A 65,733-nucleotide genomic window follows, 5' to 3' on the forward strand; every position below is an offset into this window, starting at 1 on the left:
TCTCATATCTGTCTCACTCGCTTGCTCTCTTGTCTGGTTCGCTCTCTTATCTGGCATGCTCTCATATCTGGCTTGCTCCCTTGCTCTCATATCTGTCTCGCTCGCTTGCTCTCATATCTGGCTCGCTTGCTCTCTTGTCTGGCTCGCTCTCTTATCTGGTTCACTCGCAAACCTGGCTCGCTCGCTCCCAAATCTGGCTCGCTCGCTTGCTCTCTTGTCTTGCTCGCTCTCATATCTGGCTGGCTCGCTTGCTCTCATATCTGGCTCGCTCGCTTGCTCTCATGTCTGGCTCGCTCGCATATCTGGATCGCTCGCTCGCTCTCATATCTGGCTTGCTCGCTTGCTCTCATATCTGGCTCGCTCGCTGCTCTCTTGTCTGGCTCGCTCTCATATCTGGCTTGCTCGCTTGCTCTCATATCTGGCTCACTCTCTGCTCTCTTGTCTGGCTCGCTCTCTTATCTGCCTCGCTCGCATATCTTGCTCGCTAGCTCTCACATCTGGCTCGCTCTCTTGCTCTCATATCTGGCTCCCTCGCTTGCTCTCTTGTCTGGCTCGCTCTCTTATCTGTCTCGCTCTCACATCTGGCTCGATCGCTTGGTCTCATATCTGGCTCGCTCGCTTGCTCTCTTGTCTGGATCGCTCTCTTACCTGGCTTGCTCGCTAGCATATCTGTCTCGCTCGCTTGCTCTCTTGTCTGGCTTGCTCACTTATCTGTCTCGCTCTCACATCTGGCTCGCTCGCTTGCTCTCATATCTGGCTCACTCGCTTGCTCTCATATCTGGCTCGCTCGCTTGCTCTCTTGTATGGCTCGCTCTCTTATCTGGCTTGCTCGCTAGCATATCTGGCTCACTCGCTTGCAATCTTGTCTGGCTTGCTCTCTTATCTGGCTCGCTCGCTCTCATATCTGGTTCGCTCGCTTCCTCTCATGTATGGCTCGCTCGCTTGCTCTCTTGTCTGGTTCGCTCTCTTATCTGGCTCGCTCTCATATCTGGCTTGCTCGCTTGCTCTCATATCTGGCTCGCTCGCTTTCTCTCTTGTCTGGCTCGCTCTCTTATCTGGCTCGCTCGCATATCTGGCTCGCTTGCTCTCACATCTGGCTGGCTCGCTTGCTCTCATATCTGGCTCGCTCGCTTGTTCTCTTGTCTGACTTGCTCTCTTATCTGGCTCGCTCTCATATCTGGCTTGCTAGCTTGCTCTCATATCTGTCTCGCTCTCTTTTATGGCTCGCTCGCATATCTGGCTCGCTCGCTCTCACATCTGGCTCGCTCGCTTGCTCTTTTGTCTGACTCGCTGTCTTATCTGGCTCGCTCGCTCGCATATCTGGCTCGCTCGCTCTCATATCTTACTCGCTCGCTCTCATGTCTGGCTCGCTCGCTCTCATATCTGGCTCGCTCACTTACTCTGATGCCAGGCTCGCTCGCTCTCATATCTGGCTCGCTCGCTTGCTCTCATGTCTGGCTCACTCGCTCTCATATCTGGCTCGCTCGCTTGCTCTCTTGTCTGGCTCGCTCTCTTATCTGGCACGCTCTCATATCTGGCTTGCTCGCTTGCTCTCATATCTGGCTCGCTCGCTTGCTCTCATATCTGGCTCGCTCGCTTGCTATCTTGTCTGGCTCGCTCGCTCTCATATCTGTCTCGCTCGCTTGCTCTCTTGTCTGGTTCGCTCTCTTATCTGGAACGCTCTCATATCTGGCTTGCTCGCTTGCTCTCATATCTGGCTTGCTCGCATATCTGGCTTGCTCGCTTGCTCTCATATCTGGTTCACTCGCATATCTGGCTTGCTCGCTCTCAAATCTGGCTCGCTCGCTTGCTCTCATATCTGGCTAGCTCGCTTGCTCTCTTGTCTTGCTCGCTCTCTTATCTGGCTCGCTCTCATATCTGGCTGGCTCGCTTGCTCTCATATCAGGCTGGCTCGCTTGCTCTCATATCTGGCTCGCTCGCTCTCATGTATGGCTCGATCGCATATCTAGATCGCTCGCTTGCTCTCATATCTGGCTCGCTCGCTTGCTTAATTGTCTGGCTCGCTCTCTCTCAAATCTGGCTTGCTCGCTTGCTCTCATATCTGTCTCGCTCGCTGCTCTCTTGTCTGGCTTTCTCTCTTATCTGTCTCGCTCGCATATCTTCCTCGCTCGCTCTCACATCTGGCTCGCTCGCTTGCTCTCATATCTGGCTCGCTCGCTTGCTCTCTTGTCTGGCTCGCTCTCTTATCTGTCTCGCTCTCACATCTGGCTCGCTCGCTTGCTCTCATATCTGGCTCGCTCGCTTGCTCTCTTGTCTGGCTTGCTCTCTTATCTGTCTCGCTCTCACATCTGGCTCGCTCGCTTGCTCTCATATCTGGCTCACTCGCTTGCTCTCTTGTCTGGCTCGCTTTCTTATCTGGCTTGCTCGCTAGCATATCTGGCTCGCTCGCTTGCTATCTTGTCTGGCTTGCTCTCTTATCTGGCTCGCTCGCTCTCATATCTGGCTCGCTCGCTTGCTCTCTTGTCTGGTTCGCTCTCTTTTCTGGCTCGCTCTCATATCTGGCTTGCTCGCTTGCTCTCATATCTGTCTCGCTCGCTTGCTCTCATATCTGGCTCGCTTGCTTGCTCTCTTGTCTGGCTCGCTCTCTTATCTGGCTCGCTCGCATATCTGGCTCGCTCGCTCTCACATCTGGCTGGCTCGCTCGCTCTCATATCTGGCTCGCTCGCTTGCTCTATTGTCTGGCTTGCTCGCTCTCATATCTGGTTCGCTCGCTTGCTCTCATGTCTGGCTCACTCGCTCTCATATCTGGCTCGCTCGCTTGCTCTCTTGTCTGGCTCGCTCTCTTATATGGCTTGCTCGCTCGCATATCTGGCTCACTCGCTTGCTCTATTATCTGGCTCGCTCACTTGCTCTCATATCTGGCTCGCTCGCTTGCTCTCATGTCTGGCTCGCTCGCTCTAATATCTGTCTCGCTGCTTGCTCTCTTGTCTGGTTCGCTCGCTCTAATATCTGACTCGCTCGCTTGCTCTCTTGTCTGGCTCGCTCTCTTATCTGGTTCACTCGCATATCTGGCTCGCTCGCTCTCAAATCTGGCTCGCTAGCTTGCTCTCATATCTGGCTAGCTCGCTTGCTCTCTTGTCTGGCTTGCTCTCTTATCTGGCTCGCTCGCTCTCATATCTGGCTGGCTCGCTTGCTCTCATATCTGGCTCCCTCGCTTGCTCTCATATCTGGCTCGCTCGCTCTCATGTCTGGCTCGCTCGCATATCTGGATCGCTCACTTGCTTAATTGTCTGGCTCGCTCTCTTATCTGCCTCGCACTCTCTCACATCTGGCTCGCTCGCTGCTCTCTTGTCTGGCTCGCTCGCATATTTTGCTCGCTCGCTCTCACATCTGAATCGCTCTCTTGCTCTCATATCTGGCTCGCTCGCTTGCTCTCTTGTCTGGCTCGCTCTCTTATCTGGCTCGCTCTCACATCTGGCTCGCTTGCTTGCTCTCATATCTGGCTCACTCACTTGCTCTCTTGTCTGGATCGCTCTCTTATCTGGCTTGCTCGCTAGCATATCTGGCTCGCTCGCTTGCTCTCTTGTCTGGCTTGCTCACTTATCTGTCTCGCTCTCACATCTGGCTCGCTCGCTTGCTCTCATATTTGGCTTGCGTGCTTGCTCTTTTGTCTGGCTCGCTCTCTTATCTGGCTCGCTTTCATATCTGGCTTGCTAGCTTGCTCTCATATCGGGCTCGCTCGCTTGCTCTCTTGTCTGGCTCGCTCTCTTATCTGGCTCGCTCGCTCGCATATCTGGCTCGCTCGCTCTCATATCTTACTCGCTCGCTCTCATGTCTGGCTCGCTCGCTCTCATATCTGGCGCGCTCACTTACTCTGATGCCTGGCTCGCTCGCTCTCATTTCTGGCTCGCTCGCTTGCTCTCATGTCTGGCTCACTCGCTCTCATGTCCGGCTCGCTCGCTTTCATATCTGGCTCGCTCGCTTGCTATCTTGTCGGGCTCGCTCGCTCTCATATCTGTCTCGCTTGCTTGCTCTCTTGTCTGGTTCGCTCTCTTATCTGGAACGCTCTCATATCTGGCTTGCTCGCTTGCTCTCATATCTGACTTGCTCGCATATCTGGCTTGCTCGCTTGCTCTCTTGTCTGGCTCGCTCTCTTATCTGGTTCACTCGCATATCTGGCTTGCTCGCTCTCAAATCTGGCTCGCTCGCTTGCTCTCATATCTGGCTGGCTCGCTTGCTCTCATGTCTTGCTTGCTCTCATATCTGGCTCGCTCGCTCATTTATGGCTCGATCGCATATCTGGATCGCTCGCTTGCTCTCATATCTGGCTCGCTCGCTTGCTTAATTGTCTGGCTCGCTCTCTTATCTGCCTCGCTCTCTCTCACATCTGGCTTGCTCGCTTGCTCTCATATCTGGCTCGCTCGCTTGCTCTCTTGTCTGGCTCGCTCTCATATCTGGCTGGCTCGCTTGCTCTCATATCTGGATCGCTCGCTTGCTCTCATATCTGGCTCGCTCACTTGCTTGCTTAATTGTCTGGCTCGCTCTCTTATCTGCCTCGCTCTCTCTCACATCTGGCTTGCTCGCTTGCTCTCATATCTGGCTCGCTCGCTGCTCTCTTGTCTGGCTCTCTCTCTTATCTGTCTCGCTCGCATATCTTGCTCGCTCGCTTGCTCTCATATCTGGCTCGCTCGCTTGCTCTCTTGTCTGGCTCGCTCTCTTATCTGGTTCACTCGCATATCTGGCTCGTTCGCTCTCATATCTGGATCGCTCGCTTGCTCTCATATCTGGCTCGCTCGCTTGCTTAATTGTCTGGCTCGCTCTCTTATCTGCCTCGCTCTCTCTCACATCTGGCTTGCTCGCTTGCTCTCATATCTGGCTCGCTCGCTTGCTCTCATGTCTGGCTCGCTCTCACATCTGGCTCGCTCGCTTGCTCTCTTGTCTAGCTCGCTCTCTTCTCTGTCTCGCTCGCTAGCATATCTGGCTCGCACGCAGGCTCTCTTGTCTGGCTTGCTCTCCTATCTGGCTCGCTCGCTCTCATATCTGGCTCGCTCGCTTGCTCTCATATCTGGCTCGCTCACTTACTCTGATGCCTGGCTCGCTCGCTCTCATATCTGGCTCGCTCGCTTGCTCTCATGTCTGGCTCGCTCGCTTTCATATCTGGTTCGCACGCTTGCTCTCATGTCTGGCTCATTCGCTCTCATATCTGGCTTGCTCGCTTGCTCTCATATCTGGCTCGCTCACTTGCTCTCATATCTGGCTCGCTCGCTTGCTATCTTGTCTGGCTCGCTCTCATATCTGTCTCGCTCGCTTGCTCTCTTGTCTGGGTCGCTCTCTTATCTGGAACGTTCTCATATCTGGCTTGCTCGCTTGCTCTCATATCTGGCTCGCTCGCTTGCTCTCATATCTGTCTGGCTTGCTCGCTTGCTCTCTTGTCTGGCTCGCTCTCTTATCTGGTTCACTCGCATGTCTGGCTTGCTCGCTCTCAAATCTGGCTCGCTCGCTTGCTCTCATATCTGGCTAGCTCGCTTGCTCTCTTGTCTTGCTCGCTCTCTTATCTGGCTCGCTCTCATATCTGGCTGGCTCGCTTGCTCTCTTATCTGGCTCGCTCGCTCTCATATCTGGCTCGCTCGCTCTCATATCTGGCTCGCTCGCTTGCTCTCTTGTCTGGCTCGCTCTCTTATCTGGCTCTCTTATCTGGCTTGCTTGCTTTCACATCTGGCTCTCTCGCTTGCTCTCATATCTGTCTCGCTCGCTTGCTCTCTTGTCTGGCTCGCTCTCTTATCTGGCTCGCATATCTGGCTCGCTCGCTCTCACCTCTGGCTCGCTCGCTTGCTCTCATATCTGGCTCTCTTGCTTGCTCTCTTGTCTGGCTCGCTCTCTTATCTGGCTCGCTCTCATATCTGTCTCGCTCGCTTGTGCTCGTGTCTGGCTCGCTCGCTCTCATATATGGCTCGCTCGCTCTCATGTCTGGCTCGCTCGCTCTCATATCTGTCTCGCTCGCTTGCTCTCATGTCTGGCTTGCTCGCTCTTATATCTGGCTCGCTCGCTTGCTATCATGTCTGGCTCGCTCACTCTCATATCTGGTTCACTCGCTTGCTCTCATGTCTGGCTCACTCGCTCTCATATCTGGCTTGCTCGCTTGCTCTCTTGTCTGGCTCGTTCTCTTATATGGCTCGCTCGCTAGCATATCTGGCACACTCTCTTGCTCTCATATCTATCACGCTCGCTTGCGCTCTTGTCTGGCTCGCTCTCTTATCTGGCTCGCTCGCTCTCATTTCTGGCTTGCCCGCTTGCTCTCATATATGGCTCGCTCGCTTGCTCTCATATCTGGCTCGCTCTCTTATCTGGCTCGCTCGCTCTCATATCTGGCTTGCCCGCTTGCTCTCCTATCTGGCTGGCTCGCTTGTTCTCATATCTGGCTCGCTCGCTTGCTCTCTGGTCTGTCTCGCTCTCTAATATGGCTCGCTCTCATATCTGGCTTGCTCGCTCTCACATCTGGCTCGCTCGCTTGCTCTCATATCTGGCTCGCTCGCTTCCTCTCATATCTGGCTCGCTCTCTTATCTGGTTTGCTCGCATATCTGGCTCGCTCGCTCTCACATCTGGCTCGCTCGCTTGCTCTCATATCTTGCTCGCTCGCTTGCTCTCTTGTCTGGCTCGATCTCTTATCTGGCTCGCTCTCACATTTGGCTCACTCTCTTGCTCTCATATCTGGCTCGCTCGCTTGCTCTCTTGTCTGGCTTGCTCCCTTATCTGGCTCGCTCGCTCTCATATCTGGCTCGCTCGCTTAATCTCATGTCTGGCTCGCTCACTCTCATATGTGGCTCGCTCTCTTGCTCTCATGTCTGGCTCACTCGCTCTCATATCTGGCTCGCTCGCTTGCTCTGTTCTCTGGCTCGCTCACTTATATGGCTCACTCGCTCGCATATCTGGCTCACTCGCTTGCTCTCATATCTGGCTCGCTCGCTAGCGCTCTTGTCTGGCTCGCTCTCTTATCTGGATCGCCCGCATATCTGGCTCACTCACTCTCACATCTGGCTCGCTCGCTTGCTCTCTTGTCTGGCTCGCTCTCTTATCTGGCTCGCTCTCATATCTGACTTGCTCGCTTGCTCTCATATCTGGCTCCCTCGCTTGCTCTCTTGTCTGTCTCTCTCTCATTAATGGCTCGCTCGCATATCTGGCTCCCTCGCTCTCACATCTGGCTCGCTCGCTTGCTCTCTTGTCTGGCTCACTCTTATATCTGGCTCGCTCGCATATCTGGCTCGATCACTCTCATATCTTGCTCGCTTACTCTCATGCCTTACTCGCTCGCTCTCATATCTGGCTCGCTCGCTTGCTCTAATGTCTGGCTTGCTCGCTCTCATATCTGGTTCGCTCGCTTGCTCTCATGTCTGGCTCACTCGCTCTCATATCTGGCTCGCTCGCTTGCTCTAATATCTGCCTCGCTCACTTGCTCGCTCGCTTTCATATCTGGCTCGCTCGCTTGCTCTCATGTCTGGCTCGCTCGCTCTCATATCTGTCTCGCTCGCTTGCTCTCTTGTCTGGTTCGCTCTATTATCTGGCACGCTCTCATATCTGGCTTGCTCGCTTGCTCTCATATCTGGCTCGCTTGCTCTCATTTCTGGCTCGCTTGCTCTCATTTCTGGCTCGCTTGCTCTCATTTCTGGCTCACTCTCTTGCTCTCATATCTGTCTTGCTCGCTTTCTCTTTTGTCTGCTTCGCTCTCTTATCTGGCACAATCTCATATCTGGCTTGCTCGCTTGCTCTCATTTCTGGCTCGCTCTCTTGCTCTCATATCTGTCTCGCTCGCTTGCTCTTTTGTCTGGTTCGCTCTCTTATCTGGCACGCTCTCATATCTGGCTTGCTCGCTTGCTCTCATTTCTGGCTCGCTCTCTTGCTCTCATATCTGTCTCGCTCGCTTGCTGTCTTGTCTGGCATGCTCTCTTGCTCTCATATCTGGCTCGCTCGCTTGCTCTCTTGTCTGGCTCGCTCTCTTATCTGGTTCACTCACATATCTGGCTCACTCGCTCTCAAATCTGGATCGCTCGCTTGCTCTCATATCTGGCTCGCTTGCTTGCTCTCTTGTCTGGCTCGCTCTCTTATCTGGTTCACTCGCATATCTGGCTAGCTCGCTCTTATATCTTGCTCGCTCGCTTGCTCTCATGTCTCGCTCGCTCGCTCACATATCTGGCTTGCTCGCTTGCTCTCATGTCTGGCTCGTTCGCTCTCATATCTGTCTCGCTCGCTTGCTCTCTTGTCTGGTTCGCTCTCATATCTGGCTTGCTCGCTTGCTCTCATATCTGGTTCGCTCGCTTGCTCTCATTTCTGGCTCGCTCTCTTGCTCTCATATCTGGCTCACTCGCTTGCTGTCTTGTCTGGCATGCTCTCTTGCTCTCATATCTGGCTCGCTCGCTTGCTCTCATATCTGGCTTACTCGCTTGCTCTCATATCTGGCCCGCTCGCTTGCTCTCTTGTCTGGCTCTCTCGCTCTCATATCTGGCTACCTTGCTCGCATATCTGGCTCGCTCGCTATAATATCTGGCTCGCTCACTTGCTCTCATGTCTGGCTCGCTCGCTCTCATATCTGGCTCGCTCGCTTGCTCTCATGTCTGGCTTGCTCGCTCTCATATCTGGCTCGCTCGCTTGCTCTCATGTCTGGCTCGCTCACTCTCATATCTGGTTCACTTGCTTGCTCTCATGTCTGGCTTGCTCGCTCTCATATCTGGCTCGCTCGCTTGCTCTCTTGTCTGGTTTGCTCGCTCTCATATCTGGCTCGCTCTCTTGCTCTCATGTCTGGCTCGCTCGCTCTCATATCTGGCTTGCTCGCTTGCCCTCACATCTGGCTTACTCGCTTGCTCTCATATCTGGCTCGCTCGCTTGCTCTCTTGTCTGGCTCGCTCTCTTATCTGTCTCGCTCTCACATCTGGCTCGCTCGCTTGCTCTCTTGTCTGGCTTGCTCCTTTATCTGGCTCGCTAGCTCTCATATCTGGCTCGCTCGCTTGCTCTCATGTCTGGCTCGCTCACTCTCATATCTGGCTTGCTCGCTTGCTCTCATGTCTGGCTCACTCGCTCTCATATCTGGCTCGCTCGCCTGCTCTGTTGTCTGGCTCGCTCACTCTCACATCTGGCTTGCTCGCTTGCTCTCATGTCTGGCTCGCTTGCTCTCATGTCTGGCTCGCTCGCTCGCATATCGGGCTTTCTCGCTTGCTCTCTTGTCTGGTTCTCTCTCTTATATGTCTCGCTCTCACATCTGGCTCGATCGCTTGCTCTCATATCTGGCTCGCTCGCTTGCTCTCTTGTCTGGATCGCTCTCTTATCTGGCTTGCTCGCTAGCATATCTGGCTCGCTCGCTTGCTCTCTTGTCTGGCTTGCTCACTTATCTGTCTCGCTCGCTTGCTCTCATATCTGGCTCGCTCGCTTGCTCTCATATCTGGCTCGCTCGTTTGCTCTCTTGTCTGGCTCGCTCTCTTATCTGGCTTGCTCGCTAGCATATCTGGCTCGCTCGCTTGGACTCTTGTCTGGCTTGCTCTCTTATCTGGCTCGCTCGCTCTCATATCTGGCTCGCTCGCTTGCTCTCATGTCTGGCTCACTCACTCTCATATCTGGTTCGCTCGCTTGCTCTCATGTTTGGCTCGCTCGCTTGCTCTCTTGTCTGGTTCGCTCTCTTATCTGGCTCGCTCTCATATCTGGCTTGCTCGCTTGCTCTCATATCTGGCTCGCTCGCTTTCTCTCTTATCTGGTTCGCTCGCATATCTGGCTCGCTCGCTCTCACATCTGGCTGGCTCGCTTGCTCTCATATCTGGCTCGCTCGCTTGTTCTCTTGTCTGGCTTGCTCTCTTATCTGGCTCGCTCTCACATCTGGCTTGCTAGCTTGCTCTCATATCTGTCTCGCTCTCTTTTATGGCTCGCTCGCATATCTGGCTCCCTCGCTCTCACATCTGGCTCGCTCGCTTGCACTCTTGTCTGGCTCGCTCTCTTATCTGGTTCGCTCGCTCGCATATCTGGCTCGCTCGCTCTCATGTCTGGCTCGCTCGCTCTCATATCCGACTTGCTCACTTACTCTGATGCCTGCCTCGCTCTAATATCTGGCTCGCTCGCTTGCTCTCATGTCTGGCTCGCTCGCTTTCATATCTGGTTCGCTCGCTTGCTCTCATGTCTGGCTCACTCGCTCTCATATCTGGCTCGCTCGCTTGCTCTCATATCTGGCTCGCTCGCTTGCTATCTTGTCTGGCTCGCTCGGTCTCATATCTGTCTCGTTTGCTTGCTCTCTTGTCTGGTTCGCTCTCTCTCATATCTGGATCGCTCGTTTGCTCTCATGTCTGGCTCGCTCGCTCTCATATCTGGCTCGCTCGCTTACTCTCATTCCTAGCTCGCTTGCTTTCATATCTGGCTCGCTCGCTTGCTCTCATGTCTGGCTCGCTCTCAAATCTGGCTCGCTCGCTTGCTCTCTTGTCTGGCCTGCTCTCTTATATGGCTCGCTCGCTCGCATATCTGGCTCACTCACTTGCTCTCATATTTGGCTCGCTCGCTTGCTCTTATATCTAGCTTGCTCGCTTGTGCTCTTGTCTGGCTCGCTCTCTTATCTGGCTTGCTTGCTTGCAAATCTGGCTAGCTAGCTCTCATATGTGGCTCGCTTGCTTGCTCTCATGTTTGGGTCGCTTCCTCTCATATCTGGATCGCTTGCTCACATATCTGGCTTGCTCGCTTGCTCTCATGTCTGGCTTGCTCGCTCTCATATCTGTCTCGCTCGCTTGCTCTCTTGTCTGGTTCGCTCTCTTATCTGGAACGCTCTCATATTTTGCTTGCTCGCTTGCTCTCATATCTGGCTTGCTCGCTTGCTCTCTTGTCTGGCTCGCTCTCTTATCTGGTTCACTCGCATATCTGGCTTGCTCGCTCTCAAATCTGGCTCGCTCGCTTGCTCTCATATCTGGCTAGCTCGCTTACTCTCTTGTCTTGCTCGCTCTCTTATCTGGCTCGCTCTCATATCTGGCTGGCTCGCTTGCTCTCATATCTGGCTCGCTCGCTTGCTCTCAAATCTGGCTCGCTCGCTCTCATGTATGGCTCAATCGCATATCTGGCTCGCTCGCTTGCTCTCTTGTCTGCCTTGCTCTCTTATCTGGCTCGCTCGCTCTCAGATCTGGCTCGCTCGCTTGCTCTCATGTCTGGCTCGCTCGCTCTCATATCTGGCTTTCTCGATTGCTCTCTTGTCTGGTTCGCTCTCTTATCTGGCTCGCTCTCATATCTGGCTTGCTCGCTTGCTCTCATATCTGGCTCGCTCACTTGCTCTCTTGTCTGGCTCGCTCTCTTATCTGGCTCGCTCTCATATCTGGCTTGCTCGCTTGCTCTCATATCTGGCTCGCTCGCTTGCTCTCTTGTCTGGCTCGCTCTCATATTTGGCTTGCTAGCTTGCTCTCATATCTGGCTCGCTTGCTTGCTCTCTTGTCTGTCCCGCTCTCTTTTATGGCTCGCTCGCATATCTGGCTCGCTCGCTCTAAAATCTGGCTCGCTCTCTTATCTGGCTCGCTCGCTCGCATATCTGGCTCGCTCGCTCTCATATCTGGCGCGCTCACTTACTCTGATGCCTGGCTCGCTCGCTCTCATATCTGGCTCGCTCGCTTGCTCTCATGTCTGGCTCACTCGCTCTCATGTCCGGCTCGCTCGCTTTCATATCTGGTTCGCTCGCTTGCTCTCTTGTCTGGCTCGCTCTCTTATCTTTTACGCTCTCATATCTGGCTTGCTCGCTTGCTCTCATATCTGGCTCGCTCGCTTGCTATCTTGTCTGGCTCGCTCTCTTCTCTGTCTCGCTCGCTAGCATATCTGGCTCGCTCGCAGGCTCTCTTGTCTGGCTTGCTCTCTTATCTGGCTCGCTCGCTCTCATATCTGGCTCGCTCGCTTGCTCTCATATCTGGCTCGCTCACTTACTCTGATGCCTGGCTCGCTCGCTCTCATATCTGGCTCGCTCGCTTGCTCTCATGTCTGGCTCATTCGCTCTCATATCTGGCTTGCTCGCTTGCTCTCATATATGGCTCGCTCACTTGCTCTCATATCTGGCTCGCTCGCTTGCTATCTTGTCTGGCTCGCTCTCATATCTGTCTCGCTCGCTTGCTCTCTTGTCTGGTTCGCTCTCTTATCTGGAACGTTCTCATATCTGGCTTGCTCGCTTGCTCTCATATCTGGCTCGCTCGCTTGCTCTCATATCTGTCTGGCTTGCTCGCTTGCTCTCTTGTCTGGCTCGCTCTCTTATTTGGTTCACTCGCATATCTGGCTTGCTCGCTCTCAAATCCGGCTCGCTCGCTTGCTCTCATATCTGGCTAGCTCGCTTGCTCTCTTGTCTTGCTCGCTCTCAAATCCGGCTCGCTCGCTTGCTCTCATATCAGGCTGGCTCGCTTGCTCTCATATCTGGCTCACTCGCTCTCATGTATGGCTCGATCGCATATCTAGATCGCTCGCTTGCTCTCATATCTGGCTCGCTCGCTTGCTTAATTGTCTGGCTCGCTATCTCTCAAATCTGGCTTGCTCGCTTGCTCTCATATCTGGCTCGCTCGCTGCTCTCTTGTCTTGCTTTCTCTCTTATCTGTCTCGCTCGCATATCTTCCTCGCTCGCTCTCACATCTGGCTCGCTCGCTTGCTCTCATATCTGGCTCGCTCGCTTGCTCTCTTGTCTGGCTCGCTCTCTTATCTGTCTCGCTCTCACATCTGGCTCGCTCGCTTGCTCTCATATCTGGCTCGCTCGCTTGCTCTCTTGTCTGGCTCGCTCTCTTGTCTGGCTCGCTCTCTTATCTGTCTCGCTCTCACATCTGGCTCGCTCGCTTGCTCTCATATCTGGCTCACTCGCTTGCTCTCTTGTCTGGCTCGCTCTCTTATCTGGCTTGCTCGCTAGCATATCTGGCTCGCTCGCTTGCTATCTTGTCTGGCTTGCTCTTTTATCTGGCTCGCTCGCTCTCATATCTGGCTCGCTCGTTTGCTCTCATATTTGGCTCGCTCGCTCTCATATCTGGCTCGCTCGCTTGCTCTCTTGTCTGGTTCGCTCTCTTATCTGGCTCGCTCTCATATCTGGCTTGCTCGCTTGCTCTCATATCTGTCTCGCTCGCTTGCTCTCATATCTGGCTCGCTTGCTTGCTCTCTTGTCTGGCTCGCTCTCTTATCTGGCTCGCTCGCATATCTGGCTCGCTCGCTCTCACATCTGGCTGGCTCGCTCGCTCTCATATCTGGCTCGCTCGCTTGCTCTATTGTCTGGCTTGCTCGCTCTCATATCTGGTTCGCTCGCTTGCTCTCATGTCTGGCTCACTCGCTCTCTTATCTGGAACGTTCTCATATCTGGCTTGCTCGCTTGCTCTCATATCTGGCTCGCTCGCTTGCTCTCATATCTGTCTGGCTTGCTCGCTTGCTCTCTTGTCTGGCTCGCTCTCTTATCTGGTTCACTCGCATATCTGGCTTGCTCGCTCTCAAATCCGGCTCGCTCGCTTGCTCTCATATCTGGCTAGCTCGCTTGCTCTCTTGTCTTGCTCGCTCTCTTATCTGGATCGCTCTCATATCTGGCTGGCTCGCTTCCTCTCATATCTGGCTCGCTCGCTCTCATGTATGGCTCGATCGCATATCTAGATCGCTCGCTTGCTCTCATATCTGGCTCGCTCGCTTGCTTAATTGTCTGGCTCGCTATCTCTCAAATCTGGCTTGCTCGCTTGCTCTCATATCTGGCTCGCTCTCTGCTCTCTTGTCTGGCTTTCTCTCTTATATGTCTCGCTCGCATATCTTCCTCGCTCGCTCTCACATCTGGCTCGCTCGCTTGCTCTCATATCTGGCTCGCTCGCTTGCTCTCTTGTCTGGCTCGCTCTCTTATCTGTCTCGCTCTCACATCTGGCTCGCTCGCTTGCTCTCATATCTGGCTCGCTCGCTTGCTCTCTTGTCTGGCTCGCTCTCTTGTCTGGCTCGCTCTCTTATCTGTCTCGCTCTCACATCTGGCTCGCTCGCTTGCTCTCATATCTGGCTCACTCGCTTGCTCTCTTGTCTGGCTCGCTCTCTTATCTGGCTTGCTCGCTAGCATATCTGGCTCGCTCGCTTGCTATCTTGTCTGGCTTGCTCTCTTATCTGGCTCGCTCGCTCTCATATCTGGCTCGCTCGTTTGCTCTCATATTTGGCTCGCTCGCTCTCATATCTGGCTCGCTCGCTTGCTCTCTTGTCTGGTTCGCTCTCTTATCTGGCTCGCTCTCATATCTGGCTTGCTCTCATATCTGTCTCGCTCGCTTGCTCTCATATTTGGCTCGCTCGCTCTCATATCTGGCTCGCTCGCTCGCTTGCTCTCTTGTCTGGCTCGCTCTCTTATCTGGTTCACTCGCATATCTGGCTCATTCGCTCTCATATCTGGATCGCTCGCTTGCTCTCATATCTGGCTCGCTCGCTTGCTTAATTGTCTGGCTCGCTCTCTTATCTGCCTCGCTCTCTCTCACATCTGGCTTGCTCGCTTGCTCTCATATCTGGCTCGCTCGCTTGCTCTCATGTCTGGCTCGCTCTCACATCTGGCTCGCTCGCTTGCTCTCTTGTCTAGCTCGCTCTCTTCTCTGTCTCGCTCGCTAGCATATCTGGCTCGCTCGCAGGCTCTCTTGTCTGGCTTGCTCTCTTATCTGGCTCGCTCGCTCTCATATCTGGCTCGCTCGCTTGCTCTCATATCTGGCTCGCTCACTTACTCTGATGCCTGGCTCGCTCGCTCTCATATCTGGCTCGCTCGCTTGCTCTCATGTCTGGCTCGCTCGCTTTCATATCTGGTTCGCACGCTTGCTCTCATGTCTGGCTCATTCGCTCTCATATCTGGCTTGCTCGCTTGCTCTCATATCTGGCTCGCTCACTTGCTCTCATATCTGGCTCGCTCGCTTGCTATCTTGTCTGGCTCGCTCTCATATCTGTCTCGCTCGCTTGCTCTCTTGTCTGGGTCGCTCTCTTATCTGGAACGTTCTCATATCTGGCTTGCTCGCTTGCTCTCATATCTGGCTCGCTCGCTTGCTCTCATATCTGTCTGGCTTGCTCGCTTGCTCTCTTGTCTGGCTCGCTCTCTTATCTGGTTCACTCGCATGTCTGGCTTGCTCGCTCTCAAATCTGGCTCGCTCGCTTGCTCTCATATCTGGCTAGCTCGCTTGCTCTCTTGTCTTGCTCGCTCTCTTATCTGGCTCGCTTGCTCTCTTATCTGGCTCGCTCGCTCTCATATCTGGCTCGCTCGCTCTCATATCTGTCTCGCTCGCTTGCTCTCTTGTCTGGCTCGCTCTCTTATCTGGCTCGCATATCTGGCTCGCTCGCTCTCACCTCTGTCTCGCTCGCTTGCTCTCATATCTGGCTCTCTTGCTTGCTCTCTTGTCTGGCTCGCTCTCTTATCTGGCTCGCTCTCATATCTGTCTCGCTCGCTTGTGCTCTTGTCTGGCTCGCTCGCTCTCATATATGGCTCGCTCGCTCTCATGTCTGGCTCGCTCGCTCTCATATCTGCCTCGCTCGCTTGCTCTCATGTCTGGCTTGCTCGCTCTTATATCTGGCTCGCTCGCTTGCTATCATGTCTGGCTCGCTCACTCTCATATCTGGTTCACTCGCTTGCTCTCATGTCTGGCTCACTCGCTCTCATATCTGGCTTGCTCGCTTGCTCTCTTGTCTGGCTCGTTCTCTTATATGGCTCGCTCGCTAGCATATCTGGCACACTCTCTTGCTCTCATATCTATCACGCTCGCTTGCGCTCTTGTCTGGCTCGCTCTCTTATCTGGCTCGCTCGCTCTCATTTCTGGCTTGCCCGCTTGCTCTCATATATGGCTCGCTCGCTTGCTCTCATATCTGGCTCGCTCTCTTATCTGGCTCGCTCGCTCTCATATCTGGCTTGCCCGCTTGCTCTCCTATCTGGCTGGCTCGCTTGTTCTCATATCTGGCTCGCTCGCTTGCTCTCTGGTCTGTCTCGCTCTCTAATATGGCTCGCTCTCATATCTGGCTTGCTCGCTCTCACATCTGGCTCGCTCGCTTGCTCTCATATCTGGCTCGCTCTCTTATCTGGTTTGCTCGCATATCTGGCTCGCTCGCTCTCACATCTGGCTCGCTCGCTTGCTCTCATATCTTGCTCGCTCGCTTGCTCTCTTGTCTGGCTCGATCTCTTATCTGGCTCGCTCTCACATTTGGCTCACTCTCTTGCTCTCATATCTGGCTCGCTCGCTTGCTCTCTTGTCTGGCTTGCTCCCTTATCTGGCTCGCTCGCTCTCATATCTGGCTCGCTCGCTTAATCTCATGTCTGGCTCGCTCACTCTCATATGTGGCTCGCTCTCTTGCTCTCATGTCTGGCTCACTCGCTCTCATATCTGGCTCGCTCGCTTGCTCTGTTGTCTGGCTCGCTCACTTATATGGCTCACTCGCTCGCATATCTGGCTCACTCGCTTGCTCTCATATCTGGCTCGCTCGCTAGCGCTCTTGTCTGGCTCGCTCTCTTATCTGGATCGCCCGCATATCTGACTCACTCACTCTCACATCTGGCTCGCTCGCTTGCTCTCTTGTCTGGCTCGCTCTCTTATCTGGCTCGCTCTCATATCTGACTTGCTCGCTTGCTCTCATATCTGGCTCCCTCGCTTGCTCTCTTGTCTGTCTCTCTCTCTCATTAATGGCTCGCTCGCATATCTGGCTCCCTCGCTCTCACATCTGGCTCGCTCGCTTGCTCTCTTGTCTGGCTCACTCTTATATCTGGCTCGCTCGCATATCTGGCTCGATCACTCTCATATCTTGCTCGCTTACTCTCATGCCTTACTCGCTCGCTCTCATATCTGGCTCGCTCGCTTGCTCTAATGTCTGTCTTGCTCGCTCTCATATCTGGTTCGCTCGCTTGCTCTCATGTCTGGCTCACTCGCTCTCATATCTGGCTCGCTCGCTTGCTCTAATATCTGCCTCGCTCACTTGCTCGCTCGCTTTCATATCTGGCTCGCTCGCTTGCTCTCATGTCTGGCTCGCTCGCTCTCATATCTGTCTCGCTCGCTTGCTCTCTTGTCTGGTTCGCTCTATTATCTGGCACGCTCTCATATCTGGCTTGCTCGCTTGCTCTCATATCTGGCTCGCTTGCTCTCATTTCTGGCTCGCTTGCTCTCATTTCTGGCTCACTTGCTCTCATTTCTGGCTCGCTCTCTTGCTCTCATATCTGTCTCGCTCGCTTGCTCTTTTGTCTGGTTCGCTCTCTTATCTGGCACGCTCTCATATCTGGCTTGCTCGCTTGCTCTCATTTCTGGCTCGCTCTCTTCCTCTCATATCTGTCTCGCTCGCTTGCTCTTTTGTCTGGTTCGCTCTCTTATCTGGCACGCTCTCATATCTGGCTTGCTCGCTTGCTCTCATTTCTGGCTCGCTCTCTTGCTCTCATATCTGTCTCGCTCGCTTGCTGTCTTGTCTGGCATGCTCTCTTGCTCTCATATCTGGCTCGCTCGCTTGCTCTCTTGTCTGGCTCGCTCTCTTATCTGGTTCACTCACATATCTGGCTCACTCGCTCTCAAATCTGGATCGCTCGCTTGCTCTCATATCTGGCTCGCTTGCTTGCTCTCTTGTCTGGCTCGCTCTCTTATCTGGTTCACTCGCATATCTGGCTAGCTCGCTCTTATATCTTGCTCGCTCGCTTGCTCTCATGTCTCGCTCGCTCGCTCACATATCTGGCTTGCTCGCTTGCTCTCATGTCTGGCTCGTTCGCTCTCATATCTGTCTCGCTCGCTTGCTCTCTTGTCTGGTTCGCTCTCATATCTGGCTTGCTCGCTTGCTCTCATATCTGGTTCGCTCGCTTGCTCTCATTTCTGGCTCGCTCTCTTGCTCTCATATCTGGCTCACTCGCTTGCTGTCTTGTCTGGCATGCTCTCTTGCTCTCATATCTGGCTCGCTCGCTTGCTCTCATATCTGGCTTACTCGCTTGCTCTCATATCTGGCCCGCTCGCTTGCTCTCTTGTCTGGCTCTCTCGCTCTCATATCTGGCTACCTTGCTCGCATATCTGGCTCGCTCGCTATAATATCTGGCTCGCTCACTTGCTCTCATGTCTGGCTCGCTCGCTCTCATATCTGGCTCGCTCGCTTGCTCTCATGTCGGGCTTGCTCGCTCTCATATCTGGCTCGCTCGCTTGCTCTCATGTCTGGCTCGCTCACTCTCATATCTGGTTCACTCGCTTGCTCTCATGTCTGGCTTGCTCGCTCTCATATCTGGCTCGCTCGCTTGCTCTCTTGTCTGGTTCGCTCGCTCTCATATCTGGCTCGCTCTCTTGCTCTCATGTCTGGCTCGCTCGCTCTCATATCTGGCTTGCTCGCTTGCCCTCACATCTGGCTTACTCGCTTGCTCTCATATCTGGCTCGCTCGCTTGCTCTCTTGTCTGGCTCGCTCTCTTATCTGGCTCGCTCGCTTGCTCTCTTGTCTGGCTTGCTCCCTTATCTGGCTCGCTAGCTCTCATATCTGGCTCGCTCGCTTGCTCTCATGTCTGGCTCGCTCACTCTCATATCTGGCTTGCTCGCTTGCTCTCATGTCTGGCTCACTCGCTCTCATATCTGGCTCGCTCGCCTGCTCTGTTGTCTGGCTCGCTCACTCTCATATCTGGCTTGCTCGCTTGCTCTCATGTCTGGCTCGCTCGCTTGCTCTCATGTCTGGCTCGCTCGCTCTCATATTTGGCTCGCTCGTTTGCTTTCTTGTCTGGTTCGCTCTCTTATCTGGCTCGCTCTTATATCTGGCTTGCTCGCTTGCTCTTATATCTTGCTCGCTCGTTTGCTCTCATATCTGGCTCGCTCGCTTGCTCTCTTGTCTGGCTCGCTCTCTTATCTGACTCGCTCGCATATCTGGCTCGCTCGCCCTCACATCTGGCTCTCTCGCTTGCTCTCATATCTGGCTCGCTCGATTGCTCTCTTGTTTGGCTCGCTCTCTTATCTGGCTCGCTCTCATATTTGGCTTGCTCACTTGCTCTCATATCTGGCTCGCTCGCTGCTCTCTAGTCTGGTTCGCTCTCTTATCTGGCTCGCTCGTTCTAACATCTGGCTTGCTCGCTTGCTCTCATATCTGGCTCTCTCGCTGCTCTCTTGTCTGGCTCGCTCTCTTATCTGTCTCGCTCTCACATCTGGCTCGCTCGCTTGCTCTCATGTCTGGCTTGCTCACTCTCATATCTGATTGGCTCGCTCGCTCTCTTATCTGGTTCACTCGCATATCTGGCTCGCTCTCAAATCTGGCTCTCTCGCTTGCTCTCATATCTGGCTAGCTCGCTCGCTCTCTTATCTGGCTCGCTCTCATATCTGGCTCGCTCGCTTGCTCTCATATCTGGCTCGCTCGCTCTCATGTCTGGCTCGCTCGCATATCTGGATAGCTCGCTTGCTGTCATATCTGGCTCGCTCGCTTGCTTAATTGTCTGGCTCGCTCCCTTATCTGCCTCGCTCTCTCACATCTGGCTTGCTCGCTTGCTCTCATATCTGGCTGGCTCGCTTCTCTTTAGTCTGGCTCGCTCCCATATCTTGCTCGCTCGTTCTCACTTCTGGCTCGCTCGCTTGCTCTCATATCTGGCTAGCTTGCTCGCTCGCTCTCTTATCTGGCTCGCTCTCATATCTGGCTGGCTCGCTTGCTCTCATATCTGGCTCGCTCGCTTGCTTAATTGTCTGGCTCGCTCTCTTATCTGCCTCGCTCTCTCACATCTGGCTTGCTCGCTTGCTCTCATATCTGGCTCGCTCGCTGCACTCTAGTCTGACTCGCTCTCTTATCTGGCTCGCTCGCATATCTTGCTCGCTCGTTCTCACATCTGGCTCGCTCGCTTGCTCTCATGTCTGGCTTTCTCGCTTGCTCTCTTGTCTGGCTCGCTCTCTTACCTGTCTCGCTCTCACATCTGGCTCGCTCGCTTGCTCTCATATCTGGCTCGCTCACTTGCTCTCTTGTCTGGCCTGCTCTCTTATCTGGCTCGCTCGCTCTCATATCTGGCTCGCTCGCTTGCTCTCATGTCTTGCTCGCTTGCTCTCATATCTGGCTCGCTCGCTTGCTCTCATGTCTGGCTCGCTCGCTGTCATATCTGGCTCGCTGGCTTGCTCTCTTGCCTGGTTCGCTGTCTTATCTGTCTCGCTCTCATATCTTGCTTGCTCGATTGCTCTCACATTTGGCTCACTCGCTTGCTCTCATATCTGTCTCGCTCGCTTGCTCTCATATCTGGCTCGCTCGCTTGCTCTCTTTTCTGGCTCGCTCTCTTATCTGTCTCGCTCTCACATCTGGCTCGCTCGCTTGCTCTCTTGTCTGGCTTGCTCTCTTATCTGGCTCGCGCGCTAGCATATCTGGCTCGCTCGCTTGCTCTCTTGTTTGGCTTGCTCTCTTATCTGGCTCGCTCGCTCTCATATCTGGCTCACTCGCTTGCTCTCATGTCTGGCTCGCTCGCTCTCATGTCTGGCTTGCTCGCTTGCTCTCATGTCTGGCTCGCTCGCTCTCATATCTGACTTGCTCGCTTGCTCTCTTATCTGGTTCGCTTTCTTATCTGTCTCGCTCTCATATCTGGCTTGCTCGCTTGCTCTCACATCTGGCTCACTCGCTTGCTCTCACATCTGGCTCGCTCGCTTGCTCTCATATCTGACTCGCTCGCTTTCTCTCTTGTCTGGCTCGCTCTCTTATCTGGCTCGCTCTCTTATCTGGCTCGCTCGCATATCTGGCTCGCTCGCTCTCAAATCTGGCTCGCTCGCTTGCTCTCATATCTGGCTAGCTCTCTTGCTCTCTTGTCTTGCTCGCTCTCTTATCTGGCTCGCTTTCATATCTGGCTGGCTCGCTTGCTCTCATATCTGGCTGGCTCGCTTGCTCTCATATCTGGCTCGCTCGCTCTCATGTCTGGCTCGCTCTCATATCTGGATCACTCGCTTGCTCTCATATCTTGCTCGCTCGCTTGCTTAATTGTCTGGCTCGCTCTCTTATCTGCCTCGCTCTCTCTCACATCTGGCTTGCTCGCTTGCTCTCATATCTGGCTCGCTCGCTGCTCTCTTGTCTGGCTCGCTCTCTTATCTGGCTCACTCGCATATCTTGCTCGCTCGCTTGCTCTCTTGTCTGACTTGCTCTCTTATCTGTCTCGCTCTCACATCTGGCTTGCTCTCTTGCTCTCATATCTGGCTCGCTCGCTTGCTCTCTTGTCTGACTTGCTCTCTTATCTGTCTCGCTCTCACATCTGGCTTGCTCTCTTGCTCTCATATCTGGCTAGCTCTCTTGCTCTCTTGTCTTGCTCGCTCTCTTATCTGGCTCGCTTTCATATCTGGCTGGCTCGCTTGCTCTCATATCTGGCTGGCTCGCTTGCTCTCATATCTGGCTCGCTCGCTCTCATGTCTGGCTCGCTCTCATATCTGGATCACTCGCTTGCTCTCATATCTGGCTCGCTCGCTTGCTGAATTGTCTGGCTCGCTCTCTTATCTGCCTCGCTCTCTCTCACATCTCGCTTGCTCGCTTGCTCTCATATCTGGCTCGCTCGCTGCTCTCTTGTCTGGCTCGCTCTCTTATCTGGCTCACTCGCATATCTTGCTCGCTCGCTTGCTCTCTTGTCTGACTTGCTCTCTTATCTGTCTCGCTCTCACATCTGGCTTGCTCTCTTGCTCTCATATCTGGCTCGCTCGCTTGCTCTCTTGTCTGGCTCGCTCTTTTATCTGGCTTGCTCGCTAGCATATCTGGCTCGCTCGCTTGCTCTCTTGTCTGGCTTGCTCTTTTATCTGGCTCTCTCGCTCTCATATCTGGCTGGCTCGCTTGCTCTCATGTCTGGCTCGCTCGCTCTCATATCTGGCTCGCTCGCTTGCTCTCGTCTGCCTCGCTCTCTTATCTGGCTCGCTCGCTCTCATATCTGGCTGGCTCGCTTGCTCTAATATCTGTCTCGCTCGCTTGCTCTCATATCTGGCTCGCTCGCTCTCATGTCTGGCTCGCTCGCATATCTGGATCGCTCGCTTGCTCTCATATCTGGCTCGCTCGCTTGCTCTCTTGTCTGGCTTGCTCACTTATCTGTCTCGCTCTCACATCTGGCTCGCTCGCTTGCTCTCATATCTGTCTCGCTCGCTTGCTCTCATATCTGGCTCGCTCGCTTGCTACCTATCACAGACAGCTACCTATCATGTGATGTCCAACCTGCACAGGTGTGCTGGTTGCTGAGCTTATTCAATTAAAGAGGACATGTAGCAGCAGCAGTCCTGTGCCTGGTCGCTCCAACAGGGGCCAGACACAAGCGGCACCACCTATTGTCTTTTGCCTGCAGTAGGGGCCCACTGGACTAGCCAGCAAGCAGCTGCAGCAGCAGCAGCAAATAAACAGGTAATCTTTCTTTCCAACACTGAACCCTGGTGGTGCACTTAATATATGCTACCAGATAGGGGACATATCAGATATTAAACTGATATAAACAGACACCACATTTGATACCAGCCAAAAGGAAGGATGAGAAGTGATAACTGTGAAAGGGGAGGAACCAACGCTGTCCCCTTCACATGCACCATCACTACTTGTAGGAAGGGAGGCTGGCTGGCAGCCTCCCATACACACTCTGGCTGGGTGGCAGTCACCCACCAGTACACACAGCAGACCCTAAACCCATATCATTATTGCTAAGCAGGAAGATGGGAGTCCATTTCACTCTGATGGACCATTTTTAAATGCAATCCATAACCTGGCTTTGGCAGGAACCCTTCTTACTCCTCCTACTTGCATTTGATACTGGGTTTAGGATCTGCATAGGAAACACACACACACACACACACACACACACACACACAAGCACACACTTACCTGTGTTGCCTGCTGACGCCTCCTTGGCTGTCCCCAAACGGTATAAAACCAACAGCCACGGGAAGCTGTAAGGATAGAGGACATACCTGCATCCTATTGGACTCACTTGTCTTGGTTAAATCCAGCTTATTTGACAACCTATGGTGCTGCCGCTTCTGCTCATGGCAGTGCTGCTTCTGACAAGGCTGTTCTTTGGTGGGCCTAGGCGACATCACAATCTCCATGGTTACATACACAACAAAGGTCAGATGTTGTTTACACCTGGCCATGCCAGTGGTATTGAGTAGCATATCACAGTGCTAAGGGTCCTGGATGCAACAATCTTTCAATGGGGAATAGCCGCACTGAGTTTGTCAAGTGCACCAATGTTTGCAACTCCAACAATACACACATATGTATGTATGTATGTATGTATGTATGTATGTACGTATGTGTATATATCTATCCATCTATCTCTATATATATATATATATATATATATATTATCTATCTCTCTTTCTCTCTCTATATGTATATATATATATATATTTTTTTTTTCTTTTAAATAAATATATATATATATATATATATATATATACATATAGAGAGAGAGAGAGAGAGAGAGAGATGGAAATACGTTTTTTAAACATGTTTTCACCTTTTTTTTTACCTTCTTTTTTTTCTTCTCTCCATGTTTTCCTTCTTTTCTCCTTTTTTCCTATGCTGCTGCTTCTTATTTTTCTTCTTTTTCAGACCCTATCATTGCACTATTGCTTATTCAATACCACCAGCAGATGGAGACACTATATTACAACATTAGTTGTGAGCAGCAGTTTGTACAAACAAATGCCTCATAGCTGATGTCCTATCCATTATTGCAATGGATGGCTGGCTGGCAACATTTGTTTTTATTATTCCAATACCACAGTACCAATGCATGGTCAATCAACAGCAATGACACCCCCATGTCAATTAACAAGATTCAGCACCCACTACCTGAAAGACAGATACCTATCATGTCATGTCCAACCTGCACAGGTGTGCTGGTTGCTGAGCTTATTCAATTAAAGAGGACATTCAGCAGCAGCAGCAGTCCTGTGCCTGGTCGCTCCAACAGGGGCCAGACACAAGCGGCACCACCTATTGTCTTTTGCCTGCAGTAGGGGCCCACTGGACTAGCCAGCAAGCAGCTGCAGCAGCAGCAAATAAACAGATAATCTTTCTTTCCAACACTGAAACCTGGTGGTGCACTTAATATATGCTACCAGATAGGGGACATATCAGATATTAAACTGATATAAACAGACACCACATTTGATACCAGCCAAAAGGAAGGATGAGAAGGGATAACTGTGAAAGGGGAGGAACCAACGCTGTCCCCTTCACATGCACCATCACTACTTGTAGGAAGGGAGGCTGGCTGGCAGCCTCCCATACACACTCTGGCTGGGTGGCAGTCACCCACCAGTACACACAGCAGACCCTAAACCCATATCATTATTTCTAAGCAGGAAGATGGGAGTCCATTTCACTCTGATGGACCATTTTTAAATGCAATCCATAACCTGGCTTTGGCAGGAACCCTTCTTACTCCTCCTACTTGCATTTGATACTTGGTTTAGGATCTGCATAGGAAACACACACACACACACACACAAGCACACAATTACCTGTGTTGCCTGCTGACGCCTCCTTGGCTGTCCCCAAACGGTATAAAACCAACAGCCACGGGAAGCTGTTAGGATAGAGGACATACCTGCATCCTATTGGGCTCACTTGTCTTGGTTAAATCCAGCTTATTTGACAACCTATGGTGCTGCTGCTTCTGCTCATGGCAGTGCTGCTTCTGACAAGGCTGTTCTTTGGTGGGCCTAGGCGACATCACAATCTCCATGGTTACATACACAACAAAGGTCAGATGTTGTTTACACCTGGCCATGCCAGTGGTATTGAGTAGCATATCACAGTGCTAAGGGTCCTGGATGCAACAATCTTTCAATGGGGAATAGCCGCACTGAGTTTGTCAAGTGCACTCATGTTTGCAACTCCAACAATACACACGTATGTATGTATGTATGTATGTGTATCTATCTATCTATCTATCCATCTATCTCTATATATATTTATCTCTCTCTATATATATATATATATATATATATATATGTATATATATATATATATATATCTTTTTTTTTTTTCTTTAAAAAAAAAAATATATATATATATACATATAGAGAGAGAGAGAGATGGAAATACTTTTTTAAACATGTTTTCACCTTTTTTTTACCTTCTTTTTTTTCTTCTCTCCATGTTTTCCTTCTTTCCTCCTTTTTTCCTATGCTGCTGCTTCTTATTTTTCTTCTTTTTCAGACCCTATCATTGCACTATTGCTTATTCAATACCACCAGCAGATGGAGACACTATATTACAACATTAGTTGTGAGCAGCAGTTTGTACAAACAAATGCCTCATAGCTGATGTCCTATCCATTATTGCAATGGATGGCTGGCTGGCAACATTTGTTTTTATTATTCCAATACCACAGTACCAATGCATGGTCAATCAACAGCAATGACACCCCCATGTCAATTAACAAGATTCAGCACCCACTACCTGAAAGACAGCTACCTATCATGTCATGTCCAACCTGCACAGGTGTACTGGTTGCTGAGCTTATTCAATTAAAGAGGACATTCAGCAGCAGCAGTCCTGTGCCTGGTCGCTCCAACAGGGGCCAGGCACAAGCGGCACAACCTATTGTCTTTTGCCTGCAGTAGGGGCCCACTGGACTAGCCAGCAAGCAGCTGCAGCAGCAAATAAACAGATAATCTTTCTTTCCAACACTGAAACCTGGTGGTGCACTTAATATATGCTACCAGATAGGGGACATATCAGATATTAAACTGATATAAACAGACACCATATTTGATACCAGCCAAAATGAAGGATGAAAAGTGATAAATGTGAAAGGGGAGGAACCAACGCTGTCCCCTTCACATGCACCATCACTACTTGTAGGAAGGGAGGCTGGCTGGCAGCCTCCCATACACACTCTGGCTGGGTGGCAGTCACCCACCAGTACACACAGCAGACCCTAAACCCATATCATTATTGCTAAGCAGGAAGATGGGAGTCCATTTCACTCTGATGGACCATTTTTAAATGCAATCCATAACCTGGCTTTGGCAGGAACCCTTCTTACTCCTCCTACTTGCATTTGATACTGGGTTTAGGATCTGCATAGGAAACACACACACACACACACACAAGCACACACTTACCTGTGTTGCCTGCTGACGCCTCCTTGGCTGTCCCCAAACGGTATAAAACCAACAGCCACGGGAAGCTGTAAGGATAGAGGACATACCTGCATCCTATTGGACTCACTTGTCTTGGTTAAATCCAGCTTATTTGACAACCTATGGTGCTGCTGCTTCTGCTCATGGCAGTGCTGCTTCTGACAAGGCTGTTCTTTGGTGGGCCTAGGCGACATCACAATCTCCATGGTTACATACACAACAAAGGTCAGATGTTGTTTACACCTGGCCATGCCAGTGGTATTGAGTAGCATATCACAGTGCTAAGGGTCCTGGATGCAACAATCTTTCAATGGGGAATAGCCGCACTGAGTTTGTCAAGTGCACCCATGTTTGCAACTCCAACAATACACACATATGTATGTATGTATGTATGTATGTATGTGTATCTATCTATCTATCCATCTATCTCTATATATATTTATCTCTCTCTCTATATATATATGTATGTATATATATATATATATGTATAATTTTTTTTCTTTTAAATATATATATATATATATATATATACATACATACATACATATAGAGAGAGAGAGATGGAAATACATTTTTAAACATGTTTTCACCTTTTTTTTGCCTTCTTTTTTTCTTCTCTCCATGTTTTCCTTCTTTCCTCCTTTTTTCCTATGCTGCTGCTTATTATTTTTCTTCTTTTTCAGACCCTATCATTGCACTATTGCTTATTCAATACCACCAGCAGATGGAGACACTATATTACAACATTAGTTGTGAGCAGCAGTTTGTACAAACAAATGCCTCATAGCTGATGTCCTATCCATTATTGCAATGGATGGCTGGCTGGCAACATTTGTTTTTATTATTCCAATACCACAGTACCAATGCATGGTCAATCAACAGCAATGACACCCCCATGTCAATTAACAAGATTCAGCACCCACTACCTGAAAGACAGCTACCTATCATGTCATGTCCAACCTGCACAGGTGTACTGGTTGCTGAGCTTATTCAATTAAAGAGGACATTCAGCAGCAGCAGTCCTGTGCCTGGTCGCTCCAACAGGGGCCAGACACAAGCGGCACCACCTATTGTCTTTTGCCTTCAGTAGAAGCCCACTGGACTAGCCAGCAAGCAGCAGCAGCAAATAAACAGGTAATCTTTCTTTCCAACACTGAACCCTGGTGGTGCACTTAATATATGCTACCAGATAGGGGACATATCAGATATTAAACTGATATAAACAGACACCACATTTGATACCAGCCAAAAGGAAGGATGAGAAGTGATAACTGTGAAAGGGGAGGAACCAATGCTGTCCCCTTCACATGCACCATCACTACTTGTAGGAAGGGAGGCTGGCTGGCAGCCTCCCATACACACTCTGGCTGGGTGGCAATCACCCACCAGTACACACAGCAGACCCTAAACTACAACTCCCAGCATTCCTTTGGCTTTATGAGCATACTGGGAGTTGTAGTTTTGCAACAGCTGGAGGCCCCCAGGTTGGGAAACACTGATCTATCTATCTATCTATCAATCTATTATATATCTATCTATCTATCTATCTATCTCATATCTATCCATCCATCCATCTATCTATATCCATCTATTTATGCATCTATCTATCTATCTTTCTCATATCTATCTATCCTCATATCTATCTCATATCTATCTATCTATCTATCTCATATCTATCTCATATCTATCTATCTATCTATCTATCTCATTTCTATCTATCTCATATTTATCTATCTATCTATCTCATATCCATCCATCCATCTATCTATATCCATCTATTTATGCATCTATCTATCTTTCTCATAGCTATCTATCCTCATATCTATCTTATATCTATCTATCTATCTATCTATCTATCTCATATCTATCTATCTAACTATATATCTCATATCTATCTATCTCATATCTATCTATCTATCTCATATGTATCTATCTCATATCTATCTATCTAACTCAGATAGATGAGAGATAGATAGATAAATAGATATAAGAGATAGATAGGTAGATGGATGATATATAGATAGATAGATACATAAATATATATATATATATGTTGAAAGCCTAATTGGCTGCATTTGTGGGAGTGGCGTGGGGTATAAAACCACACTACAGGCTACTGTATTAGGTCTCACGTTCTCACGTTCCTGGAGAGTTAGTTGGTGGTTTCTGTGTCGGTCCTATCCCCCGTCCTCTACGAGGTTTTTCAGGTAAGCGCCGGTTCCCGGCCTCTATGTGTCCTGTTTATGCAACCCCACTGCTCCCTGTCTACGTTGTTCTGGGGCAGGGTACTGCTCTCCTCGCCAGGGCCGCCCTCCCGCCGGCTTTGCTGACGCTCCCGGTCAACAACAGGGCTCTGCCCCTGCCTGGTTCTCCTTCGGCCTGGTGGCACCGCTGGCCCGGGGCGGGGAGACATCCTCCTGCTGGTCCCGCTGCTCCGTTCCCTCACGCCGCTCGCTGGCTCCGGTCGGCGGCGTGGCTGGGGGGGGAGGGGTTTCGCAGCGCCAGCGGATGGCGTCACTCCCCCGGCGCCGCCTTGCATCACTCACCGAGGGGAGGCCGACACGGGCGCCAATCGGTGTATCCGTCCCGCCGGGCCTTGCGCTCCTTCCCCTCTCCGGTCTCCCGGCGTGTCCTAGACATGGCGGGGAGACGGGAGGGGCGGGGCTCTGGGGTCACGGTGGGCGGGGCATGCGCCCCGGGCCCAGGGAAAAGTAGATATATACATGTATAATGTACATAAAGGGGAGGAGTTTTTGTTTTGTTTTGGGGTATCGCTGCATATGGGGGTCTCCCCTGGGAGACAGGGCATGTAAATATAAAACAAGAGGGAAAAGGCATGAATGCACTCTCCTGGGGCAGCACATAAAAAATCCAGGGTGCCACTTCTCACCTGGGCCACCTGCACAGGGCCTCAGTGAGTTCAGTGAGCGCAGGGCTTCACGCCCACTCAAAACACCGGTCTCCATGGCAACGGGCCCACGACTCATGCATGCTCCACGTTGTTGCTCAGTTCCCATGGCTACCAGACCTCACCAGTGGCTCCCTTCAGCTCAAGGCAGGGAGAGAATTGCGTACTTACACACACCTGCCACTCGGCTCTTGATCTGACTCTGCTTCAGTCGGGGCATGGCACTCATGATGTACCTGACTTATTCAGCGCAACATGTCATTAAACTAGGTGGAGGATCACCGTTTGTCTGACACGTCTTCAGCGGGGTCCTCTGCGTGTGCCGTTTCTGACTCTTCTTCAGCGCAAACGGCATACACATAGTCACTACAGTAATTACTCTCTTCGCCACCCACACCCTCTAGTTGTTACTCAGTACACCACGCTAATTGTCTCATGTAATATTCACAGCTGTATCAGGTCGTGCCGCCAAGGCTGTCGCGTTGTCCCTACAACTCAGGACAGCAGCAGGTTCGGCTAGAGGTATGTCCCATCGCTCGGACATTGAGGATGCCCTCTCTGTTCCGGAGACCCCCGCCAGGGCTTTGGACCGAGGCAGCATGCCGTCATACCGAGTATGGACCATTCCCAGGTTGATGGAGGAGTTAAGGCGAAGGGACATCCCCTTCCCAGCCTCTGCCAGGAAGGGCGAACTGTATAACCTGCTCACTGCAGACCAAGCCCCCAGGGGCAGTCAGGAAGCTGTCCAGGCTCAGGCGTCAAGCGCCTCGCTGTCCCAGCTTCATACTATGATGGCAGACGTCCTAGCGTCAGTCGCTAGCTTCCAGGCCATACTGGACCTTATGGACACCTCCAAGAGTAGCGAATCTGCTCCCACTATGGCAGCTCCCACGGCTTCTACCTCACAGGCTACGCCTACAGGTACGCCACAACTCCCACCCAACATCACCCCAGCGCATCTCATCCCGGCGCCCATTAAAAAAGAGATCCTAGAGGGCAAGGATGTCAACCTTGCGTCCCTCCTAATCGCTACGACAGACATCAAGGACACCAAGACTGTCGCCTGTGGTGAGCTGGCGGTGACATTCAAAAGCAAGGACGCCAGGCTCAACAGGTCCTTGAACGTCACCGAATTCGTCCTTGCATTCGGCCTCTTTAGCGATGACATCTGCTCGGTCAGCCCTAGCCGCAGGGTCAAGTTAGAACTGTATCTGCACAGAGTTATCCAGATGGCTCATAAATACGGGGGCACTACGTTTTATGATTACCACAAATCCTTCTCGGCAAAGGCAGCGGCAGCTTACGCTGAATTCAACTATATAACTAACTGGGGGGTTGTTGATACGGAGCTCTATTGCGGTCACTTCGCAGGCATGAAAGCTCCGTCCTGCGCTGTGTGCGAACTCACCTCCCACTCAGCCAACTGGTGTCCTAGGAGCAGCGACCCAGGGGAGCCTAGCTCCAGAAGGGGCCCCAGCTCCCACGCCTCTGCTCCTCAGAGGAACACAGGCACTGTAGACAGGCTGGGCAGGCCGGTGAGGTTCCTTGGCAGATTCCCGATCTGCAACAACTTTAATCTCTCCTCCTTGTCAATACAGCAACTGCAGACTCCTGCACATATGTCTCATCTGTTACAGAGCTCACCCCAGCTCAATCTGCTCCCAGAAGGGCTCTCAGGCGTGACTAGGCGTGGTCCAGGTGCAGGTGCTGGCCGGGGATCTCGCCTGTCACCCTGATCCCAACTGGGTCAGTTGGTTGGTGGCTGGGTTCTGTGACGGATTCCACACAGGCTTGGTTGCCCTCCCACAGTGTACTTATGAATGTCAATTTGGTGTCAGCCCTTGCTGACACAGAGGCGGTGTCCAGTCTGATCATGTCAGAGCTGGAAAAAGGATTCATGATCGGTCCTTTTGACACGCCTCCTTTCTGCACTTAGAGAGTCAGCCCGCGGGGGCTCGCTACCGGGAAGTTCAATATTAAAAAGAGGTTAATATACGATCTCTCCGCTCCTTATTCGTCTGTCATACCCAGCATCAATGCTTTAATTCCGTCAGAGGAATTCTCAATGAAGTATTCATCCATTGACCAGGCCATACAAATCATCCTGCAGTTAGGGAGGAACACCTAACCGATGCTTTTAAATTACTCCCTATTAGGCCAGACCTCTGGCAGTGGCATGGCATTAAATGGCTAAACAAATATTACTTCACCACCAAACTCACTTTTGGCGCGAAGAGTAGCACCTGGCTTTTCGATCAGTTGGCCACAGCCCTTCACTGGGCACTCCAAAACGTCACCAACTGCCAACACACCATACATTACTTGGACGATTTCTTGCTGCTTGAACACCCCAAACATACTCCAAGTAATCTTTCCTCACTGCTGGCTTTGTTCAAAGAGATTGGCGTCCCTGTCACTTCACACAAAACAGAGGGTCCCTCCACCCAGCTTGTCTTCTTGGGTATCATCCTGGATACCGGGAACATGCAAGCGAGACTACCACAGGACAAACTGTCCAGAATCCGGGAGCGACTACACAGCCTCTCCAGGTGTCGTACGGTCTCCAGGGTCGAGCTTCAAAGCCTCCTGGGAATGATGGCTTTCGCCATGAGGATTATCCCTCAGGGGAGAGAATTCATTTCCAGGCTCCTGGACCTTCTCCCCTCAGTCTCTGGCCAGAGGCAGACTATTCACATTGACAATGAAGCCATGGCAGATCTACTTATGTGGGACCAGTTTTTAGACAAATGGAATGGGGTGTCTTTCTTTACTCCTGGAGCATCAGAACTGTCCCCCATTGTGCGGTCCGATGCTTCTGCACTCGGGTTCGCAGCTATACACAAGAATCAGTGGCTGGCAGGTCCTTGGCCTCCAGAGATCGGCAACATTCCCGGTTTCAAAGAAACCTCTGCACTGTTCGAGATATATCCCATTGTAGCGGCCGCTGCAGTGTGGGGACGGTCTTGGAGTAACACGACCGTTCGCTTCATATGCGACAACACGGCCACGGTCGATATACTAAACAAAGGGTGCTCTAAGTCCCCCCACATCATGCGCTTCGTCAGGAAGTTCTAGCACAACTTCCACTTCTCAGTCGAACATATTGAGGGCAGATAAAATGTTGCAGCTGACGCATTGTTCCGAGCTAACCTGAGGCTGTTCTTTCAGGTACTACCAGGAGCAAATCGAACTGGAACCCACGGCTCCAGCAACTGACAGCCTAGCCACCTACTCAGCAGTGGCTATCGCTCTAATCCGAGGTTCCTTACCACCCAGCACGATTCGGGCTTATGATTCTGCTCTGGCGTCTATCACTACCTTCATGAACAACTTAGGTCTGCCTGCCACAATGTCGCTGCATTCTTCCCTAGCGTTCATTTGTTTTTGCCACTCCTCCTTACACTTGTCCCACAATACCATCAAGCTGCACCTCACGGGTCTGCAGCACCACAGGTCCTTGTTGCACCCTAATGCACCGTCACTGCTTTCCGCACGTCCCATCAAGGCTGCTCTCAGAGGTGTGTCACTTTCTTCACTTCACAGGTCACCTTCCCGCGCACCGGGGACCTCTTCAGGGCCATGTGCACCCTGCTAGACACTCACCCGTTCGGTTACCACCTAAGTACGGTCATCAAAGCGGCCATTCACCTCGCTTTCTTTGGCTTTCTTAGGCCCGGTGAGTTCACGCGTCTCGGGCACAGATCACCGGGGCCTGACCCTGGGCCAGCTGTCGCCTAGTGGCTCAGGTTTCACCCTCTCTCTCCTGGCCACCAAAACCTTCAGGTGGGGAGCGTCCGTCCGCTACTTTCCCACGTCACATCGTTGGTGCCCGGTAGCTGCCCTATCGGCCTTACTGGCCATGTTGTCGGGGCGAGCGGAGGACGGTCCTCTTCTACCTCTTGGTGGCCAGGCTTTAACGTCATCACAGTTCATCAAACACGTCCGGTCACTCATCACCATGTTGGGTAAAGACTCTGCAGGCATCACAGGGCACTCATTCAGAATTGGCGCGGCCTCGACTGCTTCTAGACACAACGTTCCAGCTCACGTGATCAAGAAGCTGGGTCGTTGGATTTCTGCTTGCATTGACCGTTATGTGCCCGACCCTTCAATGGAAATGGCAAATGTATTTAAGATACTGGCTCTGTAAACTAAATAAAATCAAGTTGCACCCTATTTCTGACTTTTTGCCCTCTAAAGGCATACCCACGGTCGCGGTACTTTGGGCACACTTCAACCGCTGTTTCCTTACTTCTTCTTATGTTCCAGGTTCCATAGGAATTCAAGGTTAGGTCGGTAAGTCATCCTAATCATGTTTTCTCCTTAGGTTATTCATTCACGGCTCTTCGAGCCACGACCACAAATATATATATATATATAGATATGAGATAGATAGAAAGATAGATAAATAGTTGATATATAGATAGAGAGATAATATATAGAAAGATACATAAATAGATGGATAGATAGATGATAGACAGATCGATAGATAGATGATAGATACATAGATATGATATAGATAGATAGATGATAGATAGATATGATATAGACAGATAGATTAGATAGATAGATAGATAGATAGGAGATAGATGGATATGATATAGATAGATGGATATGATATAGATAAATTTATATGATATAGATAGATCAGTGTATCCCAACCATGGGGCCTCCAGCTGTTGCAAAACTACAACTCCCAGCATTCCTTTGGCTTTATGAGCATACTGGGAGTTGTAGTTTTTCAACAGCTGGAGGCCCCCCTAGTTGGGAAACACTGATCTATATCAATCATCTATCTATTATCTATCTATCTATCCCAAAAAAAAAAAAATCAAGAGACCAGCAGCACACAGAAAAATTAGTGCAAAAAAGGTGGAGATTTATTGCATTATCCCAGTGTACAAAAGAAGCGACGTTTCAGCGACCTCTCGTTGCCGTTCTCAAGGAGCTTGTACACTGGGATAATGCAATAAATCTCCACCTTTTTTGCATTAATTTTTCTGTGTGCTGCTGGTCTCTTGCTTTTTTCTAGTACAAGTGAACCTCTCACCGAGGTCCACACCCAGCGTGCACCATTGCATTGGTTTTCTTAATTTTGTTGTGCTGCTCTTCTGGAGTTTTTTTTTAATTATCTATCTATCCATCTATCTCCTATCTATCTATCTCCTATCTATCTATCTATCTCATATCTATCTATCTATCTATCTATCTATATCATATCTATCTATCTATCCATCTATCTATATCCATCTATTTATGTATCTACCTATCTCAGATAGATGAGAGATAGATGAAAGATAGATAGATATGAGAGATAGATAGATAGATAGATGATATATAGATATATAGATATAGTCCCAAAATAATGCAGCACTACTTATCCAGTCCAGCAAACAATGGGGGTGCCAGCGTCCAAAAAAAAGACTCGATCAAAGTCCTCCATAGACAGAAACCAAAAACAGGCGCAGCACTCCAAAAAATAGTGTGATTTAATATCTCATGTCAGCATTACAACGTTTCAACTCCTCCTGGAGCCATTTTCAAGCCTGCTTGAAAATGGCTCCAGGAGGAGTTGAAACGTTGTAATGCTGACATGAGATATTAAATCACACTATTTTTTGGAGTGCTGCGCCTGTTTTTGGTTTCTAGATATATAGATAGATATGAGATAGATAGAAAGATAGATTAATAGATGATAGATAGATGATAGAAATGATATAGATAGATAGATGATAGATAGATATGATATAGATAGATAGATAGATATGATATAGATAGATAGATAGATAGATAGGAGATAGATGGATAGATAGATGATTGATAGATAGAGCAGTGTTTCCCAACCAGGGGGCCTCCAGCTGTTGCAAAACTACAACTCCCAGTATGCTCATAAAGCCAAAGACATGCTGGGAGTTGTCGTTTTGGAATAGCTAGAGGCCCCCTGGTTGGGATACACTGATCTATCTATCTATCTCATATCTATCTATCTATCTCATATCTATTATCTATCTATCTATCTATCTACAAAACTAAAGATTTAGCGGCACTCCCAGATAAGGTGCAAAAACAAAGTGTTTTATTCCCCCATGTATGTGTGACGTATCGATAGCATCCCACCATCTTCATCATACGTACAGTTGTACATTCTGTAGTCTCTGTGACATCACTGTGCTTCATAATAAACTGTGACATCACTGTGCTTCATAATAAACTGTGACATCACTGTGCTTCATAATAAACTGTGACATCACTGTGCTTCATAATAAACTGTGACATCACTGTGCTTCATAATAAACTGTGACATCACTGTGCTTCATAATAAACTGTGACATCACTGTGCTTCATAATAAACTGTGACATCACTGTGCTTCATAATAAACTGTGACATCACTGTGCTTCATAATAAACTGTGACATCACTGTGCTTCATAATAAACTGTGACATCACTGTGCTTCATAATAAACTGTGACATCACTGTGCTTCATAATAAACTGTGACATCACTGTGCTTCATAATAAACTGTGACATCACTGTGCTTCATAATAAACTGTGACATCACTGTGCTTCATAATAAACTGTGACATCACTGTGCTTCATAATAAACTGTGACATCACTGTGCTTCATAATAAACTGTGACATCACTGTGCTTCATAATAAACTGTGACATCACTGTGCTTCATAATAAACTGTGACATCACTGTGCTTCACAATAAACTGTGACATCACTGAGCTTCATAATAAACTGTGACATCACTGTGCTTCATAATAAACTGTGACATCACTGTGCTTCATAATAAACTGACATCACTGTGCTTCATAATAAACTGTGACATCACTATGCTTCATCCTGTAATTTGATGTCACTGTGTATAACAACCCTGTAGTGACATCACAGTTTATTATTCTTGAATGCTGACTTCACTGTGTATATTTTCCCGGTACAATGACATCACTCTATAGTTACCCTCTACTGTGACAACACTGCGTTTATTAACCCTGTAGTGGAAAAACTGTTTATTGTCCCTGTACAGAGACATTACTGTTTATATTAACTCTGAACTGTGATGTCACTGTGCATATTTACCCTGTATTGTCACTTGCAGTGCAAGGTAAATATGTACAGTGGCATTAGGGTATACAGGCTTAATATATACAGTGATGTCACAGTGCAGTGTAAGTATCAACAGTGATGTTGCAGTATAGAGATAACACACAGTGATGTTATAGTTCAGAGATAATATACACAGTGATGTCACAGTAAAGGGATAATACACACAGTGATGTCACAGTACAGGGATAATACACACAGTGATGTCACAGTACAGGGATAATATACACAGTGATGTCACAGTACAGGGATAATATACACAGTGATGTCACAGTACAGGGATAATACACAGTGATGTCACAGTACAGGGATAATACACAGTGATGTCACAGTACAGGGATAATACACACAGTGATGTCACAGTACAGAGATAATACACAGTGATGTCACAGTACAGAGATAATACACACAGTGATGTCACAGTACAGGGAGGGATAATATACACAGTGATGTCATAGTACAGGGATAATATACAGTGACGTCACAGTACAGGGATAATACACAGTGATGTCACAGTACAGGGATAATACACAGTGATGTGACAGTACAGAGATAATACACACAGTGATGTCACAGTACAGGAATAATACACAGTGATGACACAGTACAGAAATAATACACAGTGATGTCACAGTAAAGTAATAATACACAGTGATGTCACAGTACAGGAATAATACACAGTGATGTCACAGTACAGGGATAATACACAGAGTGATGTCACAGTACAGGAATAATACACAGTGATGTCACAGTACAGGGATAATACACACAGTGATGTCACAGTACATGGATAATACACACAGTGAGGTCACTGTACAGGGATAATACACACAGTGATGTCACAGTACAGGGATAATATACACAGTGATGTCACAGTACAGGGATAATACACACAGTGATGTCACAGTACAGGGATACTATACACAGTGATGTCACAGTACAGGGATAATACACACAGTGATGTCACAGTACAGGGATAATATACACAGTGATGTCACAGTACAGGGATAATACACAGTGATGTCACAGTACAGGCATAATACACAGTGATGTCACAGTACAGGCATAATACACAGTGATGTCACAGTACAGGGATAATACACAGTGATGTCACAGTACAGGGATAATATACACAGTGATGTCACAGTACATGGATAATACACAGTGATGTCACAGTACAGGGATAATACACAGTGATGTCACAGTACAGGGATAATACACACAGTGATGTCATAGTACAGAGATAATACACACAGTGATGTCACAGTACAGGGATAATACACAGTGATGTCACAGTACAGAGACAATACACACAGTGATGTCACAGTACAGGAATAAAACACAGTGATGTCACAGTACAGGAATAATACACAGTGATGTCACAGTACAGGAATAATACACTGTGATGTAACAGTACAGGAATAATACACAGTGATGTCACAGTACAGGGATAATATACAGAGTGATGTCACAGTACAGGGATAATATACAGAGTGATGTCACAGTACAGGGATAATACACAGTGATGTTACAGTACAGAGATAATACACAGTGATGTCACAGTACAGGGATAATACACAGTGATGTCACAGTACAGGGATAATACACACAGTGATGTCACAGTACAGTGATAATATACAGAGTGATGCCACAGTACAGGGATAATATACAGAGTGATGTCACAGTGCAGGGATAATACACAGTGATGTCACATTACAGGGATAATACACACAGTGATGTCACAGTACAGGGACAATACACAGTGATGTCACAGTACAGGGATAATACACAGTGATGTCACAGTACAGGGATAATACACACAGTGATGTCACAGTACAGGGATAATACACAGAGTGATGGCACAGTACAGAGATAATACACAGTGATGTCACAGTACAGGGATAATACACACAGTGATGTCACAGTACAGGGATAATACACAAAGCGATGTCACAGTACAGGGATAATACACACAGTGATGTCACAGTACAGGGATAATACACAGAGTGATGGCACAATACAGAGATGATACACAGTGATGTCACAGTACAGGGATAATACACAGTGATGTCACAGTACAGGGATAATACACACAGTGATGTCATAGTACGGAGATAATACACACAGTGATGTCACAGTACAGGGATAATACACAGTGATGTCACAGTACAGAGATAATACACACAGCGATGTCACAGTACAGGGATAATACACAGTGACGTCACAGTACAGGGATAATACACAGTGACGTCACAGTACAGGGATAATACACAGTGATGTCACAGTACAGAGATAATACACACAGTGATGTCACAGTACAGGAATAAAACACAGTGATGTCACAGTACAGGAATAATACACAGTGATGTCACAGTACAGGAATAATACACAGTGATTTCACAGTACAGGAATAATACACAGTGATGTCACAGTACAGGGATAATATACAGAGTGATGTCACAGTACAGGGATAATACACAGTGATGTTACAGTACAGAGATAATACACAGTGATGTCACAGTACAGGGATAATACACAGTGATGTCACAGTACAGGGATAATACACACAGTGATGTCACAGTACAGGGATAATACACAAAGCGATGTCACAGTACAGGGATAATACACACAGTGATGTCACAGTACAGGGATAATACACAGATTGATGGCACAGTACAGAGATGATACACAGTGATGTCACAGTACAGGGATAATACACAGTGATGTCACAGTATAACCATCTCACAGCCGGACCACCATGTAATTTCAGCAGAAAATAAAGCAGGGCCTCATGTTCAAGTTTCGCCTAAGGCCTCACAAAGTCTAGAGCCGCCTCTGATCGGCCCTACCATGGGACCCGGTGGGATCATAAGTCCCAGGTGGCACTTTTCAGGGGCGGCATTTTGCTGCCCCCTTTTTTTTTGTGCCTAGTAGGTTCATGGTAGGGTTGGCGCCGCCGCTGCTCACTGTTCTAAAGCAGCTGCGGGGTATAATAGCGCAGCGGGCACTTTAGACAGTGAGTCTGCCTCCGGCCAACCGGGGTCTGACGAGGGACGTCGCACAAGTGACGTACTTCTGCAGACCCGCTCAGGAGGACGTCAGTGACGTCACTCGTCAGGCCGCTGCCGGAGAGGAAAAGCGCTGTGCAGGGCAGGTAAGTGTTTCTCTGTGTGTGTCTGTGTCTGTCTGTGTGTTTGGGGGGGCCATGGCTACCTAATGTGAGGAATCTATGCTACCTAATGTGGGGAAACTATGTTACCTAATGTGGGGAATCTGTGCTACCTAATGTGGGGAAACTATGCTACCTAATGTGGGGAAAGTTTGCTACCTAATGTGGGGAAGCTATGCTACCTAATGTGGGGAAACTATGTTACCTACTGTGGGGAATCTGTGCTACCTAATGTGGGCAAACTATGCTACCTAATGTGGGGAAACTATGTTACCTAATGTGGGGAAACTATGTTACCTGATGTGGGGAATCTGTGCTACCTAATGTGGGGAAACTATGCTACCTAATGTGGGGAAACTATGTTACCTAATGTGGGGAATCTGTGCTACCTAATGTGGGGAAACTATGCTACCTAATGTGGGGAAACTATGTTACCTAATGTGGGGAATCTGTGCTACCTATTGTGGGGAAACTATGCTACCTAATGTGGGGACACTATGCTATCTAATGTGGGCAAACTATGCTACCTAATGTGGGGAAACTGCTACCTAATGTACGGAATCTATGCTACCTAATGTGGGGAAACTATGCTACCTAATGTGAGGAAACTATGCTACCTAATGTGGGGAATCTATGCTACCTAATGTTGGTAATCTATGCTACCTAATGTGGGGGGCTTGAATGAGCTGCGGCATATGGGAGGCCTTAATAAATAATTATAAACTTATACAGCAAGTGACATATGGGGGTCCACCTGAGTAAGTGACACATGGAGGGGGGTGCTGAACAATTGATGTTTTTTTTTGGGGGGGGGGCACAGGCACATTCTTTGCACAAGGGCCCTCTGCTGTCTGTGTCCGCCCCTGGGTAGAGAATAAGGGGTAAAGTGGAACATAGAACAAATGCAGTTATTTTTTTCTTAATTTTTTTTTTAATGAAGTAAACGAGATAAAGGTAAGCAATGACTTTTCCTCAGTCTGAAGCGTGGTCCTCATCGGCAGGAAGCAGTGAGGAGGAGGAGGATGACGGAGGTTCTGATTCCATCTCTGCTTCTTTTTCGTCCCTCTCTATATATAGGGCCGTGGCCATGAAGAAGGCCCCTCCGATGACTGCCATTATGGTGCAGGTTATGAGGGCATACTCCAGGCTGCGGTATTTCAGAAGAGGGGATTTGGCATATCCTCGTTCGTAGGTGTCAGATATCAGGCCGATGAGGTACGGGCTGCCGGCGTCACCTAGGAGGTGATAGATTGTCATCTGCACGGCCAGGGCTGAAGATCTCCTCCACGGAGTTACTACTTTTAGTATAATGTCAGATATGAGGGATTTACTGACAGAAGCGTCTCTCCGATGAAGATGAAGATGTTGGTGGCAACGAGACTGATGTTGCCAAAAGTCAATGCCAACAGAAGAAAAGGGGCGGAGAGCATCATCGCGCATCCACACACAAGCGGGTCCGCCCGTGGGTTGGATTTGCGATATCTTTTACTTATCTCCGTCCCTGCTACAACTCCCAGAATCCCGGAAACGACTGTAACCACACCAAATATTAGGATGTCGTGATAGTCACACGGTTCAGCACGGCAAGGGTCCTTCTCTTGTAGGAGTGTTCGTGCGTGGGTCAGGTATGACGGACCCCATACACCTATGGCTCCCACTATGAAGGATACAGCCGTCGATCCCATGGTGGTTAACATGAAGCTTCGATTTTTAAATAGTTTTTTCAGATCTGTCGCCCATTTGGCAAACTTCTGGGATTTGTTGTTCTTCCCGTTTGTAGTCGTTCTTGGAAGCTCTTTTGTGACCAAAATCATCAAAGCCACAGCTATGAGGCCCAGGCCAGGGGTCACTCTAAATGCCCAGTGCCAATCACCCCTTGCTGCATCAGTCACTTTGGGCCCGATGATGTATCCTAGTCCGCAGCCTACAGGTATGACGGAGTAAAACACGTTCAGCATGCGGGTCCGCTGGTCACTTGTAAAAAGGTCTGCAATGATGGAGGGGGCGATGGTGCAGAAAGTCGCCTCTCCGGCTCCAACCAGTCCACTCGTCAGCAGGAAGAGCAGGAAGTACCCGTCAGGGATGAATGACAGGGTAAGTGTCATGCTCAGCCAAACGATGACTCCTGCGCAAACAGTATATTTCTTATTACAGTGGTCGCCCAAATATCCGGCAATTGGTGCGTCCAGCACGTAGCTTCCAATGAACAATGTATTCAATAAGCCGGACAGACTAGCATTGGTGTCATATGCTTTCTGTATATAAGGCAGCACCCCCGCCACGCTGGAGCGATTTGCATAGATGAGCAAATTAACAAAGGCGAGGATCACTACGGTGATGATGGAACGTGCGGTGGACATCACGCTTAGAGATGGCAGGTTCTGCCTCTCAGGGATATCGCCCTTTTCTACATCCATATCACTATGGTCCTCCATTGCTTCTTCCTCCTCCTTCAGCAATGGGTCTTGTGGAGAGGCCATGGTCACAGGTCAGAGCCTGAAAACACTAGAGAGAGAGAGATAAGTGAACACATTAGACAACATGTCATCATTCCTGTCATTATACAATAGATCCTTCATACAGAGCAGAAATGTCCAGCACAGAACCACAAGATAACACTAAGACCATGGCAGCCTCAGAAGAAGACGCTTCTCTATAAGTGTTTTATATGGAGACGTCTTCCCTGAGGTTACCAATGTCTGATAACCCTGAACCGGTCCGGTCCTAGTAATATCTGATAACCCTGAACCTGTCTGGTCCTAGTAATATCTGATAACCCTGAACCTGTCCGGTCCTAGTAATATCTGATAACCCTGCACCTGTCCGGTCCTAGTAATATCTGATAACCCTGAACCTGTCCGGTCCTAGTAATATCTGATAACCCTGAACCTGTCCGGTCCTAGTAATATCTGATAACCCTGAACCTGTCCGGTCCTAGTAATATCTGATAACCCTGAACCTGTCCGGTCCTAGTAATATCTGATAACCCTGAACCTGTCCGGTCCTAGTAATATCTGATAACCCTGAACCTGTCCGGTCCTAGTAATATCTGATAACCCTGAACCTGTCCGGTCCTAGTAATATCTGATAACCCTGAACCTGTCCGGTCCTAGTAATATCTGATAACCCTGAACCTGTCCGGTCCTAGTAATATCTGATAACCCTGAACCTGTCCGGTCCTAGTAATATCTGATAACCCTGAACCTGTCCGGTCCTAGTAATATCTGATAACCCTGAACCTGTCCGGTCCTAGTAATATCTGATAACCCTAAACCTGTCCGGTCCTAGTAATATCTGATAACCCTGAACCTGTCCAGTCCTAGTAATATCTGATAACCCTGAACCTGTCCGGTCCTAGTAATATCTGATAACCCTGAACCTGTCCGGTCCTAGTAATATCTGATAACCTTGAACCTGTCCGGTCCTAGTAATATCTGATAACCCTGAACCTGTCCGGTCCTAGTAATATCTGATTACCCTAAACCTGTCCGGTCCTAGTAATATCTGATAACCCTGAACCTGTCCGGTCCTAGTAATATCTGATAACCCTGAACCTGTCCGGTCCTAGTAATATCTGATAACCCTGAACCTGTCCGGTCCTAGTAATATCTGATAACCCTGAACCTGTCCGGTCCTAGTAATATCTGATAACCCTGATTCTGTCCGGTCCTAGTAATATCTGATAACCCTGAACCTGCCCGGTCCTAGTAATATCTGACAACCCTGAATCTGTCCGGTCCTAGTAATATCTGATAACCCTGAACCTGTCCGGTCCTAGTAATATCTGATAACCCTGAACCTGTCCGGTCCTAGTAATATCTGATAAACCTGAACCTCTCCGGTCCTAGTAATATCTGATAACCCTGAACCTGTCCTAGTAATGGCGGATTATAAGGGCTTGGCTGTATGGTCACTGGTCCATGTGAACTTCATACTGTAGATACAATTGGGCTATCCTGCTATATACATTTACTAATAATGAACCTACCCCATCTCATTGGGATCTATCCGTACCCTATATGACTTTCTGCCACTAGTTGATTTGAAAATTTTCCCTTTCGGAGTACCCAGAGTATTTCTATTGTTAGTACACACAGAATTCTATTATATACTTATTATATTTCTGCCCTAATCTTTCTGTCATTCTTTTACTACACCACCAAATCTTTCTCATAGACTTATATCTTTTAGAACTTCATGAATTAGGGCTCTTGGGGGCTTTTTTGGGCATAATTGCATTTTAGCAGTTTTGCAAGAAAAAGCTCTGGTCATGATACTATCTGTGCGTTTTATTATGTTTAACCCCTTCCCGCAGAATGTCATATATAAACGCCGGGTTGTGCAGTGCGTTCGCGCATCCCGGCGTTTATAAATGACATTCAGTTAACCCGGCGATGCGCAGCATCGCACGGGTTAACTGGCAGAAGTCCCGCTGTTTCCAGCAGGGTACAACTTCTGCTTCACCCCCCAGGACCATCCATTGATGGTCCTGGTCAGCGATCACTGTGATTGGTCCCTGTGGACCAATCACAGTGATCTGGGGTGAAAGTTCAGATCCCCCGCACTGCCCGCCCCTGGAAGTCGGGCAGAACGGGGGACGAAGGCTGCAGGGGCTCGCGGGGACCTGCGGCATTCGGGGGGAACACGTGGGGACCGGCGGACTTACCTGATCCAGCGGCGGGACCGAGGAGCAGCGCGGGACCGGCCACGTGGACGAGCAGCGACGGGTAAGTATGTGGTCCTCAGAGGCAGCAGTGAAGATCTTCACTGCTGCTTCTAGGAGTCTGAAAACTACAACTCCCAGCATGCCTAGACAGCCTTTGGCTGTCTGGGCATGCTGGGAGTTGTAGTTTTGCAACATCTGGAGGGCCCCCGTTTGGAGACCATTGTATAATGGTCTCCAATCTGTGCTCTTCCAGCTGTTGCAAAACTACAACTCCCAGCATGCACTGACTGTCCAGGCATGCTGGGAGTTTTAGTTCAGCAACATCTGGCCCTTCAGATGTTGCCGAACTACAACTCCCAGCATGCCCTTCAGCTGTCTGGGCATGCTGGGAGTTGTAGTTTTGCAACAACTGGAGACACACTGGTTGGGAAACATTGTTTCTAACTCAGTGTTTCCTAACCTGTGTGCCTCCAGCTGATGCAAAACTATAACTCCCAGCATGCAATAACAGACCATGCATGCTGGGAGTTGTAGTTTTGCAACATCTGGAGGGCCCCAGTTTGGAGACCATTGTATAATGGTCTCCAATCTGTGCTCTTCCAGCTGTTGCAAAACTACAACTCCCAGTATGCACTGACTGTCCAGGCATGCTGGGAGTTTTAGTTCAGCAACATCTGGCCCTTCAGATGTTGCCGAACTACAACTCCCAGCATGCCCTTCAGCTGTCTGGGCATGCTGGGAGTTGTAGTTTTGCAACAACTGGAGACACACTGGTTGGGAAACATTGTCTGTTTCTAACTCCGTGTTTTCTAACCTGTGTGCCTCCAGCTGTTGCAAAACTATAACTCCCAGCATGCACTAACAGACCATGCATGCTGGGAGTTGTGGTTTTGCAACAGCTGGTGCACCCCCCCCCCCCCCCCCCCTGTGAATGTACAGGGTACATTCACATGGGCGAGGCTTTTACAGTGGGTTTCTCGCATCTTGAGATGCAGCAAATTTTGCGCTGGGAAACTCGCTGTAACCCCCCGCCCATGTGACTGTACCCTAGAAACACTACACTACACCTACACAAAATAAAATAAAAAGTTAAAAACACTACATATACACATACCCCTACACAGCCCCCCTCCCCCAATAAGAACGTCCGGTACACCACTGTTTCCAAAGCAGAGCCTCCAGCTGTTGAAAAACAACAACTCCCAGTATTGCCGGACAGCCGTTGACTGTCCACGCATGCTGGGAGTTTTGCAACAGCTGGAGGCACCCTGTTTGGGAATCACTGGCGTAGAATACCCCTATGTCCACCCCTATGCAAATCCCTAATTTAGGCCTCAAATGCGCACGGCGCTCTCACTTTGGAGCCCTGTCGTATTTCAAGGCAACAGTTTAGGGCGACATATGGGGTATCGCCGTACTCGGGAGAAATTGCGTTACAAGGTTTGGGGGGCTTTTTCTTCTTTAACCCTTCATGAAAAGGAAATGTTGGGGTCTACACCAGAATGTTAGTGTAAAAAAATTAAATTTTTTACACTAACATGCTGATGTTGCCCTATACTTTACATTTTCACAAGAGGTAAAAGGGAAAAAAGCCCCCCAAAATTTGTAACGCAATTTCTCCCGACTACAGAGATACCCCATATGTGAGCGCAAAGTGCTCTGGGGGCGCACAACAAGGCCCAGAAGGGAGAGTGCGCCATGTACATTTGAGGTGATTTGCACAGGGGTGGCTGATTGTTACAGCGGTTTTGACAAACGCAAAAAAAAACAAAACCCCACATGTGACCCCATTTCGGAAACGACACCCCTCACGGAATGTAATGAGGGGTGCAGTGAGAATTTACACCCCACTGGTGTCTGACGGATCTTTGGAACAGTGGTCCGTGAAAATGAAAACTTGTACAGCCCACTGTTCCAAAGATCTGTCAGACACCAGTGGGGGGCAAATGCTCACTGTATCCCTTGTTACGTACCTCAAGGGGTCTCGTTTCCAAAATGGTATGCCATGTGGTTTTTTTTTTTGCTGTTCTGGCACCATAGGGGCTTCCTAAATGCGATATGCCCCCCGAGCAAAATTTGCTCTCAAAAAGCCAAATATGACTCCTTCTCTTCTGAGCATTGTAGTTCGCCCATAGTGCACTTCAGGTCCACTTATGGGGTACCTTCATACTAAGAAGAGAAGGGGTTACAAATATTGGGGAGTATTTCCTGCTATTAACCCTTGCAAAAATGTGAAATTTGGGGGGAAACACACATTTTAGTGGAAATTTTATTTTATTTTTTTACATATGCAAAAGTTGTGAAACACCTGTGGGGTAATAAGGCTCACTTTATTCCTTGTTACATTCCTCAAGGGGTCTAGTTTCCAAAATGGTATGCCATGTGTTTTTTTTTGCTGTTCTGGCACCATAGGGGCTTCCTAAATGCGACATGCCCCCCGAGCAAAATTTGCTCTCAAAAAGCCAAATATGACTCCTTCTCTTCTGAGCATTGTAGTTCGCCCATAGTGCACTTCAGGTCAACTTATGGGGTACCTCCATACTCAGAAGAGAAGGGGTTACAAATATTGGGGGTATTTCCTGCTATTAACCCTTGGAAAAATGTGAAATTTGGGGGGAAACACACATTTTAGTGAAAAAAAATAATTTTTTTTTTACATATGCCAAAGTCGTGAAACACCTGTGGGGTATTAAGGCTCACTTTATTCCTTGTTATGTTCCTCAAGGGGTCTAGTTTCCAAAATGGTATGCCATGTGAGGGGTTTTTGCTGTTCTGGCACCATAGGGGCTTCCTAAATGCAACAAGCCCCCCAAAAACCATTTCAGAAAAACGTACTCTCCAAAATCCCTTTGTCGCTCTTTCCCTTCTGAGCCCTCTACTGCGCCCGCCGAACACTTTACATAGACATATGAGGTATGTGCTTACTCGAGAGAAATTGGGCTACAAATATAAGTATAAATTTTCTCCTTTTACCCCTTGTAAAAATTCAAAAATTGGGTCTACAAGAACATGCGAGTGTAAAAAATGAAGATTGTGAATTTTCTCCTTCACTTTGCTTCTATTCCTGTGAAACACCTAAAGGGTTAAAATGATGACTGAATGTCATTTTGAATACTTTGGGGGGGGTGCAGTTTTTATAATGGGGTCTTTTGTGGGGTATTTCTAATATGAAGACCCTTCAAATCCACTTCAAACCTGAACTGGTCCCTGAAAAATAGTGAGTTTGAAAATTTTGTGAAAAATTGGAAAATTGCTGCTGAACTTTGAAGCCCTCTGGTGTCTTCCAAAAGTAAAAACTCGTCACTTTTATGATGCAAACATAAAGTAGACATATTGTATATGTGAATAAAAAAATTTTTTAATTTGTAATATACATTTTCCTTACAAGCAGAGAGCTTCAAAGTTAGAAAAATGCAAAATTTTCAAATTTTTCATCAAATTTACGGATTTTTCACCAAGAAAGGATGCAAGTATTGACAAAAATTTACCACTATGTTAAAGTAGAATATGTCACGAAAAAACAATCTCGGAATCAGAATGATAACTAAAAGCATTCCAGAGTTATTAATGTTTAAAGTGACAGTGGTCAGATGTGCAAAAAACGCTCTGGTCCTTAAGGCCAAAATGGGCTTGGTCCTGAAGGGGTTAATGCCTAAGCCAAGTATTGTCACAATGCTATGAGGAATATAACTTTTGTTATTTCTTTTGGAAATTAATTTCTTGTTTTTTTTTTGCTAAAAAAAAAAAGCAACAGCAATAAAAAAAAAACTGTGAAACAAAAAGCCCTGTGTATGTATGAATAGAAGAGGCTGAGACTTACCTTGTGGTTCTCTCTTCAGACAAGGAACGGTCAAAATCTTGAATTCTCTATCGCAAATAGAAACTCTCTAACAAACACTTTGCACCACAGGTTGTGAATGCAAAACACACTGAAGAGACTGCAGCCGGCGCGCACCTCCTTGTACAGCTTACGGTGACATCATCACAAGCATGTGTGACATCACAGGGTTCTAAACCATCTTCAGGTATGTGTATATCTGTATAGTAAATGTGAGTAGCCGTATTAGTCCAGTGATGCAGATTGTAATACCTTTTTTATTGGACTAACAGAATTTTGTAGAGACAAACTTTTGGGGTTCCTCCCTGATAATTTATAAAGTCCTTTGATCATTAGTCCTTGACTATTGGACTTGATAAAGGGAGGAATCCTGAAAGCTTGTCTCTACAAAATTCTGTTAGTCCAATAAAAAAGGTATTACAAGAGACTGCAACATATTTTTTGATTTGTGTGTATATATATATATGTATATATATATATATGTATATATATATATATATATATATATATATATATATATATATAGTTCCAAGCGTGATTAGGTGCCTCCAGCTAGGATCCGGGTCCAGAATCCTGCATACGTAGTTCCAAGGAAAATGCTGTGGCACTCAAGGTATGGTGAAAAAATGCTAAAACTATTTATTCATCCCAAATGTGCAAAGAGCAAATGGCTTGATAATGATGGTGTGAGACCATTGAAACGTTGCTCTTTGCACATTTGGGATGAATAAATAGTTTTCATTTTTTCACCATACCTTGAGTGCCACAGCATTTTCCTTGGAACTACGTATGCAGGATCCTGGACCCGGATCCTAGCTGAAGGCACCTAATCACGCTTTAGGAGTGCTGCTTTCTTCTTTGACATATATATATATATATATACATATATATATATATATATATATATATATATATATATATATATATACCTAGAAATACATCAAGTACATAAAAACATCTTTTAGAAAAATATTTCTCCAGGCCTGCCGAGTATATCCCCGTACTTCACAGTGTCTTCTTAGTTTATATATTTTAATCTTTTGACCTTTTAACCTCACTAGGACCAAGGGCATCCTGGGACTTAAAGGGGTATTCCAGGCCAAAACTTTTTTTTATATATCAACTGGCTCCAGAAAGTTAAACAGATTTGTAAATTTCTTCTATTAAAAAATCTTAATCCTTTCAGTACTTACGACCTTCTGAAGTTAAGGTTGTTTTTTTTCTGTCTAAGTCCTCTCTGATGACACCTGTCTCGGGCAACGCCCAGTTTAGAAGCAAATCCCTATAGCAAACCTCTACTAAACTGGGCGTTTCCCGAGACAGGTGTCATCAGAGAACACTTAGACAGAAAATAACAACCTTAACTTCAGAAGCTCATAAGTACTGAAACGGTTAAGATTTTTTAATAGAAGTAATTTACAAATCTGTTTAACCCCTTAAGGACAATGGACGTACTCCTACGCCCCCATTTCCGAGTCCTTAAGGACCGAGGACGTAGGAGTACGTCCTGTCCTTTCCCGGCCCCCTGCCGCTAGCCGGAGGGGAGCCGGTGCCCGATGCCTGCTGAAATCGTTCAGCAGGCATCGCGGCATATCGCCCAGGGGGGTCATTATGCCCCCCCATGTCGGCGATGGCCGCAGATCGCTGGACAATTCAGTCCAGCGATCTGCGGCGATTCCGGGTCAATCGGGTCTCCAGTGACCCGGTGACCCGGAATTACTGGCTGATCGGGGCCGTCAGAGACGGCCCCGAACAGCCAGAGCCTGCAGGGGTGAGGTGGCACTGGTGCCACCTCACGATCGCCCTGATTCGTCGGCCGGATTACCGGCCGACCAATCAGGGCGCCTGCTGCGGGTGTCACTCCCGCACCCGCTCCGCCCCTCTTCCGGAGGACGTGAGCGGGTGCGGGACGTGCACCCCTGGTGCTGGGGACCCCGATCCCCGGCGTTAATGTTGGGATCGGGGCCCCAGGAGCGACGACGGCGGCGGCGGCGGGACTGACCTGTGCGGCGATCAAGCAGCAGCAGGAGGTGAGTGACAGCCTCCTGCTGTTGCTTAGCAACAGCTCCCAGCATGCAAAAAGGGCATGCTGGGAGCTGTAGTTATGCAACAGGAGGAGGCAGACCACCACAACTCCCAGCATGCACTTATGGGCATGCTGGGACTTATGGTTTTGCAACAGCTGGAGGCACATTCTTTCTATGGAAAAGTGTACCTTCAGCTGTTGTGTAACTACAACTCCCAGCTTGCACAAACAGCTTAAGGGCATGCTGGGAGTTGTAGTGGTGCATCTGCTGGTTGCATAACTACAACTCCCAGCATGCCCGTTGGCTGTCGGTGACTGCTGAGAGTTGTAGTTTTGCAACAGCTGAAGGCACACTGAGTTAAGTAGCAAACCAGTGTGTCTCCAGCTGTTGCATAACTACAATCCCCAGCATCCCCAGCCAAAGTAGTATGCCTCCGGCTGTTGCATAACTACAACACCCAGCATGCCCTTCCGCTGTCCGTACATGCTGGGGGTTGTAGCTTTTGCAACAGCTGAAGGCACACTGGTTGCAAAACACTGAGTTTGTTGTCAAACTCGGTGTTTCACAACCTGTGTGTCTCCAGCTGTTGCAAAACTACAACTCCCAGCATGCACTGATAGACTGTACATGCTGGGAGTTGTAGTTTTGCAACAGCTGGATGTCCCCCCCCCCCAATGTGAATGTACAGGGTACACTCACATGGGCGGAGGATTACAGTAAGTATCCGGCTGCAAGTTTGAGCTGCAGCAAATTTTCTGTCGCAGCTCAAACTGCCAGCGAGAAACTACTGTGAACCCCCCGCCCGTGTGACTGTACCCTAAAAACACTACACTACACTAACACAAAATAAAATAAAAAGTAAAAAAACACTACATATACACATACCCCTACAATAAAAATGAAAAACGTCTGGTACGCCACCGTTTCCAAAACGGAGCCTCCAGCTGTTGCAAAACTACAACTCCCAGCATGCACTGATAGACCGTACATGCTGGGAGTTGTAGTTTTGCAACAGCTGGATGTCCCCCCCTCCCCCCAATGTGAATGTACAGGGTACACTCACATGGGCGGAGGATTACAGTAAGTATCCGGCTGCAAGTTTGAGCTGAGGCAAATTTTCTGCCGCTGCTCAAACTGCCAGCGAGAAACTACTGTGAACCCCCCGCCTGTGCGACTGTACCCTAAAAACACTACACTACACTAACACACAATAAAATAAAAAAGTAAAAAACACTACATATACACATACCCCTACACAGCCCCCTTCTCCTCCCCAATAAAAATGAAAAACGTCTGGTACGCCACTGTTTCCAAAACGGAGCCTCCAGCTGTTGCAAAACAACTACTCCCAGTATTACCAGATAGCCACTGACTGTTCAGGCATGCTGGGACTTTTACAACAGCTGGAGGCACCCTATTTGGGAATCACTGGCGTAGAATACCCCTATGTCCACCCCTATGCAATCCCTAATTTAGGCCTCAAATGCGCATGGCGCTCTCACTTTGGAGCCCTGTCGTATTTCAAGGCAACAGTTTAGGGCCACATATGGGGTATCGCCGTACTCGGGAGAAATTGTGTTACAAATTATGGGGGGTATTTTCTGCTATTACCCTTTTTAAAAATCAAAAATTTTTGGGAAACCAACATTTTAGGTAAAAAAAATTTTTTTTTTTTTACATATGCAAAAGTTGTGAATCACCTGTGGGGTATTAAGGTTCACATTACCCCTTGTTACGTTCCCCGAGGGGTCTAGTTTCCAAAATGGTATGCCATGTGTTTTTTTTTTGCTGTCCTGGCACCATAGGGGCTTCCTAAATGCGGCATGCCCCCAGAGCAAAATTTGCTTTCAAAAAGCCAAATGTGACTCCTTCTCTTCTGAGACCTGTAGTGCGCCAGCAGAGCACTTCTCATCCCCATATGGGGTGTTTTCTGAATCGGGAGAAATTGGGCTTCAAATTTTGGGGGGTATTTTCTGCTATTACCCTTTTTAAAAATGTAAAAATTTTGGGAAACCAAGCATTTTAGGTAGAAAATTTTTTTTTTTTTTACATATGCAAAAGTTGTGAATCACCTGTGGGGTATTAAGGTTCACATTACCCCTTGTTACGTTCCCCGAGGGGTCTAGTTTCCAAAATGGTATGCCATGTGTTTTTTTTTTGCTGTCCTGGCACCATAGGGGCTTCCTAAATGCGGCATGCCCCCAGAGCAAAATTTGCTTTCAAAAAGCCAAATGTGACTCCTTCTCTTCTGAGACCTGTAGTGCGCCAGCAGAGCACTTCTCATCCCCATATGGGGTGTTTTCTGAATCGGGAGAAATTGGGCTTCAAATTTTGGGGGGTATTTTCTGCTATTACCCTTTTTAAAAATGTAAAAATTTTGGGAAAGCAAGCATTTTAGGTAAAAATTTTTATTTTTTTTTAACATATGCAAAAGTCGTGAAACACCTGTAGGGTATTAAGGTTCACTTTACCCCTTTTTACGTTCCCCAAGGGGTCTGGTTTCCAAAATGGTATGCCATGTGTTTTTTTTGCGGTTCTGGCACCATAGGGGCTTCCTAAATGCGGCATGCCCCCAGAGCAAAATTTGCTTTCAAAAAGCCAAATGTGACTCCTTCTCTTCTGGGACCTGTAGTGCGCCAGCAGAGCACTTTTCACCCCCATATGGGGTGTTTTCTGAATCGGGAGAAATTGGGCTTCAAATTTTGGGGGGTATTTTCTGCTATTATCCTTTTTAAAAATGTAACATTTTTGGGAAACCAAGCATTTTAGGTAAAACCTTTTTTTTTTTTTTTTTTTACATATGCAAAAGTCGTGAATCACCTGTGGGGTATTAAGGTTCACTTTACCCCTTGTTACGTTCCCTGAGGGGTCTAGTTTCCAAAATGGTATGCCATGTGTGTTTTTTTGCTGTCCTGGCACCATAGGGGCTTCCTAAATGCGGCATGCCCCCCAAAAACCATTTGACGCTCCTTCCCTTCTGAGCCCTCTACTGCGCCCGCCGAACAATTAACATAGACATATGAGGTATGTGCTTACTCGAGAGAAATTGGGTTTCAAATACAAGTAAAAATTTTCTCCTTTTTACCCCTTGCAAAAATTCAAAAATTGGGTCTACAAGAACATGCGAGTGTAAAAAAAGATTGTGAATTTTCTCCTTCACTTTTCTGCTATTCCTGTGAAACACCTAAAGGGTTAATACACTTACTGAATGTCATTTTGAATACTTTGGGGGGTGTAGTTTTTATAATGGGGTCATTTATGGGGTATTTCTAATATGAAGACCCTTCAAATCCACTTCAAACCTGAACTGGTCCATGAAAAATAGCGAGTTTGAAAATTTTGTGAAAAATTTCCAAATTGCTGCTGAACTTTGAAGCCCTCTGGTGTCTTCCAAAAGTAAAAACTCATAAATTTTATGATGCAAACATAAAGTAGACATATTGTATATGTGAGCCCAAAAATGTTTTATTTTGAATATCCATTTTCCTTACAAGCAAGTTACCATAAAATTTTACCACTAAGTTAAAGTAGAATATGTCACGAAAAAACAATCTCGGAATCAGAATGATAACTAAAAGCATTCCAGAGTTATTAATGTTTAAAGTGACAGTGGTCAGAATTGCAAAAAACGCTCCGGTCCTTAAGGTATAAAATGGCCTGGTCCTTAAGGGGTTAACTTTCTGGAGCCAGTAGATATATATAAAAAAGTTTTTGCCTGGAATACCCCTTTAAGATTGAACTGATTATTATTGATATATGTCATGAATGCATCAACGGTCAGATGGTCGGACGACCAAATGATGACCACATTGTCTACATACGTCCCATACCATGCGAGGCATGTGGAAAATGGATTGGTGTCAGAAAAAATAAACTGCTCCTCCCACCAAAAAGCAAAAAGCTTAGCCCAAGCTGGTGATGACTTTGCTCCCATTGAAGCACCCGTGCGCTGCAAATAAAAATTGTTACCAAACATAAAATAATTGTGTTTTAACACAAAATCTACCACCTCAATAATGTAATGTCTCAAATCCACAGAATATTTAGAAAATCTCATCAGTATATCCGAGATAGCTGATAATGCCAGGTTTTGCAGAATACTGGAATAGAGCGATTCAATGTCGCAAGTAAGCCACGACAAAGAATCGCTCCATGTGAATTCATCCATGATTTTTAGCAAGTGCTTAGTGTCCTTGATATAACTTGGGCATTGCAGAACCAGAGGTTGCAGTACTGAGTCCAACCACTCGCATAGGTGCTTTTTAAGGGATCCGATCCCCGCCACGATCGGACGCATCGGCGGAGGGAATCGGTCCTTATGCAGCTTGGGTAGCGTGTGGAAGATAGGAATAATTGGAGCAGGCACGAAAATATAATCCACTTCTTTTTGGGTCAAAATAGATCTGGCTTTCCCCTCTTCCAACAGAGTCAACAGTTCTTTTTTAAAAGGTTCAGTGGGATCCCCACAAAGTTTAAGGTAAGTTTTATCATCAGATAGTAGATTTTCATTTAAATTGATATACAGTCCCGTGTCCATACATACTACCGAGCCGCCTTTATCAGCGGATCGGATCGTCAAATTTTTGTTTTTCTTTAATTTCTTTATGGCAGCAGCCTCCTTTTTATTCAAATTAGGACAAGTTGTATTGGACATTACTTTTGATTGTAGATTAACAAAATCTTTCATGATAAGGTCCTGGAACCAATCAAAAATTGCTGGTCTGGTCTGTATGGGGTAAAAATTTAGGTTTTTAGTGGAGAAGGTATGTGCAGTATTCACTTCATCACAAATTGATATCCCACTATTTTCAAGGAGACAGAGATCTCTAAAGCTATTTGTTCTGCTAACTTATGCATTGGTGGTAAATCAGGGTTTATAGAAAGTTGAGGTGGGTCCGATGGTTCATCAGCATTTTCCACAAAAAAATGTTTCTTAACTGTTAAAGTTCTCACAAATTTATTTATATCCAAAATTGTCCGATAAACATCAAAATGATGTGTAGGAGAGAAACCCAGTCCTTTCCACAGGACCGAGGTTTCTTCATCTGTAATGATTTGTGCAGAAATGTTGATGACTTGAAAATCCTCTTTTATTACTTTTTCCGTTTGTCCTTGTTACGCTCCGAAGCTCTTCTTCCTATGTTTTCTGCCACGGCGCCTTCCTCGTTTTTTGACTGTCTTCTCGCATTGCGATTCTTGTGAGTGTTCACATATTGCGGTTCTGAGTCCCCGCTAGTGTCCGTGGTATCTGAACAATCTGAATTTTCAGTAAACTCCTGGTCAGAAGAACTAAATTCACATGGAGCGATTCTCTGTCGTGGCTTACTTGCCTGGAACCATCAGCTATCTCGGATATACTGATGAGATTTTCTAAATATTCTGTGGATTTGAGACATTACATTATTGAGGTGGTAGATTTTGTGTTAAAACACAATTATTTTATGTTTGGTAACAATTTTTATTTGCAGCGCACGGGTGCTTCAATGGGAGCAAAGTCATCACCAGCTTGGGCTAAGCTTTTTGCTTTTTGGTGGGAGGAGCAGTTTATTTTTTCTGACACCAATCCATTTTCCACATGCCTCGCATGGTATGGGACGTATGTAGACAATGTGGTCATCATTTGGTCGTCCGACCATCTGACCGTTGATGCATTCATGACATATATCAATAATAATCAGTTCAATCTTAAAGTGGTATTCCAGGCAAAAACTTTTTTATATATATCTACTGGCTCCAGAAAGTTAACCCCTTAAGGACCAGGCCATTTTATACCTTAAGGACCGGAGCGTTTTTTGCAATTCTGACCACTGTCACTTTAAACATTAATAACTCTGGAATGCTTTTAGTTATCATTCTGATTCCGAGATTGTTTTTTCGTGACATATTCTACTTTAACTTAGTGGTAAAATTTTATGGTAACTTGCTTGTAAGGAAAATGGATATTCAAAATAAAACATTTTTGGGCTCACATATACAATATGTCTACTTTATGTTTGCATCATAAAATTTATGAGTTTTTACTTTTGGAAGACACCAGAGGGCTTCAAAGTTCAGCAGCAATTTGGAAATTTTTCACAAAATTTTCAAACTCGCTATTTTTCATGGATAGCATTATCAGCTATCTCGGATATACTGATGAGATTTTCTAAATATTCTGTGGATTTGAGACATTACATTATTGAGGTGGTAGATTTTGTGTTAAAACACAATTATTTTATGTTTGGTAACAATTTTTATTTGCAGCGCACGGGTGCTTCAATGGGAGCAAAGTCATCACCAGCTCGGGCTAACCTTTTTGTTTTTTGGTGGGAGGAGCAGTTAATTTTTTCTGACACCAATCCATTTTCCACATGCCTCGCATGGTATGGGAGGTATGTAGACGATGTGGTCATCATTTGGTCGTCTGACCATCTGACCGTTGATGCATTCATGACATATATCAATAATAATCGGTTCAATCTTACGTTTACCCACACATGGTGTAGAAGTGAAACCCCCTTTTTGGATGTAATATTACGTGGCAACCCTGATACAAATAAAATTGAGGTTGATCCTTACAGAAAAAAGATATCAGGCAATACCATCCGAAGGGCGAATTCATGCCATTCCAAACAAACGGTAAGAGCTATACCAGTAGGTGAACTTCTACAAATTAAGTGGAACAGTTCTTCCGCCGAGGTGTACCACAGGGAAGCTGATGCAGCATGCACACGCCTGGTGGCTCGAGGTTACCCTGGATGGCTCTTGAAAAAAGCTCGGTCGAGAGTGGATCCTATGGATCGAAAATCCCTTTTTACAAGTAAGCAACCAACTGAATCACAAGATTGTCCTACATTTGTCACCACGTACAGTCCAGAATTTAATGACATCAAACGCATTGTAATTAAACACTTACCTTTGCTATCAACAGATCCCACGGTAGGGGAGATTATAAAGTCAGGTGTGAGATTTGCAGCGAGGGGCGGGCACCTACTCTATCCAATCTCCTTGTTCCCAGTATGGTGGACACGGCTAGTGTTACCACCCAGTGGATTAGCACCAAGGGCTTCCACAAGTGCGGTAAATCGCGGTGTGGTATGTCCCTTTGCCGAAAAATGCCAGAAAATAGAAGGTACGGTGGATGGCAAATGCCATGTCATTCACAACTTTATAAACTGTGATAGCACTTTTGTTTTATATAAAATCATGTGCACACAATGTCACTTAACATATGTGGGTTCCACCAAAAGGTCCCTTAAAAAACGCATGCAAGAGCACATTAGACATGCTGCTGGCCCTTTAAGCTCGAACATTTCTAACATATCTAAACATTTTCTAATATGTCATAATTCAGACACCACTTCCCTCAGGTTCTCAGGCATTGAGAAGGTGAACCTAAATAAAAGGGGAGGTGACCATATTCGATCCCTCCACAATAGGGAAATCATGTGGATTTATCTTTTGAATTGCATTCAACCCCATGGTCTAAATAGCAAAACAGATTTAATATTACATTACTGATATGTCTCCGAATAATTTATCTGTGTTTGGTCCCATGTTTTTGTTTTAATCACGTGCACATGTGAGGGGGACCTGTCCCTCCCCTTCCTGTGGGAATGGGGAAAATGCCCTGGAGTATATAAGGGTGCCTCATTTGAGGATCTACAGGCTATGAGAAAGGATCGATAGATCAGAAACGTGTCAGCCATGCTTGGGACCCCCCTCTGTTTGTGCAATATTTCATATTTTTGATATGTTCACGGTTTGTCTGCCACCGTGAAGGCTTTTAAGGAAGAACCCTGAATAAAGACGGACGTTTTACTTCTACTTGCTGGCTTTTTTTGTATTTTATTTTAGTTTTATCCACTGTGCCAGGGATGAAAATAATTCCAAAAGAAACTAACTCAACTGTCTATGCTCCCCCGTTGCTCCAATATTGGTGTCCCGTTCTCTGTTCGCCGCCTTCTGCTTTTCCTGCAGGTCAGTGAATCACTGTGCGCTCAGTGTCATCATTGTTTCAGCACCAGTTTTACAAATCAGTGTGCCTCCAGTGTTACTCCAGTGTTTACAAATAAGTGTGCCTCCAGCTGTTGCAAAACTATAACTTCCAGCATGCCTTGACAGCTAGAGACTGTCCGGGAATGCTGGGAGTTGTAGTTTTGGACCACCTGGAGAGACACTGTTTTGAAAACACTGCCTTAGCCAGTATTTTCCAACCTGGGGACTTCCAGCTGTTGCAAAACTACAACTCCCAGCATTCCCCTGACAGTCTTTAGCTGTCCAGGCATGCTGGGAGTTATAGTTCTGCAACAGCTGGAGACACTCAGGTTTGGTAGGTAGGTCCTTAGTCCATTGTTTTCCAACCTGGGTGCCTCCAGCTGTTGAAAAACTCTAACTCCCAGCTTAAGACTGTCCGGGCATGCTGGGAGTTGTAGTTTTGCAACAGCTGGAGGCCCCCAGGTTGGGAAACACTAACTACGGCAGTGTTTTCGAAACATTGTCTCTCCATCTGTTGCAAAACTACAACTACCAGCATGCTCAGACAGTCTTAAGCTGGAAGTTAGAGTTTTGCAGCAGAAGGTGGCATTTTGGTGGATAGTTGGGCCCTTAGTCCAGTGTTTCCCAACCTGAGTGCCTCCAGCTGTTGCAAAACTACAACTCCCAGCATGCCCAAACAGCCAAAGCCTGTTTGGAGAACACTGGACTAAGGACCTACCTACCAAATGTAACGTGGCCACCCACCTACCAACCAAACATATTACCTACCTAGCAAATGCTTTTCCTGCCTACCTAACAAACGTATACCGTATATACTCGAGTATAAGCCGAGTTTTTCAGCACAATTTTTCGTGCTGAAAACACCCCCCCTTGGCTTATACTCGAGTGAACTCTCCGCCCTCAGTGGTCTTCAACCTGGGAACCTCCAGAGGTTTCAAAACTACAACTCCCAGCAAGCCCGGGCAGCCATCGGCTGTCCGGGCTTGCTGGGAGTTGTAGTTTTGAAACCTCTGGAGGTCCCAAGGTTGAAGACCACTGCGGCCTTCGACATCATCCAGCCCCTCTCACGCCCTAACTCATCTCCGCTCGGCGCTGGTCCGGTGCTGCAGGACTGTCCGGTGGGGAGGTCGTCCGGTGGGATAGTGGTTCCGGGCTGCCATCTTCATCGGGGGGGCCTCTTCTCCGCGCTTCGGGCCCGGAATAGTCACATTGCCTTGACGACGACGCAGAGGTACGTTCATTACCAACGTCCCTCTGCGTCATCGTCAAGGCAACGCCTCTATTCCGGGCCCGAAGCGCGGAGAAGAGGCCCCCCGGTGAAGATGGCAGCCCGGAACCACTATCCCACCGGACGATCTCCCCACCGGACAGTCCTGCAGCACCGGACCAGCGCCGAGCGGAGGTTAGTACAGAACTAAAGGGGGTGAGAGGGAGCTGGATGATGTCGAAGGCCGCAGTGGTCTTCAACCTGCGGACCTCCAGATGTTTCAAAACTACAACTCCCAGCAAGCCTGGACAGCCGATGGCTGCCTGGGCTTGCTGGGAGTTGTAGTTTTGAAATATCTGGAGGTCCGCAGGTTGAAGACCACTGTATCAGACATTGACAAGCGGTGATGATGATGACATGTGGTGATGATGACAAGGGGATGATGAAGGGGGGGGGTGTGGGATTATGACAAGGGGATGATGAAGGGGGGTGTGTGGGATGATGACAGGGGGATGATGAAGGGGGGGTGTGGGATGATGATGGGGGGATGATGACAGGCGGTGATGATGAAGGGGGGATGATGAAGGGGGGATGATGACAGGGTGATGATGACAGGGTGATGATGATGAGGGTGTTAATGACGGGGGTCTGGATGATGACAGGGGGGGATGATGTATTTCCCACCCTAGGCTTATACTCGAGTCAATAGCTTTTCCTGGGATTTTGGGGTGAAATTAGGGGCCTCGGCTTATATTCGGGTCGGCTTATACTCGAGTATATACGGTAACCTACCTAGCGGCAAACCTTTTACTTGCCTTCCTACCAACTGAACTTACTACCTGCCTAAATAACTTGCAAACTTACTACTTGCCTACCTACTTAGAGAATGTTCTACTTACCTAATTTACTACTTGCAAACGTACTACCTGCTTACCTAGCAAACATATTACCTGGGTGGGGGGGGGGGCCCAGGCATATTCTTTGCACAGGGGCCCTCTGTTGTTTGTGTCCGCCCCTGGTGTCTATGGAAGATCTCGGGGAGAGGGAGAGAAGAGGGTGGCTAACAAAGATCATATCTAGCCGGCTATATGAGCAGTGTGTGGGCGAGTAATACGTATAATCCTTATCAATAGGATGGAGGACCATCCAAAGATCAATGAGTTTACGTGAATGAAATTCCTTACATAATCTACGGAGCTCTGCAAAGGAAAGCGAAGACTTACCTGAGGAGGAATCAACAGTCGGGTCCCAAACCCAGTTGCCACCCATAATACCTTGAGAGGAGCCAGCGAAGGTGTCCAAGCAAGTCAGGAGATCTAGTGCAAAGGCGATGTGGCCCTGGTTAGGAAAATATACAGAGGCTAGAGTGAACAATTGGGAACAATTGCAAAAACAGATAGCGACCCACGGGGTCCTCAAGAGCCTTAATGACGGTGGGTTGAAAAGTCTTATGAAAAGCTATAGACACACCCTTAGATTTAGCAGAGGGTCATTGCAGTCATTAAAGGACGGGGAGGAAGAGGAGTGGAAATGGGTATCCTGAAAAAGGGCTACAGACACACCTTTCCTATGAATATGGTGGAGAATCTGACGCCTCTTTTCAGGAATATTGAATCCTCTCACGTTAAAGGAGCACACCGCTATGGAATCCATCTTTGAAAAGGATAATAGGGGAGGGAGGGGAGAGGAGCTTGGAAGGGGATGGGGTGACACAAGAGGAAGGGAGGGAAGCACAGGAGGAGAAGGGGGAAACACACACAGAAGAAATCCAGAAAGAAGTAAACAGGAAGACATGAAGGACAGAAAAAAGGAACAAGTAGAAGAAACAAATAAGACCGACCAAAGGTCCTAAACAGGAAGCGAACCAATAGATGACCAGCCCGTTTAACATCATCCCTACTGGGGATAGTGAAAACCTTAGAGAAATAAAACCCGGATCTCCCCCCCCCCCCCCCCATACAACAAACATATGATAAGCTAGTACTAACAAGTGGAACCCCACCCGCAATGGGATTAAACAGTAAAGTAGAGGACAAGTCATATCTTGCAGTATAACTCAGAGAAAAATATAGCCAAACATTAGGAACAGTGTGGCAAACAAGTTGGCAGCAAGGCACTCAGAGGTACAAATGGCCAATCCCCTCTGGGAAAGTTCAGGCATCGTAGGACCCTCAAGGGGCCCAAACAGGATAGTGTCTCATGGGGGGTTATGTAGAGGGGAGCTCCTGGCTGCAGAAGGAGGCTTGTGGAGTACAGGTTGCCATTTGTCCAGTCTAGGAGGCAGTACAGGACAGAGAGGAGACGGCCAGTCTGGTATAGCAACCATGGGGAGTTCCAGGATGGCCAGGAACTTGGGAAGGTCTCCCAGCTGGAGGAAGATGGCAGTCTTACCCCCATGGCAAGCGATGAGTTGGAAGGGGAACCCTCAACGATAAGGTATGGAGTGGGAGCGGAGCAAGTCCAACAGGGGTCTCAGTGCCCTCCGCAGTTGAAGGGTGTGCTTAGCAAGATCCGGGAACAGCGTAACCAGTGCGCCCTCAAAACCGGGCCGTGGTCTCTGGCAGCCATCTTATCCTTTTCTTTGAAAAAATGCACTCAGCAAATCACGTCCCTAGGAGGTGCATTGTCCGGTGGCCTCTGACCCAGGGAGTGTTGTTTGCGGTCAAGCTCCACAGGGCCCTGGCAGTCAAGAGGCAGCAGCAATGCAAAAATCTTCTGAGCCGTAGCATCTAGATCAGAGGGGGCGACAGCCTCCGGGATGCCCCGCAGTCTAATGTTATTTTGGCGGTGCAGATTTTCTAGGTCTTCTTTTGTAAAGCATCATGGCGCTGGTCTAAGTCAGTGAGGGGCTGCCCCAGGGAGCGTAACTCATCCTTGACAAACTCTGTCTCCTGCTTATAAGTGTTCTTAAGTCTGGAGATACACCGTTCAAAGTCCCGTTTAGTCGGGAGAGCCTTCAGGTAAGTCTTTATGTCCCAGACACTACCCGGTTCATCCACCTCCGAGTCCCCGGGCTCAGGCATCTGAGAGAGCAGCGGGAAGGCAGAGCCCACCCGCTCTAGTCCACTGACCAGGGATCTGGACCTCATGGTGGTGGCCATCTTAGCTCCAGATGCGCCGTGCTCCAGTGCAGCCTGGCTGCCAAAGAAGTGGGGGATTCCACCGGAGTTCGCCAGGTGAGAGTCCACTGAGTCTCTGCGCTTCTTGGAACGGGGCATTACTGCAGGATTGCGGGGTTCAGCTCGTTAAATAGCGGGGAAGGGGCCGACGGGAGAGCAGAGCAGAACACGTCCTCACTCCTCCATAGGCAAGCCACGCCACCCCTACACCATTTAATATATTTGGTGCATGTACACTCCAACTACACCATCAAAACCTGTGTATAAAATCAGTGCACCTACACCCTGTTCCAAATGATTATGCAAATTATATTTTTCGCATTTACCTAAATAATTGATGTAAATAACAGTCAGCATAATTCTCATGTTATCAGCTATTAAGAGTACAATTCAAATTTTATTGACCAAACCTCCTAATCATAACAGTATTTTTTTAAACATAAAAAACTTACAATGCACTGTTCCAAATGATTACGCACAGTAAGTTTCAAAACACTTTATAGGTTTTAAGAATTGAAAATTGTCATTTGTTGTGTTTGCAGCATATTTACTGAAATCAAAAGCTATTTCAATCAAACTTTTAACAACATTTAAACTTTTTAAACATTTTAACAGGTCACGATACATTTTAACATAGGACCCCTTATTTGATACCCAAGTTTTGCATCCATTGAACTTGTGAGTTTTGAGACATTTTCTGCTTGAATTTGTTTGCAAGATGTCAGAATAGCTTATTGAATGTAAACTGCCTCCCACCCTCATATACTGCTCAAAAAAAATAAAGGGAACACAAACAACACAATATAACTCCAAGTCAATCACACTTCTGTGAAATCACACTGTCCACTCAGAAAGCAACACTGATTGACAATCAATTTCACATGCTGTTGTGCAAATGGAACAGACAACAGGTGGAAGTTATAGGCAATTAGCAATAAAGGAGTGGTTCTGCAGGTGGTGACCACAGACCACTTCTCAGTCCCTATGCTTCCTGGCTGATGTTTTGGTCACTTTTGAATGCTGGTGGTGCTTTCACTCTAGTGGTAGCATGAGATGGAGTCTACAATCCACACAAGTATCTCAGGTAGTGCAGCTCATCCAGGAGTGCACATCAATGTGAGCTGTGGCAAAAAGGTTTGCTGTGTCTTTCAGCGTAGTGTCCAGAGCATGGAGGTGCTACCAGGAGACAGGCCAGTACATCAGAAGATGTGTAGTAGGCTGTAGGAGGGCAACAAACCACAGCAGGACCACTACCTCCGCCTTTGTGCAAGGAGGAGCAGGAGGAGCATTGCCAGAGCCCTGCAAAATGACTTCCAGCAGGCCACAAATGTGCATGTGTCCACAAAATGGTCAGAAATAGACTCCATGAGGGTGGTATGGGGGCCCGACATCCACAGGTGGGGGTTGTGCTTACAGCCCAACACTGTGCAGGACATTCGGCATTTGCCAGAGAACACCAAGATTGGTAAATTCGCCACTGGAGCTCTTCACAGATTAAAGCAGGTTCACACTGAGCACATTTGACAGATGTGACAAAGTCTGTAGATGCTGTGGAGAACTTTCTGCTGCCAGCAGCATCCTCCAGCATGAGCGGTTTGGCGGTGGGTTAGTAATGGTGTGGGGTGGCATTTCTTTAGGGGGCTGCACAGCCATCCATGTGCTTGCCAGAGGTAGCTTGGCTGCCATTACTTACCGAGATGAGATTCTCAGACCCGTTGTGAGACAATATGATGGTGCGGTTGGCCCTGGGTACCTCCTAATGCAAGACAATGCTAGACCTCATGTGGCAGTAGTGTGTCAGCAGTTCCTGTAAGAGGAAAGCATTGATGATATGGACTGGCCCGCCCATTCCCCAGATCTGAATCCGATTGAGCACATCTGGGACATCATGCCTTGCTCCATCCACCAAACCACGTTGCACCACAGACTGTCCAGGAGTTGGCGGATGCTTTAGTCCAGGTCTGGGAGGACATCCCTCAGGAGATCATCCACCACCTCCTCAGGAGCATGCCCAGGCATTGTAGGGAGGTCATACAGGCACGTGGAGGCCGGACACACACACACACACACACACACACACACACACACTACTGAGCCTAATTTTGACTTGTTTTAAGGACATTACATCAAAGTTGGATCAGCCTGTAGTGTGGTTTTCCACTTTGATTTTGAGTGTGACTCCATATCCAGACCTCTAAGGGTTAATAAATTTGATTTCCATTGATAATTTGTGTGTGATTTTGTTGTCAGCACATTCAACTATGTAAAGAAGAAAGTATTTCATATGATTAGTTCATTCATTCAGATCTAGGATGTGTTATCTTAGCGTTCCCTTTACTTTTTTAAGCAGTGTAGATCTTTTGCTTGAGGATGCTCCAAAGGTTCTCAATAGGATTGAGGTCAGGGGAGGATGAAGGCCACACCATGACTCTCTCTTTTTATCCCCATAGCAGCCATTGATGCAGAATTATGCTTTGAAGCATAAGATGGTTCATTGTCATGCATGAAGATTATTTCATTACGGAAAACATAGTTCTTCCTTCTAAACCAGGGAAGAAAGTGGTCAGTTAGAAACTCCACATAGTTTGCAGGTCATCTTCACACCTTCGGGGACCCTAAAGGGGCTGACCAGCTCTCTTCCCATGATTCCGGCCTAAAACATGACTCCACCACCGCCTTGCTGACGTCGCAGCCTTGTTGCAATAGAGTGGCCATCCACTACACCATCCATCTGGACCATCCAGGGTTGCACAGCACTCATCAGTGAACAGGACTGTTTGAATATTAGTCTTCATGTATATTTCTTCCCAATGCAGACATTTCTGCTTGTGAGCATTGGTTATTGGTGGCCGAATAGAAGGTTTATACACAGTTGCAACACTCTAGAGGACTATACACCTTGAGGTCTGTGGGACTCCAGAGGCACCAGCCGCTTCAAATATCTGTTTGCTGCTATGTAATGGTATTTTATCAGCTGCTCTCTTGATCCAATACATGGATCTAGAAGAAATCTTCCTCAATGTGCCCTGCGCGAACCAGTCTATGCTCTGAGTCAGCCCCAAATCTCTTAATAGTGCGATAATCACGATTAAGTTTTCGTGAAATATCTAATGTTTTCATACCTTGTCCAAGGCATAGAACTATTTCACTCTTTTTGGCAGAAGAGAGATCCTTTTTCTTCCTTTCTTGCTTGAAAATGGTTTTCTGCTTAATAATGTGGAACACCCACCTTTAGTAGTTTTTCCTTAAATTGGGCTCACCTGGCAATCTAATTATCACAGGTGTCCGAGATGGTTTTCAGTGATCACAAGAGCCCTGAGACACAATGCCATCCATGAGTTAAACTGAAAAACAAAATATTAAAATGTTTGTGACACTTAAATAGAATTTGCATAATAATTTGGAACAGGGTGTACACAGACTTTGATAAATGTCCCTCATTGTGTGTAGATCTAGCTGGTAATTGCACACTTTTGGGGGGGGGGAATTTATCATTGTATATAGAGCTTTTTTTGGTGTATTTTGTTATGCAAAAATTTGCGCAAGAGGTTTTTTGGTGCAAAATCTTGATAGAATTTTTCATAGCAATGTCTACAGTTAAGTTTACCATAGAGCACTTTCTACTGTAGAATCTAATTTATTAACTGCGTCTTTTTTTACGCAAAAAAATTGCCAAAAGCACTTTTCTTGCGCAAATATACACCACCTCGGAGGACACGTACCAGAGTGTCTATTTTGGGACAGTAA

The 65,733-nt window shown here is 47.8% G+C and overlaps 1 protein-coding gene across 2 annotated transcripts; it reads right to left on the reverse strand.

The window, feature by feature from the left end:
* Window positions 1–40,073: 40,073 nt before the first annotated feature.
* Window positions 40,074–56,355, reverse strand: LOC130362460 (protein spinster homolog 1-like). 2 transcript variants are annotated; one of them, XM_056566982.1, is made up of 3 exons: window positions 56,242–56,355; window positions 47,639–47,855; window positions 40,074–41,657 (listed from the first exon to the last, which is right to left on the reverse strand). In XM_056566982.1, the coding sequence occupies exon 3, from the start codon at window positions 41,630–41,632 to the stop codon at window positions 40,454–40,456; it is 1,179 nt and encodes a 392-aa protein (XP_056422957.1). In that variant the 5' UTR covers window positions 41,633–41,657; window positions 47,639–47,855; window positions 56,242–56,355; the 3' UTR covers window positions 40,074–40,453. The 2 variants fall into 2 exon arrangements, with proteins under 2 accessions (XP_056422957.1, XP_056422958.1); XM_056566983.1 differs by lacking the exons at window positions 47,639–47,855; window positions 56,242–56,355 and adding an exon at window positions 43,167–43,631.
* Window positions 56,356–65,733: the final 9,378 nt, after the last annotated feature.

This window comes from Hyla sarda, chromosome 3, assembly GCF_029499605.1.
Source record: "Hyla sarda isolate aHylSar1 chromosome 3, aHylSar1.hap1, whole genome shotgun sequence".
Lineage (NCBI taxonomy): Eukaryota > Metazoa > Chordata > Amphibia > Anura > Hylidae > Hyla > Hyla sarda.

What these genes read in the sequence shown, in the direction of transcription:
- LOC130362460 (XM_056566982.1), bottom strand. Translation starts at nt 41,632, where the DNA reads ATGGCCTCTCCACAAGACCCATTGCTGAAGGAGGAGGAAGAAGCAATG.